This window comes from Dipodomys merriami, unplaced genomic scaffold, assembly GCF_024711535.1.
Source record: "Dipodomys merriami isolate MVZ:Mamm:240054 unplaced genomic scaffold, mDipMer1.0.p SCAF_156, whole genome shotgun sequence".
NCBI lineage: Eukaryota > Metazoa > Chordata > Mammalia > Rodentia > Heteromyidae > Dipodomys > Dipodomys merriami.
The window spans coordinates 2,940,715-3,001,686 of NW_027202893.1; the positions used below are offsets into that span (position 1 = coordinate 2,940,715).

General features: G+C 41.2%; 1 protein-coding gene and 1 non-coding gene across 3 annotated transcripts; one reads left to right on the forward strand and one right to left on the reverse strand.

Moving 5' to 3' along the window:
• Window positions 1–2,282: 2,282 nt before the first annotated feature.
• LOC138827522 (acyl-coenzyme A thioesterase THEM4-like) lies at window positions 2,283–23,561 on the reverse strand. Of its 2 annotated transcripts, none has more exons than XM_070023124.1 (6): window positions 23,408–23,561; window positions 17,586–17,772; window positions 15,565–15,724; window positions 14,248–14,358; window positions 8,836–8,960; window positions 2,283–2,669 (listed from the first exon to the last, which is right to left on the reverse strand). In XM_070023124.1, the coding sequence occupies exons 1-6, from the start codon at window positions 23,459–23,461 to the stop codon at window positions 2,629–2,631; spliced, it is 678 nt and encodes a 225-aa protein (XP_069879225.1). In that variant the 5' UTR covers window positions 23,462–23,561; the 3' UTR covers window positions 2,283–2,628. The 2 variants fall into 2 exon arrangements, with proteins under 2 accessions (XP_069879225.1, XP_069879224.1); XM_070023123.1 differs by having other exon boundaries at window positions 23,402–23,560.
• A 4,160-nt stretch (window positions 23,562–27,721) lies between these two features.
• Window positions 27,722–27,828, forward strand: LOC138827527 (U6 spliceosomal RNA). Its single transcript, XR_011372106.1, has one exon. It is a non-coding gene; the product is annotated as a U6 spliceosomal RNA (small nuclear RNA).
• The last annotated feature ends 33,144 nt before the right edge of the window (window positions 27,829–60,972 follow it).

Genomic DNA, 60,972 nt, shown 5'->3' on the forward strand with positions numbered 1-60,972 from the left:
AAACCTTCAAAACCATGAGCCAAAATAAAATCTATGTTCCTAAATTTTGTTTATTGCATTATTGCAGCAATGGAAAACTAACAGTGCCATCCTACACTTGAGCAGGGTGATGCCTACTAATAGTCTGCTTCAAAGCAGAGAAACCATTTTTCTTCATTGGTTATAAGGTGTGAATGGCGACTGAGTTTTTCCCTTGGTTGATCTTGTGAATGATCTCACTCATATGTTTCCATGTATCCTGGACCTAATTAAACCAGTGTTTAAAACTAAAACTGAGAGGGTGGGTAGAAAAAAGGAAAAAAAAAAAGGGAGGATTCAAAGAGAGATATGAAGATACTAGGAATAAGAAAAACTGGTCTTTTGGCATTCTTTCAGTTGTTTTATTTTTGCCTTGGGCAGAAGTCTGGTGTTTTCTAGCAGTTGTGCAAGGCTGTTAAAATGAACCAAATGATAAGAGAACAAATGACAAAAGAACCTTTCTAGAACCTTCTACCCTCTACTAGATGAATGAAACTAAAAAGCAGTGGTGCCTAGTTCCTTTGGCTTTACTTTTTTTTTTTTTTTTTTTGGGTCCGGTCGTGGGGCCTGAACTCTGGGCCTGAGCGCTGTCCCTCAGCTCTTCAGCTCAAGGCTAGTGCTCTACCCCTTGAGCCACAGCGCCACTTCCGGCTTTTTTCTTTTTGCTTATGTGGTACTGAGGAATCGAACCCAGGGCCTCAGGCATGCAAGGTAAGCGCTCTACCACTGAGCCACCTTCCCAGCCCTACATATTTTTATATTACTAGTTCCCATAAAAAGCAAGTGTGAGATAGTTATCTTAACAGTCCACTGTCTTTGATGCTTCAGGATTAGTGGAAAGGAAGACTGGAATAAATGGTGGTTACCAGACATGGGAACTGCAAACTCCTCAAGTGTTCCAGCTCGACTGGAGTTTTCAGGGAGGATCTGCTAGCTTTATCCTCATGGGGTGCTTCCTTCCATCTGGGGAGGCCTTTCCTGAAGCTTTGGCGCTACAGGTGGTTACCTGAGATACTCCCACAACCTCACTTGGCCATGTTAGTTAGGGTCAGTCAGCTTTGGTAGTGGAGCACTCTAGCTGCTCTTTTGGCCATGGGAGAATGACTTGATAGGGTACTAAATGGCTAACCCTAAGTTACTGGGCTGAATTGTCAGAAACTGTTAATATTTGACCACTGTGACTTTTTATTTACTTTTTTAATTTTTATTTTATTGTAAAGATGCTGTATAGAGGGGTTACAGTTACACTGTGACTTTTTTTTAAAAAGGCCCTTTTATATAGTTTTGGTTTAAACTTCCCAAAAGGGTGAAGAAGATACAGAAGCCCAAATGATGTATTGCCTGCATTAGGAAACAATTTTTTTCCAGAACATTAACCTCTCAATTTATTTTTTTGTCTTATACAAGGTTCTTTTATGAGTTAACTTTTGTCTCCTTAAAAGGAATGTTCTAATTTCTAGTACGTCATAATGGATCTTATTTGGAAACAAAGCAACAAAGTTAAAATGAGGTTGCTCAGAAGAGATCTACTAGGACTGGTGCCTTCATGCAAAGAGGACAGATGTGTATAAAATGATGATATGGAGACATAGAGGATTGGGCTGTATCTATAAACCAGACATTACCTGAAGCTTCCTTTGGATATGCTAGGAGAGAATCAGTTCTTACCCTACTACCTTCAGGAGGTGCCAAGTCTTGTTAATCCCTTAATTTTGGATGTCTGTCCTCCAGAATGGTTAAGATGGTACGTTTTTTGTTGGTTTAAGCCACTCAGTTTTTAGTACCTTGTTACAGCCTTAGGAAACTAATAGTCTCTCTTAAGTAGGGCAAACTACTGTTGGCAAGAAACAAAAGCAAAGCCTTGTTTAAAATGGTACAGTGGGGCTGGGAAGATGGCTCAGTGGTAGAGTGCTTGCCTCGCATGCATGAGGCCCTGGGTTTGATTCCTCAGCACCACATAAGAAGAAAAAGCCAGAAGTGGCCCTGTGGCTCAAGTGGTAGAGTGCTAGCCTTGAGCTGAAGAGCTGAGGGACAGCACCCAGACCCAGAATTCAGGCCCACAACCGATCAAAAAAAAAGAAAAAAAAAAGGTACAGAGGTTTAATGCCTAGATCTATGATCTAGGATCATAGATTTGTGGTTATCTTTTCCATTGAGACTTTTCTCTTTCCTACTCTGGCCCAACAGATTTGTTTGTTCAGCTATAACAAAGGTAGCTTTGTAAGTCACAATTTGTGCACACAAGAACACATATACACTCCTCATACAATTCAACATATTTATTCCTACATTGGTTTCCAAGTCTTCCGTAGGCAGCTGTTAATTTCTACCCCACTTGAAGGAATCTGTTCAAATGATAGAAAAACCATCATTTTATCCTAGAGAGATACAAAGATCTGCTGATACTCTCCTGGAAGTGCTTCTTGTTAAAAAGTTTAAAAGGTGGGAGAGTCTGGATTTATTATCAGAATTATGTTCCAAAGGATCAGTGTTAACGGGCTCCACTGGGGGATGCTGTAGTGCGTGAGCAGAGCAAGGGCGGGGACAGCTGCTGCTTCCAGAGGAGGAAGGGCCTCATGCAGAACCGTGTGCAATTCTCTGACAGCTCTTTTATGTTAAACGTTTTTTAGGATCCAGCTTTATAAATAAGCCTAAATGAACAAAAGAACAGATTATAAATTAGCTGACTTCCATCTAATGAGATTAAATTCACTAGAACGATATATACAAAGGGAGGCATGCAGATTCACATAGGTACTTTCAGTCTGTCTGGCTATTCTCATTTTTCAGTCAAATCAAGAATCAACTTTTGACTGTTACAATATTATCTTCCCCTAGCAAAACAGTCCTTTACTACTTGGCCATTTCATGGTTCATTACCGCTTCCATTAAGAGACAGTCAGGGGAATGGAAAGAAGTAAATTTGCATTTGAGCCAGCCATCTGGTACCTTTAGGATATGGAAAGAGTTATAAGCTATAGCCTAGGATGGAGTTATAATTTGACTATAGATTCAAGCTATTCATGATCTCTCTCTGCTCCTTTTATCCATCACTCCTGCAAGTAGCTGATATGTTGGGAAAATAAATTTCTAACACAAGACATGAAATTCATTAGCCATAAAGGGAAAAATCTAATGAATGCAACTACACTTACATTAAAAGTTTGTGAGTACAAAAGGATACCTTAGAGCAAATTAAAAACAAAAGAACTCATATACTGGAAGGAGAAATGCACAGCTTACAATCCAACAAAAGTTTAATATAATAATATAAGGAGCTCTTATAAATTGGTAATTTTTATTTTATTTTATTTTTGTCATTTATGGGGCTTGAACTCAGGACTTGGGTACTGTCCCTGAGCTCTTTTGCTCAAGGCTAAGGCTAGCACTCTACCACTGAACCATGCCACTTCTGGTTTTCTGGTGATTAACTGGATATAAGGGTCTCACAGACTATCCTGCCTGGTCTGGCTTTGAAACTTGATCCTCAGATCTCAGCCTCTTGAGTCTCTAGGATGACAGATGTGAGCCACTGGCACCTGGCTGGATAAAAATTTTTAAAAAGAAAAAGAAGTGAACAGGGGCTGGGAAGGTGGCTCAGTGGTTGAGTGGTTGCCTTGCATGCATGAGGCCCTGGGTTCGATTCCTCAGTACCACATAAGCAGAAAAAGCTGGAAGTGGCACTGTGGCTCAAGTGGTAGAGTGCTAGCCTTGAGGTGAAGGACAGCGCCTAGGCCCAAAGTTCAAGCCCCACGACTGACAAAAAAAGAAAGAAAGAAAGAAAGACAAGAAAAAAGAAAGAAAGAAAAAGAAGCAAGCAGGGAAGGGATGGGAAGGGGAAACAAAGGAGGAGGCTACAATGCTTGATAAGAAATGTACTCATTATCTTGCCCATGTAATTTTATAACCCCTCTGTACAGTATTTTCACAATGATAAATAAATATATAAAAAGAAGCAAGCAAACAGGAATTACACAGAATGGGAAACAAATATGATTAGTAATATACACCTGTGCTACATATGGGTATGGAATCAGGGAAATGCGAATAAGAATGACAAATAGCATATTTTAAGCATTTGGCTGACAAAACTCAATCTGACTTAACTATTACTAAAGGAATTAGGGATCAAAAGGATCCCTAGTTCTTGGTGGGAGTGCAGCTTGGGAAACAATTTGGCATTACTCTATTAAGCTGAACACTTATATCCCCTATTACCAGAAACCCTATTCCCAAGTGTAAGCCAAACTTTTGCCTGTATATATTACCAGGAGATATGAACAAGAATGTTCATAGCAGCACCAGTCACAACAGTCAGAAACACAGCATTGGAAGAGTTAAATTCATTATGGAATGGTCACATAGTTGCAAAAATGAGCAAACAATACAACATGGTTAACAACATGGATGAACCTCAGTAGAATACAGCTAAGTTAATAAAACAAAACAACTCCAAAACTGGAATAGCGTACACCTCACAATCTCTTCTCTAAAAAGTTAAAAAACGGAAGTGGCGCTGTAGCTCAAGTGGTAGAGCGCTCGCCTTGAGCTGAAGAGCTGAGGGACAGCGCCCAGGCCCAGAGTTCAAGCCCCATGGCCGACCAAAAAAAAAAAAAAAAAAAGTTAAGCCGGGCGCTGGTGGCTCACGCCTGTAATCCTAGCTACTCAGGAGGCTGAGATCTGAGGATCGCGGTTCAAAGCCAGCCCGGGCAGGAGAGACCGTGAGACTCCTATCTCCAATAAACCACCAGAAAACCGGAAGTGGTGCTGTAGCTCAAGTGGTAGAGCGCTGGCCTTGAGCTGAAGAGCTGAGGGACAGCACCCAGGCCCAGAGTTCAGGCCCCACGACCGACAAAAAAAAAAAAAAAAAAAAAAAAGTTAAAAAACAAGTAAGTAATATAACCTTTAGATATATATTATTCTTGATAAAGTATTTAAAAATAGAAAGTCAAAAAAAATGGAAAGCACAAAATCTGTTCGGTGACCTCGAAGCAGAAGAAAAATACAGGGATAGCAATTACATAGGGATAAAATATTGTGCAAGTCTTGTTCCTATTTGATGGTAAGTACCAGAATTTTTTATTATTAAAATTTAAAAATAAGTAGATAAGTAAACAAATAAAATATGGCTATGCATGTACCAGTGAGAACTGTGTATCCTAACTCAAGGATTATGATTAATCAAAACATGTGCATCTAACAGGTCCATTAAAAACTGGGTACAGCAGGGCACTGGTGGCTCATGCCTATAATCCTAGTTACTCAAGAGACTGAGATCTGAGGATTGCACTTCGAAGCTAGCCCAGGCAGAAAAGTCTGTGAGAGACTTAAGTCCAATAAAGTACTCAGAAAAAGCCAGAGTGGCACTGTGGCTCAAGCAGAAGAGTGCTTGTCTTGAGCAAAAAGAAGCTGGGGGACAAAACCCAGGCCCTGAGTTCAAGTCCCAGAACCAGAAAAACAAACAAACAAAAAAGCCTTGGGCATTAGACTGCCTCCTAGGTCACTAATCCTCAGGTGTTTAAATTATGGAGCATTTGCAGAAAATAAAAACAACCACCACAAAAAACTGGGCATTGGTGGCTCACATCTATAATCCTACCTATTCATGAGACTGATATCCATGCCAGTCTGGAATTAAAACCCCAGCACACACACAAAATGAACCAACCAACCTACCAAAGCACAGAGAGGGCCACTAGAATAAAAAAGTAAAAAATGAAAACTACTGGTTATCTATTTCCACATATGAAGCTAGGAAGGTAAGGCCTCGTTACTTCATTGACTTGCAAAGGCCCCGATTTTCTGCATTATTCAAGGAAGCAGTCCTGTATGAGACTGACAAATTGCTACAGAGAACAGAGAAGGAAAGCTTCTGCAACCCTTTTAAGACACTGGTAATGTACTCTGATTTCCCTCCTCATTATGAATGATTTTTCACTTTTATGCTTAATTTGAAATCCTTTTTCTTAAGTTGGGCTTTTTATAAGCTTTGGGCCACATAAAAATCTATCTTTTTGGTGTTGGCAGCCGCCACTGCGCCAGTGCGCCCTCTGTTTTGCTGAGCTCCAGCAGAAGGAGAAGGGGGGGTTGAGGCCGCTCCTCCATGGCTCGCACCAAGCAGACCGCCCACAAGTCCACCCGGGGCCAGGCGCCCAGGAAGCGGCTGGCGACCGAGGGGTGAAGAAGCCGCCCCGCTACAGGCCTGGTGCTGTGGCGCTCCGTGAAATGAGACGCTACCAGAAGTGCACAGAACTTCTGATTCGCAAGCTCCCTTCCCAGCGTCTGGACATTGCTCAGGACTTCAAAACAGATCTGCGCTTCCAGAGCGCAGCTGTCGGTGCTTTGCAGGAGGCGAGTGAGGCCTATCTCGTTGGCCTTTCTGAAGATACCAATCTGTGTGCTATCCATGCCAAACGTGTGACAATTATGCCAAAAGATAGCCAGCTAGCACGCTGCATACGTGGAGAACCTGCTTAAGAATCCACTAAAATGGGGGGCATTTCATTCTCAAAATCCGCCCCCCCCTTTTCTTGCTATCAGTAGTTCTGAATGTTAGATTTTTTTCCCATGGGGTCAAAAGGTACCTAAGTATATGATTGCCAGTGGAAAAATAGGGGACAGAAATCAGGTATTGGCAGTTTTTCCATTTCCATTTGTGTGTGAATTTTTAATATAACTGTGGGGATATAAAGCATTAATGCAAGTCAAAATGTTTCAGCAGTTCAACTTTATAAATCTGTTAAATTTTTCTGGACAATGCCAGCATTTGGATTTTTAAAAAAAATAAGTAAATTTCTTATTGATGGCAACTAAATGGTGTTTGTAGCATTTTTATCATACGGTAGATTCCATCCATTCACTCCACTTTTCTGAGTTGTCCTACATGCAAGTTCATGTTTTTAATGTTGTCTGTCTTCTGTGTTGTTCCTGTAAGTTTGCTATTAAAATACATTAAACTAAAAAAAAAATCTATCTTTTTTTCTTGGTAATCCATTCATATGGTTTTCATTCTTTTCTTATGCCTGTCTGACTTTATTTCCCTTTCTTTATTCCCCTATTCTCTCTCTCTCTCTCTCTCTCTCTCTCTCTCTCTCTCTCTCTCTCCCCCCCTCCTTTTTTTGTTGGTACTGGATTTTGAACTCAGGCAGGGCTTTGAGTGTGCTAGAATAGATATTCTAGTGCTTAAACTATGTCTCCAACCCACACATAAACACTTTCAAAATGTATAAAAAGGCATATAGTAGATCTCCCAGTCTTCTTTCCAGAAGAATCAAGTCATGTGTAGCACTTTTATGAGGTAGTCTATATGCATGCAATCATAGGCATATATTTCCCTTCCCATTTATTATTTATTTTGAAATAATTTCAAAATAAATACAGACAAATCATGAGACTAGTCCAAGGATACATTTTCCTTTAAGTGACTGGAGAGTAATTTGTTAAAATGTGTATAAAAGTGATAACATAGAGCCAGGCACTGGTGGTCACACCTCTGATCTTAGCTGTGATCTCAGGAAACAGATTTGAGGATCATGGTTTGAAGCCAGCCCAGTTAGGAAAGTATATGAGACTTTAACACCAAAAAGCTAAAAGTACAACAGTGGCTCAAAGAGTGGAGCACAGCCTTGTGAAAAAAAGCTAAGACATAGTGCCCAGGCCCTGAGTTCAAGTTCCAGTATCTGTACACACTTAAAAAAGTGGCAATAGCCGGGTGCCAGTGGCTCACACCTGTAATCCTAGCTACTCAGGAGGCTGAGATCTGAGGATTGTGGTTCAAAGCCAGTCTAGGTAGGGAAGGCTGTGAAACTATTTTCTCCAATAAACCACCAGAAAACCAGAAGTGGAGCTGTGGCTCTAGTGGTAGAGTGTTCACCTTGAGCTAAAGAGCTGAGGGACAGTGTCAGGCCCAGAATTCAAGCCCTATGACTGACCAAAAACAACAACAAAAAAAAGTGGCAACATATAAAGATATTTGTTATAAACCTATAAAACAAAGAATGGGAAAACATGAATACCCAATGTCTCTAACTCCTATGTAACACTAGACTTACTGTTTTCTTTCTTCCTATACCTGTCACGGTTAACAGTATGACCATGGTTCCTAATACTGCTGCCACTTTCCTTACCTGGGACCTCTGTGTAGATACCTTCCTCAATCCACTCAGGCTCTGATATTGTGCTGGGCTGTTTTAGCTACCTTTCCCTAGAGATGTTCCCTCATCCTTAAGCCAGACCACCAGCCAATGGCTTTGGAATAAATTATTCAGGAAGAAAGTAAGGTACTAGGAAAGAGGAAGAAAAGGGGAAGAAATGTGAAGATCTCTCTTTTTATACTAGTGATAACGTACTATACTTACTGTCCTTTATTTTGTATTCATTCAATACGTATATATTAATGAGATAGCTCATTGATCAAAGAGCTTCCTTATCCTTATGGCCCCATGCTATTCTTTTTATAGCATAAATACAGTATAGTTTAGGGATGAACTACAGTAATTTAACCATTCTCCTACTGAGGTATATCTATTACTTGCAAGAGCAAAAAATATTACTTGCGAGAGCAAGTAATGTTGGATGTGCGTAATTCTGCTTACATTTTTATCTGTGTTGTGAGTCAAGGGCACATAATTTGTAATTTTGACAGATCACTTGCAATGGCTCTTCAACAATAATGTATAAGAATGCTTTTAACTTGTTCAGTAATGTCAGGGAATTGAGAACATCTGGCCATGTGTGAGTTATAAAATCAAAGCCAACAAAGACAAGACAAAACCTGGAGCTTAAATCCACCCAAAAGAGATAGTGGCAGCTTCTTACCTGTTGCATCAGCGTATAAGATCTTCTCATCACTACTTTGAAAATTACAGGAAAGAAAAAGTTTCCTTCCTTCAATTTTATCAATTTGGCTGTTTATCACACTAACAGAACAAAGAGGGATAGGTCTACAGAAGAAAGAAAAGAAGAAAGTGAGTTTTTACCAAACACTGAAAGATGATCAAGTACATGATACAGACTTTTCTGAAACTTGACACAGGTGAGCATGGACTTCCTTAGTTAAAATATTCCTTACAAACATTTATAAACACTCAATTCTCCAATAGCAACATTTAAAAAATTGATCTTACCAGGCACCGGTGGCTCATGCCTGTAATCCTAGCTACTCAGCAGGCTGAGATCTGAGGATCACAATTCAAAGCCAGCTCAGGTAGGAAAGTCTGTGAAACTTTCATCTCCAATAAACGACCAGAAAACTGGAAGTAGTGCTGTGGCTCAAGTGATAGAGTGCTAGATGTAGCTGAAGAGTTGAGGGACAGCATCCAGGCCCAGAGTTCAAGCCCTATGACCAACGCCCCCCCCCCCCCAAAAAAAAAAAGAAGAAAAAAAAAGAAATCTATCCTGTTTCCTTTCTCTCAACTTCACTATTCTCAGGCAAACATTCTGGACCTTTTTCATTCTCCCTATTTTATTCTTCTAGGACTCTGATTACAGGATATTAGAACTTTTTATTTGTCCTTTATAGTTAAAGCTGTCTAAAAAATATTTTCCACTGGGTCATCAGTGGCTCTGGCCTATAATCCTAGCTAGCTATTCAGGAGTCTGAGATCTGAGAATCATGGTTTGAAGCCAGCCTGGGCAGGAAAGTATAATCCATGATATGCTTATTTCCAAATAGCCACTAAAAAGCTGTACATGGAGCTATAGCTCAAGTGGTAGAGCTCTAGCCTTGAGCAAAAATCTAAAGGTCAGCACTCAGGCACTGAGTTTAAGTGTTAAAGCCCTAGGACCAGTACACATACACAAATTGGTTTCATATTTTATCTCCCTACCCTGCCCTTCCCTTTCTCACCCCTCCCTCCCTCTCAAGCTTTCTTCTTCTTTCTTCTAAGCCTAGATCTGAAAATAACTTATAAGGCTTATCTAACCTATTAAATTGCTAACTCTAAATATCTAAGCTGTCACCTCTAGGAAAAGTATTATCTCTTAATTTTTTCCCCCTGAACTTCAAAAAGGTTATACAATGGGGTTACAATTTAAAGTGTTCATTTATGTATCCAGTGCTTCTTGATCAGTCACATCTTCCATTATTCTCCTCTATCCCATCTGTTCCCACCCCTGGACTCATTTCACATTTCTCTTTTCCTTTTTCACATATGGACATTGGGTGTTCTAGCTATATTTGTCTCTTATTAATGGATGAGGAAAGTGAGGCCCAGAGAGCCTATATAACTTACCAAAGCTACATGTCTACTTGATATGTGAATATGTGGTTTTAACAGTCAGTCTGGATGAAAGTTCTACTTCCCATTTGAGCTTGTTATAGCTGACAAATAGCTGAAGTGGCCATGTTAGTGTGCATGTAGGATATATTTCACTATCACTTTCAAACGGTGGAATTGGTGAAGGATTTAGTGTTACCATTATCACCACTATGAAGGATATGGATCTGTAAAAGCTCGTGAATAAATTTTAATGGAAGGAGGAATCATCTTTTGAAGAGAAATGATTTTAGATTTCACTGGGTTGTGAAAAATTTTAAATCATGTAAAACATCTATGAATTTTTAGTGAAAAAAATACAGGATAGGATTTAACTGTGCATTTTAGAAGAATAAGCTTCTAAAAAATGGAACCAATTGGTGCAAGATTGTTGAAGTGATCTGAGCTTCTGAAAAGTAAAAACATAGTGAAAAGCAACCTAAACTCTAAAAAAGCAAACAAAACAGAAGCCTAAGAATGACCATTTTCCCTTTTCATTTAAAGAACACTAGTGAATGTAGTTTTAAGTTTTGTTTTAAGCTGAGCATGGTGGTACCTGTAAACCCAGAATTAGAGAGGCTAGGTGGCAGGAGGATTGTGAATTCAAGTCCAGCCTGGGCCATATAGTGAGACCCTGACTCAAAAAACAAAAACCAAATAGGAAAAAAAACCCCAACAAATCACGACCCAGAATAAAGTGTTGCTTTAAATGCCTGTAGTAGACTAATACTTAGAGAGTATTTCCTGTGTTTTCTATCTATAAAAATTCACATTTACATCTCTTGCTTTCACACTTTTTGGGCAGTACTGAAACCTTTCTATACAGATTGCCCACAAGGTGGAGTAATTGTAACAGGCAAATGGAAAAGTCATTCTCACAGCTTTTGAGTTTCTAAAGATTCAGAGGAAAGGTTTTAGGCTTCATCTGCACAGCTTTATCAAGGCAGTTTCTGCAGGTCTACATTTCTGTTCATTTTTAGTTGCCTTTAATAGCCCTCTAATATTTTCTCTACTGTCACCACATGGTGAAGGGGCAGAGACGAGAATGAGTAATATAGCTACTAGTTAAGGAATACTGCAGATTAACCACCACTATCCCCAGCTAGGGAGAGGCAAAGCAGAATCCTGCCTTATAGGTCTCAGAGGAAGCTGTTCTTAAAGGACCTTATTTAAAACTTACAGTTTTTAGGGCTGCAAGAAAATCAGTCTGAAATGCTTTAAGCCACCAAGATTGAGGCAATTTGTTAAGGTAGCCCTAGGAATGAATGCACTATTGGGGTATAAAAAATTTAGAGGCGGGGCTGGGAAGGTGGCTCAGTGGTAGAGTGCTTGCCTTGCATGCATGAGGCCTTGGGTTCGATTCCTCAGCACCACATAAACAAAAAGAAAAAAGCCGGAAGTGGTGCTGTGGCTCAAGTGGTAGAGCGCTAGCCTTGAGCTGAAGAGCTGAGGGACAGCGCCCAGGCCCAGAGTTCAGGCCCCACGACCAGACCCCCCCCCCCAAAAAAAAAATTTAAAGGCACTTCATGAAAAAACAGTCTTTTTACCTATTCCTGACATTTTTTTTTTTTTTTTTGGTTTTAAACAGCTACATTTTCATGTCTACAAATTCTATGGGATTCTATAACAAATCTGCCCAATAATCTTTATAGTTTCCTTTTGCTTTTCCTTTTTTGTGACTTTAATTCTTTACACATCTCACATTTTGTTCTTCTATATTGTGTATCATTGTCATGAATATCTTAAATCTCTGAGAGTCTAAATTTGTTATTTACTGTTCCTGCTGACAATTACTTTTGATAATTTGCTTACATATTTGGGGCAGGAAGTGCTACTTATTTTGAAGGAAGAGGAATACCTTTTAGAATTTGTCATGTTGCATTAAGAAGTCCAATTGTGGCCTGGCACTTGTGGCTCACGCCTATAATCCTAGCTACTTAGGAGGCTGAGATCTGAGGTTCAAAGCCAGCCTGGGCAGGAAAGCCTGTGAGACTCATCTCCAATAAACCACCAGAAAATTGGAAGTGGCGCTGTGGCTCAAGTGGTAGAACACTTGCCTTGAGCTGAATTTCTTAGGGATAGTGCCCAGGCCCATAGTTCAAGCACCATGATTGACCAAAAAAAAAAAAAAGTCCAGTCAAGTTTGTGAAGTGATTTGTCATGAATGGGTTATGGGCATGCTGAGACACAACCTCTCAGCAGGTTAATCACCTCTAGTTATGAGCTTTGTCTCTCTTTATATACTAGGGATAAGAAAATAAGTCAAGTGATTGAAGGGCTGGAAATGATTTGAGATGGTTAAGGAATGGTTTTGCTTCTTAAAAGTAAGAAGGTACTTAATGCTCAATTAACACTGGAAATTATCTTCAATTAACAATAAAAATGTTAATCTTAAGTTGTTATATTTAGTATCCAAAGGCCTATTAACTGCTCAATTAAGTGTATTATTCATATTAATGTTTTGAACTAAAATGACTATATACAAAAAGATAAGGCCTGATAAATACTATTATTCAATGTTTTATTCTGTTTATTTTATTTTTCAGTATTAAGGTTATGATCTCACATTTGCTAGACTGGTGCTCTACCACTTGACCTATGCCCACAACCCTGCTTTTTGTTGGTTATTTTGGAGGTGGAGCCTTGAAGACTTTTCTGCCTCAAACCATAACTCGTCCGGTTTCAGCCTTCTGAGTAGCTGTAGTTATAGGCTTGAGTCACTGGTACCCAGCCTGGGGGTGGGGAAAAGGCTCTTTATATAATCCAGGCTGGCCTTGAACTCTAGATCCTCCTGCCTCAGCCTTATGAGTGCTGAGAGTGTAGATTTGTACTACCATGTATGGTTTATAGATACCTTTCGAGCTAATTTGCAATCCCAACATTTTATTTCAGCTGGCAAAAATGTAGAGCTGCTATGGAAAATAGAGGGTTTCTCAATAAATTAAAATAGAACTACCATATCATCAGCAATACCACTTTTGGATATTTATACAAAATAACTGAAATCAGAATCTTTTTGTTTTCTGTCGGTGTGAGGCTTGAACTCTGGGCCTGGATGCTGTCCCTGCACTCTTTAGCTCAAGGCTAGTGCTCTACCATTAGTCACAGCGCCACTTCTGGTTTTCTGGTGGCTAAATGGAGATAAGAGTCTCATGGACTTTCCTGCCTGGCCTGGCTTTGAACTGTGATCCTCAGATCTCAGCCTCCTGGGTAGCTAGGATTATAGGCGTGAGCTACCGGCACCTGGCTTGAAATCAGAATCTTGACAGGATAATAGTATACTAATATTGACTAATGCATTATTTTCAATAGCCAAGATGTAGAAACACTACAAAATTCCCAGTAACAGATAAATGGCTATCTCCCACTTAGAAAGTATGGAAGGGTATTTCTAAACTCCCTGACCTGTGATTGTTCCTTGTTTCTAGGTCTTCAGAGTAGTTCAGTCCCAATTAATTGGCCTCCTTTCAAGGTGACTCCTATCATTGAGGATTAGAAATTTCCTCAGTGTGACCCTGAATGAGAAGAATGAGGGCAAAAGAGTGGCAATATTCTGAAGGGAGCAAGAGCATCAAGAATCAAAAAAGAGGTGACAGGACAGCTAAAAACACATGGAGAAACAAGATAATACAGAGAAAGCTAGGATACCATCCATAGCTCTAACCTGGCTTGTGAGGGGTGGATCGATGGGAAGCTGAAGCCACAACCTCAAGGTGTGTGATAACACACTGGCAGTCCTAGCTGCAGGAGAAACCCAAAGTTCTGTAGTAGAGTCCTAGGTCCAGTGCAGAGATATTGTGTGACAATGAGTCCCCCTGTGTGGCAGGCTAGAATTGGAGAAGGGGTCAACTATTTGGGACTGAGCTACACTGTAGACCTGAAAACAAGGAATAATCACAAGTCAGGGGGTCTGGGGCTCATCCCCTTCTACAGTGTCTGGGTAGGAGAAGAATCTTTAAATATAGAAATTTACCTTTTATAATTGATGTTAAGATTGGCAGTCATGACAATTCCCCCAGCTCTAGCTGCACATTTACCAAGAGCAACATCAATGATGGATGCGGTGGCACCTCCGTGAAGGAATCTAGTTACACAGCAGAGGAAGGAAAATGTTTTCAGAAGTTCAGGAAGCAGAAAGCCTCTTAAGAGGGAGAAGTCACACCAGCATCTTCTTATCATTACTTAGCAGTAGCCTGCTTAATATCCCAAGTTTGGTGTATTGAATGTCAAGTAATGCTCATGCCCCCAACTTTGTTCATGGCATAATGGGGCAGGCTTACGTATTTGTGGTAAATTTGGAACTTAATAGTAATAATGAATTTACAATAAATAAAAAGATACAGTATAATTTAGAACATTCACATATGATTTTTATTAAATAAGCTATACTCATTTATTGTTTTTTGTAAAAGCTTAAGAAATGCAGATAAATTCTATGCCTCCACCAGAAAGAATGACATTGCCCCATTTGTTAGGAAATGGAAAGGCTTGGAAAAAATTATATTAAGTGAAGTAAGCCAGGCCCAAAGAAACATAGGTTCCATGGTTTCCCTTATTTGCAATATCTAGTGTATGTCTGAGTCGAGCAGAAAAGGTCAGATAAGGTGTGTTAGGGAAATGAACCCTAAGATATGTATTCAAATGTTTTTTTTCTTTCATGCGATTGTTTCTAACGCATTTATAAGAATATTTCTTTGTTGCTTTGTATGTCCCTCCCCCACAGTATAACCCCTGCTTTCACTGTATTTGATGTCGGTATAATTTGTGGAGGGGAAGGGGAAAAACAAATCGTTTAAATAGGGATACAGGTGGACCCACTGCAACAATGAGATGTACAAGTCGTTATGTCGAAAACGAACTTTACAACTTTGGTGGGGGGTCGGGGGGTCGGGGAGGACTGGGTGGGGGGAGGGTAGGGGGAGGATGGGAAGGGAAAAAAGATAAAATATTAAAAATAAAAAAGAAATGCAGATAAATAGAAGAAAAGCAATTTAAGGCTTATAACAGGTCAGTGACAAGCTACTGTTCTCATGCTTGTGGTATTCCCTCTAATTATACTCCATTGCTATATATTCTACAATAATATATTACATATGTCCTTTAATAGCATATTGAAATTTAATAAGAATTAACAATATAATAATGTTTAGCACTGTATTATAAACATCTTTCCAAGTCAATAAGTTTATCTACATTACCATTTTAATGCCTTCTTTGTAGTCTCTGCAGTCATAAAGATGTTAGGAGATAAAAGTCTTTCATATACACACTGCTAGGTTATCACTCTTACCCAGGTACTCCTTGCAGGAAAGGACCTCCTTGAAAAAGGCAAACAACCTTTTTTTCAACATCATTACAGAAGACCACATATTCAAAGCCCATGCCGTCCTCAAAGCTCCTGGTGAAGAGTTGGCCCTTTAATATATATTCTTCTTTGCTGTAACTTGGGTCTGTATGGAAATGAAATGAGTGGGTACAGGTGGTGAAAAAAATGTATGAGAGAAATGCCATATAAGCATCTATGTTCTGCTAAAATCACATGTTGATGGATGATTGATTAAAATGTTACTTAAGTATAAAACTAAAAGCAATAAAAGGTTTCTAAGAAGTAGAATATAAGATCTAGGCCCTTGTGGAATTACTAGTCTAGGAACAGAGTAAACATAACATAGAAACTTATCAACACATGACAATCAAGAAATATATACATGCTAATAAACTGAACAAAATGGTAAGGTACAGACAGAATTTCTTCTTGGAGCAAGTGAGGCTTAAATGGATTTAAGTAAGGATTTTTCCTGACAGGTATGAGTTTTACCTGCTATCTCTCACACTTGTTAATCAGACTTTTAAAAGCAACAAAATAGCTGGGTGCCAGTGGCTCATACTTGTAATCCTAGCTACTCAGGACGTTGAGATCTGAGGATCACGGTTCAAAGCCAGCCCAGGCAGGAAAATCTGTGAGGCTCTTATCTCCAATTAACCACGAGAGAACTGGAAGTGGTGCTGTGGCTCAAGTGGTAGAGTGCTCGCCTTAAGCTGAAGAGTTGAGGAATAGCGCCCAGGCCCAGAGTTCAAGCCCCATGACTGACAAAAAAAAAAAAAAAAAAAAAAAAGCAACAGAATATTTCAGATATATTTTAAGTATTAGAGTACTTGCTTATGGTTTCTTCACCTAAAACACTGAGTGCAAGTTGGATGTCACAGGGTGAGTAAAAATGTAGATCATTTCAAAATAAAGGCAGAAAGCCACTGCTGATAAAGGATGTAGTGTTGTCTTTTGACATCTAATTTGAAATGTATTGTTTATATCATGGCTTTTCCCCCCGCCTAGTCCTGGAGTTTGAACTTGGGGCCTAGGCACTGTCCCTGAGCTTCTTTTGTCAAGGCTAGAGTTCTACCTGTTGAGCCACACATGTGAGCCACCAGCACTGGCTCACTTAAAGTTTTTTTAACATTTACAATTTTAATTAAAAATAATTATAATTTGTGCAGTTGGACTCAGATTCACATGTAAGGCAAGTGCTCCATCATTGAGCAGGACCCTCAGCTTTTAAAACTTAATTTTTTTGAGACAGGCTCTTGTACATATCTCAGGCTGGTCTTGAACTCACAATCTTCTTGCCTCAGCATCTGAGTTCAGGGATTATAGGCATATGCCACAATATCCAGTGTTAAAAATTTTTGCTGGGTGCTGGTGGGTCACACCTGTAATCCTAGCTACTTAGGAGGCTGAGATCTGAGGACTGCCATTCAAAGCCAGCTTGGGCAGGAAAGTTCATGAGACTTTTATCCATAATTAACCACCAGAAAACTGGAAGTGGTGCTGTGGCTCAAGTGGTAGATCACTCGCCTTGAGCTGAATTGCTCAGGTAGGCTGGCTTAGTGGTAGAGTGCTTGTGTAGCATGCATGAAGCCCTGGGTTTGTTCCCTCAGTACCACATACACAGAAAAAGACGAAGTGGCGCTGTGGCTCAAGTGGTAGAGGGCTAGTCTTGAGCAAAAGAAGCTTAGGGATAGTGTCCAGACCCTGAGTTTGAGCCCCAGGACTGGCAATAAATGATTGGCCCATAAAACCAGAGACTATAGAAACCTCTATACTGTTCTCTTTCTCTTCAGATGGAGATTGTTTTTTTCCCCAGGCTAGCCTTGAACTTGTGATCCTCCTGTGAAATAGCTTGGATTACAGGTAGAAACTACTATGTCCCCCTGTTCCTTCTCTTTTTAGGTAATAACTAGTTCTTCAATATGTTCTTAGTTTTATACTCAATATTAAAATATTATTATTAATGGGCAAATGACTGTTCCTACCTATAAATTGGGTTTGGAAGTCTTTAAGGTGTTCAGGAGGAATTATTCTATATGAAGACAAACGTTTCCAGGAGCCATCTTCACATTTCTTCATAAACTGGTCAAAAAGGATTCGTAGGTCTTTGCTCCAGCTGGGGTTGGGAACAGCATGGTCCTTATGAGTAACTTTCTCAGAAGAAAATGACCTCTTTAAAAAGAAAAAGAAGAATAACATCATATTTCATGACATTTCCTCCCACTTTCTAAGACTATTTTTGTTGATTTTTTTTTTCTTCACAGAAAACTATTTTAGAATGGAAAGGACCTTTCTATCTCTGCTGCCACTATGGCAACTGTGAAAAAGCTTGTGGTGAAGGTGTGTGTGTGTGGCGGGGTGGGGGTGGGGGCCGCAGGCGGGCGGGGAAGAAGCAGGTTCTGAAGTTCACTATGGACTGCACCCACCCTGTAGAAGATGGAATCCTGGATACTGCCAATTTCTCCAAGAAAGAATTAAAGTGAACAGGAAAGCTGGACATCTTAGTGGAAGAGTTATCACCATTGAGAGAAACAAGAGCAAGATCACTGTAAACTCTGAAATGCCTTTCTCCAAAGGTATTTGAAATATCTCACCCAAAAATATTTTAAGAATATCTGATTGGTTACACAAAGAGTTACGGTTTACATTCCTTCCAGATTAACCAGGACAAAGGAGGAAGATAAGGATTAAAATTCAACTATCTGAACTATATTGAATGTGTTCTTGAATAAAACTTGGGAACACCTCCAAAAATAGAATAAAATAAAATGGAAGATAATTTTAGAGATGACTTGGTCCCACCCTCTGGAAATATATTTATGTATATATATTTATATGTAAATATCTATCTGTCTAGTTGCTGGGATGTAGCTCAGTGGTGAAGTAAAAGCTCTGTTCTCAATCTCCCACACCATAATATGTGTATCTGTTTAAATTATTGTAAACTATAGTCAACCTTCTGTGCTGTAGGATATTAGTCCCTATACCTCTTATCTAACTGTATTTTGGTTGTTTATCCAGTCTTTCTTGATTCCCACTTTTTGTCCATTTCTTTTAGTTTCTAGTAATTACTTTCTCTCTGCTTCTATGATATTAACATTTTTTAGCTTCTACATTAGTAAGAACATGGTATTATTTTGCTGTGTCTCCTCTAAGGTTTTTTTGTTTTTGTTTTTGTTTTTGGTCAGTCATGGGGCTTGAACTCTAGGCCTAAATACTGTCCCTGAGCTCTTCAGCTCAAGGCTAGCATTCTACCACTTGAGCCACAGTGCCACTTCTGGCCTTTATTTCTGTTTATGTGGTGCTGAGGAATGGAACCCAGGGCCTCATGCACGTGAGGCAAGTGCTCTACTGCTGAGCCACCTTCCCAGCCCCTCTAATTTTTTTTTATTGTAATTTTTCTTAATGTACTTGGAATATCAATAAGAAGTATATTTTGTTTTCTGCTTTCATCACTTTATCATTCAGGTTCTTAATCTTAAGTTATCATCACTGTGTGTGTGTGTGTGCGCGGGTGTGCGCATGCATGTACGTGCTCCAGAACTGGGGCTTAAACTCAGGGACTGGGCATTACCCCTGGGCTTTTTGGCTCAAGGCTAGCACTCTCTCACTTGTGCCACAACTCCACTTTTGACTTTTTTGATATTTAATTGGAGATAAGAGTCTCAGACTTCCTGCTCAGGCTGGCTTTGATTTGAGATCCTCAGATCTCAGCCTCCTGAATAGCTAGGATCTGGAATCTGGCATCTGGCTCTTCACCATTTTTTTAACAGCCTTTGAACCCACATACTATAATCTACTTAAGCATTTAAGTCAGACATTGAAATTATTTTCAGCTGAGCACTGTAATCCTAGAAATTTAGGAGGCTGAGATCTGGGCAGGAAAGTCTGTGAGACTCTTATCTCTAATTAATGGCCAGAAAATTGGAAGTGGAACTATCACTTAAAGTAGTAGAGTTCTAACCTTGAGCAGAAATGCTCAGAGACAGTGCCCAGGACCTGAGTTCAAGCCCCATGACCAGAAAAAAAATGGTTCCCAATCTTGTGCTGCTGTGAATGAAAATGTTCATTGGAATATTATGAATATAGTCTTTTTTCTCTTTTGGAGCTAATATGCAACATATATATGTAAATACATATATTTCTTTTGTCAGTCGTGGGGCTTGAACTCTGGGTCTGAGTGCTGTCCCTCAGCTCTTCAGTTCAAGGCTAATGCTCTACCACTTGAGCCACAATGCCACTCAGATTTTCTGAGTGATTTATTGGAGATAAGAGTCTCATGGACTTTCCTGCCTGGGCTGGCTTTGAACTGGGATCCTCAGATCTCAGCCTCCTGGGTACCTAGATTACAGGCATGAGCCACCGGCGCCCGGCTATGCAGCTTTTAGAGTACATGAGTTCTAGAAGTAACTCCAGACATAACTCATTGTAGATTAGTGTGTACTGACCAATACAAGTCAAATGAGTATAACGTGTATAGGTTTAGAATCATGAATTTGGGCTCATTTCATCCAGATTTTCTCCTAAATAGAAAATCTCAGGATCAATTGGTCCCAGCACCCTTTTATGGGCCAGTCAATACAGCTAATTAATGGCATTTAGGGATTACAATGACTCTCTGGGATCTCCTTTTTGGTTTTAATTTTTATAATCAGGATTTAGTAAAATTCATCAAAGTTTTGGAAGCCTATTATATGGACTGATTCTTTTTTTTTTTTTTTTTTTTTCAGTTGTGGGCTTGAACTCTTGGCCTGGGCCCTGACTCTCAGCTCTTCAGCTGAAGGCATGCGCTCTGCCACTTGAGCCACAGCACCACTTCTGGTTTTCTGGTGGCTAATTGGAGATAAGAGTCTCACAGACTTTCCCGCCTGGACTGGCTTTGAACTGCGATCCTGAGATCTCAGCCTCCTGAGTAGCTAGGATTACAGGCGTGAGCCACTGGTGCATGGCTGGCCTGATTGTTTACCAGGGGCAAGTAAGACAAAGAGAAAACATCTGGGCCCTGTCTTCAAGTATCAGCAGTCTTAGATATGAAAAATACTACAAGAGAAGTCAGTATAGAAAGAGTGCTTTCTGAGAACACTTCAAAATGATGGTGTGATTTCTTGAGAGAATGAGAGGGCTGCTCTCAGCAAAGGTACAAAGGATGAAACAACTGTCTGACACACTTGGGAACTCTTAGTGTTTTAGATCTAATAGATGGAAGATGCAAAGGGGAGTGCAAATTGTAGTTGGCAAAATAAAAGAGGGATCATGCCACAGAAGCCCTAGTACAGGACTTAGATTTCATCTTCCAAAGACAAAATGAAAGGTAATTTAAGGTGCAACAAGGACAAAGATACTTGTTTTTTTTTAAATGTATTATAAAATATTTACACATTGTATACTATATGCACATATATAACATTATAAAAGGAGATAAACAGCATTTGCACTTGTGATTTCAAGCATATGTAGAATGAAGTTATTTGAAAAAGGAATTTAAAGAATTACCAAGTTAACTGGTGCTGCAGCTCAGGCAAGTAATCTTTAGCTACTTTGGAAGGCAGAAATGGGGAAGATCAAGGTCTGAGGCCAGTTCAGTCTACCCCCTAACCCCCCTCCCAAAAAAAAAAGAAAAACAAGTAGACTCCATCTTGGTCAATGGTTGGGTACAATGGCATGCACCTGTTATCCTGGTAATGACAGGAAGTACAAATTGAAGCCCAAGCTAGTCCTGTCTGAAAAATAACCAATTCCCCCCCCCCCCCAAAAAGGCGGGGTTGGGGGCTGGTAGAATTTCTCAAATGGCATGAGGTCTTAGTAACACCCAGAACCACCACCACTACCACTACCACAAAATTGTAAAGGCAAGAATGAATGATAAAACACCTTTTTTCATCAAGAAGTTTTAAGCAAGAAAATAATCAGAACATACATTACAGGGCTGGAGATGTATCTCCTCAGTAAAGGGCCTGCCTAGCAATCAAGAGGCCCTAAGTTCAAATCTCAGTACTGCCTCTCCCCTCAAATAATAATAAAAAGAAAAGTTTAAGAGATATTTAGGACATTAGAACCAACGGATAAGGGTAGTTACTTACTAAGTGGGAAGAGAAAGCTGAACAGTCAGGTGATATCAGAGTTGTGGCTTAGAAGACAGATGGTTATAAGAAAAAGGGTTTTGCTGGTGCAAGTGTGAGTAAGAATGGAACTACTAATTTTTATTTGAGGCATATTACATTTGTTACACCAGGTGGAGATTATAATGTGGAAAAAAACAATGGAAGTTTTAGTACAAAGATGAGAACTAAAAGATACTTGCAGTGAGTGCAATTGTAAACTTACAGTTACAGACTATGGATGCTTGAGGGATACATGTTAGGGATAATCATTACCTTTTATTTTTGTAAAGAGGAACGTTCATGCTTGATCTTTGTAATATAAAGGTTATATAAAGGTTATAAAGGTGGAACTTGTAAGAAAAGTTACGACTTTTAAAGAGTAGTTACTAAACAGAAAGAAGCATAATTATATGGCCCAGGAAAACTCCCTGTAAGCTTAAGTTACTGAACAAAAAGAAGTGTAACTTAAATAGCCTGTAAATACTGATACTTAAATATTCTCAGCACAGATCACAGGACATCAACATATAATTAAAGAAATTAATTCATCTTTGTTGTTGTAAGACTAACACATTTTATTTTTCCAATGAGCAAGAGGATGGATCGTTAATAACCAATCTGCACTGATTCTGATTTAGCAGAAAGCTACAAAAGATGAATAGAGATGCCATATTTGCCTAAACTACTGAAGTCCTTAAGTTTTGCTCAACCTGTCCCCTCATCTGTGTTTCCTTGGTAACGTAACAGTACATACAGTACACAGATATTGTAATTTTGCAGTTTGAATTTTAGCCCTATTCCCCCAAACTAGTCTGTAGGCTCCATGAAAGTAGGAATTTTTTTTTCTCCCCTTACTTATCCCACATCACCAGTACTCAATAATGCCTGGAATAATGCTGGAGCTAACTAAACCAGAACTAATGGACTACAATAAGGAAACAAACTAGGGATGTAAGAGCAGGCCAACATTTATTTCACACTTATGTTAAACCAGGCATTACCTTAAGTGCGGGCATTACCTCACGGAATCTTACAGCAATCTTTAACGGCAAGGAAACTGGCTTAGAGAGGGTATAGTTGATTACCTGATATACTCACAACCCTTCTATCTTTGATCAAGTTTGTTGTGTTCTCAGAAATAGGACAAGGCGGGGCCTATCAGGATTATAGCATCGGAAGGCACTCTTCTCCTGGGATCTGCAATGGTTGATCCCCAAGGTTTGCTCTTGCACGTGTTTTCTGGGTGACCTAGCTTAACTTTTTTTGGTTGGTCGTGGGGCTTGAACTCTGGGCCTGGGCGCTCTCCCTCAGCTCTTCAGCTCAAGGCGAGCGCTCTACCGCTTGAGCCACAGCACCACTCCTGGTTTTCTGGTGGTTTATTAGAGAGCAGAGTCTCACGATCTTTCCTGCCCGGGCTGGCTTTGAACCGCGATCCTCAGATCTCAGCCTCCTGCGTATCCCAGGCGTGAGCCACCCGGCTCAGCTTTCCTTCTTAATACTAGCAGCGGTGGTGGGTCTCCTCCAGCACGCCGCGCCCGCGCACCTTCAGGGCCGCAAAGAATTCCTAAGTCCGCCGGCCCAGGCGGTCGGTGCGGGATCCCCTGGCTAGGTAATCGATGAAGAACTAAAGGGAATTATCCAGGTTGCTACCCGCCGCGTGTCTCGCCTCCGCCCTGGCCCACAGCGCGCCGGAGACTCACCCACACCTCTACGCTCCCGCTCCGGAGAGTGCGCAGGTGCGTGGCGCAGCTTCTCAGCATGGCTCGGGGCGCCGACTGGCTGCGGACTTAACCTTCCCCAGAGAAAAAGCGGACACGCTCCCTAGTGAGTCGGCTCCCAGCTAAGCTTTTCGGGCGAGCGGCTGGCGGAGGGGCGGGGCTTGTCCGAGGGCGGGGCCTGGCGGGAGGTGGGCGGGGCCTCCTGGCGGGAAGCGCCGGGGATGGGGGAGAGGCGAGGGGGCGTGGCAGCGAGCCTCCGCCGGCCCACTGACTAGGTGCCTCAGCGTTTTCGTTCCGGAAGACTTCCGGATTTCCGGAAGGGTCGCGGCGCCCTGCGGGTCAAGTTCGGGGAGCGAAGGCAGGACCCGCCCGCAGTTGTGGACTTAGCCCGCTCAGCCTGAGTGCGGGACTGGCGAGTCGCTGTTCGTGGGGCTAGCCGTTGTTCCTCCTGTCTGTGTGTGTGTGGGGGCAGATTCAGCGTTCCGGTTCCTTAAGTTGTTATTTCTTCATCCGGTGCACACTCTTAAGTCCCCGGGAGGACCGGAGCGCGGGTTAGGAGCGGTGTGAAGAACTCGCCTTCCTTGTGAGGCCGTGGGCTCGCGATCCCGGGGACCGAGTTGGTGGTATTGATGTATGTATGCTCTGCAGGGTGCAGGGCGTTTGTACCACTCAGACCCTGAGCCTGCTCGGGTTACAGTGAGGACCCTGTGCACTTGGGCCCCGCCCAAACTCTGGAGCACGTGGCTGGTGTGTTAAAGGGTCATCACTAGCTTTGCTCAGGTTGTTCCGCGGGGCAGGGGCAGTGAGGCCACTCAGTCCACAATGTAGATTGTATTGAGCGGAAAGTACTGACGCGCCAGGACCGCTCCAGGAGCCGGGAATGGGGAGGCTGGGTGTTGGTTTTAGCCAAGAAATTCATACCTTAAGTTTAAATTTCCCGCCAAGGTTTTGCTGGTTGGGGAATAGAACAAGGGGTGGAGATGCCTCAGCTTGGTTCCTGCGCGCATTATATCAGAAAACAGCAGAAGCAGAGTTACAGAAGCTAAAATAGCTAGTTAGTTACCAGGGAAGGCTTATCCACAGAAAGCACAGTTACAGTTGTATCTTAAAGTCATTCATTATCCATTTCATACAATCCAAGTCAAAGACCAAGTCAAAGATTATAGTCCATCCTGACTTCTCCAAATCAAAACCTGAGCTCAAATTGCCTCCCCCCCCACCCCCCCCCCCCACACACTTAAGAACACGATGTACAAACTTCTAGTGCTCCTGGCCTCTGTTACCCCTTGGGAAGACTGAAAAGAATGTTTAACAAACTTAACCATTGCAAAAACCTCTTTCAGGTAATGTGCTCCCAGGCTAGTGGTTCACTGGACTTGGCTTGAATAGCCCCGTGGGAACCTGTTGAAATCTCAAAAATTTGTCTAGCCAGTTCTCAAGCATGGGCATTAAACTTTAAGTGATAACTGGGTGCAGTGGTATACTCCAGAAGTTCTCCACCTGCCTGGGCCACAAAGTAGATCCCTGTTAGGTAGATTTCATCCCTGCGAGCCTGAGCAGCCTGATAGACCCCATTCATGCTCTTCGGTAGTAATAAAAGTGGATGAGTCATTGGAAAAGGAACCCAGGCAGGCCTCAATCTGAGATAGGTCTGCCAAAGATAAGGGCACATGGACCCGGACCACACCCTCGGGCCCAGCCACCTCTTGGAGGGGGAGTAAGTTGTCTGATGGTTTAGTCGGGGCCAGAGTATGGCCAGCCATGGGGGAAGGGAGGTCTAAAATAGAGGCCAGAGCAGAGGCCAGCCCAGAGATCTGTGAGTCAGGGTTAAGTCCAGGGTCTGGGGCTGGAGTTAAGGAGCTGGAGGCAGCCCTTAGGGTGGAGCTATGTGGCTCATAGGGTGGTGGTCATGCTGAGGTCATCAAGGGCATCAGAAGAAGAGGGGGGAGGGAGAAGGGTTTTGGAGGGTTGTTGTCAAGTAAAATTTCAGAGGGGGAGCAGGAGAGGCAGAGGGAGGAACGGGAGTGTAAGTAGAAGAATCCTTGGATGTACAGAATTTCAGCCCAGGGCTGGGAAGGTGGCTCAGTGGTAGAGTGCCTGCCTTGCATGCATGAGGCCCTGAGTTCGATTCCTTACCACCACAAAAGCAGATAAAAGCCAGAAGTGGTGCTGTGGCTCAAGTGGTAGAGCACTAGCCTTGAGCTGAAGAGCTGAGGGCAGCAACCAGGACCAGTGTTCAGGCCCCACGACCGGACACCCCCCCAAAAAACCCCAGAATATCAGCCTGCTTTCCCATTTGCTCACAGAAACTGCAGAGGTCAGTCAATATGTTAAAACTGAAAGTCCCATTTTCAGGCCAGTGCGACTGGTTATTGAGCTGGTACATAGGCCATTCCCAGTTACAGAGGAAGATCAGTCTTCTTGGTCTAAGGTCAGGCCTAAGGCCTAGAGATTTGAGGTTAGCTAATAAGCAACCCAAAGGAGTGTGTAGGTCAGGTTTGGAATTTTGGTTTCCCATGGTGCCCAGGCAGCCTGGGGTAAAACTAAGGGGGAAGAAGGCAGTTCTGTCTCAGCCCAAGAGTTACCAAGGAAGCAGAGGCAACAGAGAAGACCACATCCCTGGTTATTCTCAGTGCCGGCGGGCTGGCGGGCTGGCAAGGGGGTGCGGCCAGAGGGAGACTTGGGCAGGAGCTTGTGACTTTTACAGACAGATATGAGTTTCCTGAGAGCAGGCCAGGACACCATGGGAGAGTAGGTGGGGACTCACCCAATCCGAATGTGGTGGGTGCTCAGAAGGCCAGGCTGAGGTCCTGGTCCGACAAGGAGGGAGAGAGAGAGACAGAGAGACAGACAGAGACAGAGACAGAGAGACAGAGACAGAGAGAGAGCACGTGAGCAGAGGTAGAGGCCTCAGCTGGGTTTACAAGGATGACCAATAACATCCCACGCCACCTCCATCCATGGGATATTTACTGTGTACAGGGGCAGAGGCCATGGGGTCTGTCAAGTGGCTGTTTAGCCCAAAGTAAACTTGGTGGGCTTCGTGCTCCCAATAGGCCTCAGGAAAAGGAGGAGAGGAAAAGAGAGACCAAGAAGAGGCAGTGCCTGTGAGTCTCTCAAGGAGGAAGCGAAGCACTATGGCCTTCCTGGGTTTCTGCACCAGATATAAGGTTTTAGGTGAGAAAAGGACCACATAGAGAGCAATAAAAAGATTGACAGGAAAGTTTATTGGGGTACGCCCCCTGGCCAACTCCCCAGTTGGGATCAGAGAGGTCATGCTGAGTTTGGTTGTAGCAGAGTTTTTTTGTTTTTTTTTTTTTTGGGTCCAGTCGTGGGGCCTGTACTCTGGGCCTGGGCGCTGTCCCTCAGCTCTTCAGCTCAAGGCTAGTGCTCTACCACTTGAGCCACAGCGCCACTTCTGGCTTTTTTGTTTTTGTTATGTGGTGCTGAGGAATTGAACCCAGGGCCTCGGGCATGCAAGGCAAACGCTCTACCACTGAGCCACCTTCCCAGCCCTGTAGCAGAGTTTTTATAGGCAGGGTAAAAAGCAGAACTTTTAGTAAGCAGGGGCTTGTAGCACGAAGCTTGTTTTGCCTGTTTGAACATCTTTCTCAGCAGCAACCTGCTTTTTCCCCAGTGGCCTGATAATCCCCCCCCTTTACTTCCTCCAGCAACCGCCTAAAATTATTCTATTGTCAAATTTCTAATCCTAAGTAACTACTTACAGCCATCCTTGTAGCTCTTGCTGGGAGGAAATTCTTCACCCAGTGTTCTGATTCTGCATTCATTAACTTCCTAAATGGCTCCAATCACCAGCCTCTCAATATACCCTATTTAGTCCTGGAACAGCTCAGGCATCAGGAAGACGCCATACCATGTGTCTCCACGTTCGCGTCTGTGGCTTGTCTTCTGTCTCGTTCTTCTCTGGTCACCATGGTGTCCCACTTCAGCTCTCCATTGGAGCTGAATTGGTTGGTTGCTGTTGTTTTTGTTCTTTCTATCCTCTCTGGCCTATTTCCTAACTGTATTAAGTGTATCAACAGCTTCCAAGATTTGATCCTTCAAAATGTGGCTTCTCCTTTTTCCCACCTTATTGAACTTGGATCCATCCAGCACCCCTCATGTCATAGAAATGCCAGGTGCTAGGATATCAAGGGAAGAAACAACATCATCAGCCATCCCATCCACCCCAAACAAATAACATCTAAGCCATTTCCTCTTGGGGTGGGTTTAGGAACAGCAGCCCTGCCAGACTGGCCCCTGTCTCATCAGATATTGGCAAATTAAAAAAATACCAATATGGTGCTGGCTTCGGCAGCACATATATTAAAATTGGAACGGTACAGAGAAGATTAGCATGGCCTCTGCACAAGGATGATACACAAATGTGTGAAGCGTTCCATATTTTTATGAACAAGACTTTATGTCGAAAAACGAACTTTAATTTGCAATATCTAGTATATGTATGAGTCAAGCAGAAAAGGTCAGATAAGGTGATGTTAGGAAAATGAATCCTAAGATATGTATTTAAATGTTTTTTTTCTTTCATGCATTTGTTTCTAATGCATTTATAAGATTATTTCTTTGTTGCTTTGTATGTCCCTCCCCCATAGTATAACCCCTGCTTTCACTGTATTTGATGTCGGTATAATTTGTGGAGGGGAAGGGGAAAAACAAATTGTTTAAATAAGGATACAGGTGGACCCATTGCAACAATGAGAAGTACAAGTTATCATGTCGAAAAAGAACTTTACAACTTTGGTGGGGGGGAAAGGATTGGGTGGGGGGGTGGGGGGAGGCTGGGAAGGGATGGGAAGGATAAACAATGGAGGAGGCTAAAATGCTTGATAAGAAATGTACTCACTATCTTGCCTATGTAATTGTAACCCCTCTGTACAGTATTTTCACAATAAAAAATAAAAAAATAAAAAAAAAGAAAAATGAACTTTACTACTTTGGCCGGTGGGGGGAAGTGGGGGAAGAGGGGAGCAGTGGGGGAGGGGGGAGGATGAGAAGGGATGGGAAGGGGAAACAAAGGAGGAGGCAACAATGCTTGATAAGTAATGTACTCATTACTTTGCCCATGTAATTGTAACCCCTCTGTACGGTATTTTCACACACACACACACACACACACTACCAGTATGGAGACTCTTTCACACACACACACACACACACACACACACACACTACCAGTATGGAGACTCTTTTTCACACACACACACACACACACACACACACACACTACCAGTATGGAGACTCTTTTTCACACACACACACACACACACACACACACACACACACACACACACACACACACTACCAGTATGGAGACTCTTTCTTGGAGTTCTTGCCAGACCACATGCATTATAACATCTGGTTTCACTTGTCCCAAACTTTTGTCCGAGGCAAGAACTGGAGATGGGACATGTGCTCAGGCCCTGCCTGGTTCTGGTGTGCAAACCTGCGGCAGATAAAAATACCATCTATCAAGTTGTTATGTCGAAAAACAAACTTTACAACTTTGGCCAGGGGTGGGGGTGAGGTGGGGTGGGGAGATGGGAAGGGATGGGAAGGGGAAAAAAGGGGGAGGCAACAATGCTTGATAAGAAATGTACTATCATTATCTTGCCCATATAATTATAACCCCTCTGTACGTATTTGTACAAAAAAAATACCATCTCTGCTGGCTCCTATAATTGGGGAATACCTTCACAGGAAGGACAGCAGATGTAATGTTATGCACTCCCCTCCCCAGATTATAATGCCAGAAAATAACACTTGTGCTCAGGTTGCACAACTTTGTTTGTGCCAGCTATGAACATCTTATATGCTAAGGGCCATGTTTCCTTACTCAATGGCTGGTTTTAACCTGTGAGAGTTACACTCTTAATTATATCCCTGCCAGTCTGCTTCATAACTCCCAATGCTGCCTAAGCCATCTAGCTGTTGTACCGCCCCACAAGGAGCTCTTCCAGTGCTGAATGAGAACTGTACATTACCTTCACTTTTTCCTTGCTTGGGATACGAGGGTTGGTTGGTAGGAGTCTATATATTTGGCATGCATAGTGGCAAAAAGCATTAACTATACCTCCTCTGCCGTTGCACTGCTATTCTTGACAGTCATGCTGATTTGATTTCTCTTACTCCACCACCAAGGGTGTGAGGAGATTAAAAACATGTGCTGCTGTGACCTAACTGATGGCAGCTATGCCATCAAAGAACAACACATACATCTCAGAAAACTTGAGGAAAATATCCAACAGAACGAAGGGGGATGGGACCTATTCCAGTGGCTTACTCCCTGGCTCATGCCTGTCTTGGGTCACTTAACTGCAATTTTTGCCTCATACTAATTGTGTCTTGCCTATTCAGGTGCATAAATGAGCATCCTTATGGGAAAGATGAGACTTTTCACCAATCAGCTGGTCAATCAGATGCTCCTAGGAGGGTACCCAGTCGAGTGTCCCCCGTTGACCACTTTGGCCCTTTTGCAGCAGGAAGCAGCTCCAGAAGAAATGACCTTCGCCCCTGCTCCTGACCTGGTGCCAACCTCATCCAATTATTAAACCAAAGAGTGTGGGATGTTAGCTCAGAAGCCTCCTCCCTCATGGCTTCATATGCTCTTTCCCTAGGCAACACTAGACCCATGTAGTAAAGGCAGCAAATGATCAGCCCCTACCTCCCTTTTCCTGAAAGAGCACCCTGTTGGGGTAAGGTGGCAAGATCCTTCAAAGCCTGGAGGTTATAAAAGACCGCCTGAGACAATAGTTGCCACTTCTCACTTCCTCTCAGCTGGTGAGAAGGGGTCTTGCCAGTCCCCTAACTGGCAATAAACCTTTCCTTTGTTCTTCCTACTTGAATGTCCCCGTGGTTTTCTGGCTAAGTCTAATTTACTCTAACAGCAGTGCATGGGCCAAGAATCCAACCTGGGCCTCCCATGTGGCAGGTGAGAATCCTACCACTGAACCACTCAGTCATGATGTTCCTGTAACTCCTAAAAGTATTTTAGTAATTTTTGGTGTCTTCAGCATTGAATGGAGAAGAGAGAGATTAGGTAATTTTAGAATTAACAACATTATCAGTTTTAGACAAATAGTCCTTAAATGATTAATATTTTTACTTGAAGAGTTGAGTAGAAATCTGATGGAAAGCCTAAGGTAGGAAAAGGAAATAGATGCAATATGAAGGCAGAGATGTTAACGTTTTTCTTGTGTTTTCTTGTGTTTGCAATGCCAGTTGCCGTTAGTACTTTCAGCAAAAGCAGATGTTAAGTCTTGAATAATGTTAAAGTCAACTAAAAACCAAATGAAGCTGGAGACTTATGCAAAAATTTCTTCAGTTACAGTTTGATTTTAGAAGTTTTTATATCTGCCTGTCTCTCCTTAGCCTTTTTGAACTTATGAAATACTGTATAAACATCTTAATACCATTTGTGCTGCTACTCTAATATCTGTGTCCGTTACAGATTTAAAAAATAATTAACTTGCTAGGCACTGCAGGCTCACACCTATAATTCTAGCTAATCAGGAAACTGAGATCTGAGGATCGAGGTTCAAAGCCAGCCTTGGCAGGAAAAGTCCATGAGACTTATCTCCAATAAACCACAGAAAACCGGAAGTGGCACTGTTGGCGCAAGTGGTAGAGCACTAGCCTTGAGCTGAAGAGCTCACGGACAGTGCCCATGCCCACAGTTCAAGCCCCGAGACCAATAAAATAAATAAATATATTTTAAAAAATTAACTTTTTTGGGGGAGACAGGATCTCACTATGTAACCCAGGCTTGACTTGAACTTACCAGGCTGACTTCAATTTGCAATCCTCCTACCTTAGCCTCCTGAGTACTGAGATTACATTTACACATCATCACATGGTGGCTTTGATTGGTCTTAATTGGCATGTTTTCTTTGATTATGCATTGTATTTTCCTGCCTTTTTGTAGTTCTTATAATCTTTGAGGAAGAATTGGATGTTAGATATATATTATGAATCTTCTAAAAAACTTGCTAGTTTTATATACCTATAAATCTTCTTGAGCTTTGCTTTGGGAAGTGTTAAATTACCTGGAAACAGTTCTGATCCATCTGAGTCTTGTTTTTAAAGTTTTGTTTTTGTTTTTTTCCCCTGGTCATAGGGCTTGAACTCTGGGCCTGGGCGCTGCCCCTCATCTCTTCAGCTCAAGGCTAGCATTCTACCACTTGAGCCACAATGCCACTTCCAGATTTTTTTTTTCTGCTTATGTGGTGCTGAGGAATGTAACCCAAGGCTTCATGCATGCAAGGCAAGCACTCTACCACTGAGCCACCTTCCCAGCCCCTGTTTTTAAAGTTTTTAAGAAAGGACCAGAGAGTAATTAGGGCAAGTTTTTTGAACCTTAGCACTATTGACATTTTAGATGAGGTAATTCTCTGTGGTGACAATGTGGTGCATGTACACAACAGAATTCTAATGAACTTAAAAAAAATCTGTCATTTGCAGCAACATGGATAAATAAGGAAGACATTCCACTAATGAAATAAGCCACACACAGAAAGACAAGTATTGCATGATTTCACTTAAATGTCTTCTAGAACAGTAGCATATATAGAAACAGAACATAGAATGGTGGTTAGCAGAGGCTGAGATTGGGAAAAACTGGGATTGGGGAAATGTTGGTTAAAGGATACAGATATAGTTAAATAGGGAGAAGTTCAAGAGAGTTATGCTACATAGTATCTGTTATTAATATCACTGTATAGTATATTTGAAAATTGCTGCTAGAATAGGTTAAATGTGTTCTCATCACAAATAGCTGTAAGTATATGAAGTAATTCCTATGATAAATAGCTTGACATAGCCATTCTGCAATGTAAACAGTCTTCCAGAAACTGGAGTTGTGGTTCAAGTGGGAGCGCAATGCACAGGACTCCCCAGTTCAAGCTGCAGTACCAGTGCAAAAACAAAAACAATCTCCCCCCCAAACCTTATGAGTCTGAGTTCAAACTCCAGTACTGGCACACACACACACAAAAGCAAACATACAAGAAAAACATTCTTCCAACATTCTGTTTTGAACCATTAACATGCAATTTTCTGTGAATGAAAAATAGTTTTTAAAAATTATTTCCTATGGGCTGGGAAGGTGGCTCAGTGGTAGAGTGCTTGCCTTGCATGCTCAAAGCTCTGGGTTCGATTCCTCAGCACCACATAAGCAAAAAGAAAAAAGCCGGAAGTGGCACTGTGGCTCAAGTGGTAGAGCGCTAGCCTTGAGCTGAAGAGCTGAGGGACAGCGCCCAGGCCCAGAGTTCAGGCCCCACGACCGACCCCCCCCCCCAAAAAAAAAAATTATTTCCTATTTGGTTGCAGAGGGAAGCTGTTCTTTAAGGAAAGAGTATACTCCAAGGCAGAGTATTTAAAATTTTATCTTCTTAAAGTCATTTTAATCATACGGTGGGGGTAAAGAGACGTCTGCTTGGTGTGGCAAGGTAGATGGTGTCATTTGCCATAGAGTCCCCTTGCCACCCCTAGAATATTTTGGCTCCTTTAAGTCTAGGCTTTCTTGTGTGCTGTTCCTCTGTGTGCAGTGTTGTTGCCCCCACACTTTTCTTGGCTAACTCCTACCCATCCTTTCCTGTCAGCAGACTTGCCACTTTTTTTTTTTTTTTTTTTTTGCTGGTCGTAGGGTCTGAACTCTGGGCCTGGGCGCTGTCCCTCAGCAATTCTGCTCAAGGCTAGCACTCTACCACTTGAGCCATAGCACCACTTCTGGCTTTTTCTGCTTATGTGGTGTTGAGGAATCGAACCCAGGGCCTCATGCATGCAAGACAAGCACTCTACCACTGAGCCACCTTCCCAGCCCGACTTGCCACTTTTTTAATGAGCCCTTCCCTAAGCAAAGTGCATACAGAATGTTGGGCATGGTGCAAAGTGCTTCACATATGTGAATTACTTTCATTTGAATTAGGGCCTCATTAAGTTGTCCCATAGTTGCTGAAACTATGCATTTAAAGCAGTTATCATACATGGTAATTCAGTCTCCAGTTGTGTGTTGTCCATTTTCCTCAGGAGATTATAAGCTATTTCTTGTCTCCCCAGCTTACTCTTTCACCCCTCCCCCCTCCCACCACCTACCTCCAGTGCCTAGTCAGATCACAGACTCTCAAAGTAGTTGTTGAATGAATCAGTAGGGGAAACATTTAGAAAGAGGTCTGGAATCTTTTCTTTCTTAACCCTCTCAGTTATCTCATCAATTCCCAGGTTTTTAAACACCATCTATATGCTGATGAGTCCCAACTTTTTATCTCTAGTTCAAAGTTTACTTAATTGTCAGGATAATCTTGTGAGATATCTATTATTATTCCTATTTTCCAATTGAATGCCTGGAGAAAATGATATGTTTCCATGTCACCATCAGATATCAGCTATCAGATTTCATAGATGTTTTGATGTATTCTTTTTTTCTTTTTGCCAGTCCTGGGGCTTGAACTCAAGGCCTGAGCACTGACCCTGAGCTGCTTTTTTGCTCAAGGCTAGCACTCTACCACTGGAGCCACAGCGCCACTTCTGGCTTTTTCTGTTTATAAAGTGGTGCTGAGGAATCAAACCCAGAGCTTTGTGCATGCTAGGCAAGCACTCTACCACTAAGCCACCTTCCCAGCCCCCTGTTTTGATGTATTCTTAAGAAAGCCCTGTTGTGTTGTTGTTAAGATAGAGTGCTGCTGGCCTCAACATAGCTTTGGTTATATTCACAGTTAAAAACTACTGTAGGATTTGTTACATAAGTACCTGAATTAGTGAACAAAGCTGTTATGAAGATTATAGCAATTAGTGGGGTGGGATGAATTGGATAAGCAGCACTTTTTACAGAATTATGGCTTAAATTATGACTAATTTTGCCTTGGAATGTTATGATTACAAAAGCATTATTAATAAGTACTTACAACTACTTAATACAGATTTTAAGTCATAACCATGTGATTAAAGAAACAAATCCACTTCAGTTGTGGGATTATTTGTAGGTCACATTTCCTTTTTTTTATAAAACAATTTATTCTGCTTATTTCAAATGCCTTATAAAAATCTCAAAAAGAAAAGCTAATAGGCTAATAATGAAACTTTCAGGGCTGGGGGTATGGCTCAATGGTAGATTGCTTGCCTACCATGTGTGATCCTCAGGATTGCAAAAGGAAAGAAGGAAAGGAAGGAAAGAAGGAAAGGAGAAGAAGAAAGGGGAGAGGGAGTGACTGCCCCTGTGTGAGTTACTAAATTTCTGAGCAGATAAAGGCTGAGTTATATGTTAAGAGGAAAATTTTTAGAGTTGGTCCACAAAAGAGGCAAGAGAGGACATTGTAGGTGTCTTGTGTCTCCATGCCACAAGACAGCATGAAATCACTGGGGAAGTTCAGGCAACTGCCTGCTGATGGTTCCAGTGGAGTTTGGAAATACATTCAGTAGGGCATGCCCATATTAATGCTTGTGATTACTCTGAGGCTGTAGGAACACACTTGTGTGGGCCAAATTGAGTCTTGGGAGTAGTGTTTGTTTAGTTCCTTTTCCTGAAATAGTTGACTTCAGAAATTAGGCTGTCATCAATTTATTTCTCCTTGCCACCTTCTGGGTGGTAGTTATTACCTGCTTGGCAGGCCCTTTGGTTTTGAACCATTCCACTGGCTTTTTGTGTTGGTTAATTTTTGAAATACAGTTTTGCTCTATGCTTGGGTGGGCTTAGACTTTGATCCTCCTATTTGTATTTCTCATCATTGTGTGCACAATGATGACCAGCCACTGGTAGAGATAGAGTCTGATGAACTTTTTATTACTAGGCTGCTGTTAGGTATTCACCTTTATAGCAACAATAGGGGGAAATAACAGAAAAGTTGTGGACATTAAACCTGAAAGACCTGAGCATAAGTTGTTCCCACTCCTTCTCAGGCCACTCATTACTAATAGGACTAGAGAAGTAACCACAGAGGGTACACTATATTATTCTGTGTACATTCTACCTCCCTAAACTACAAGGGGCCTTACCCTTGTCAGACCTACAGAGAAAATCTCTCAGGCTCTGACACCATATACATCATGTCAAAACCCACATATCACAGCCAAAGGAACTGCAGGGGAGACTATCTTATGATATCCAATTGGAGCCATACAAGAAATTGGTATCCCAGGATGAATCAAGTCTATTAAGAAAGCCCTCATATAAAGAATAAAACATATCTCTCCCAACAAATGTGAAAATCTCAATATAATCACAAGATACATATATTCACCTATATGTACACACATATATTTATTTATAAACTTCAGGAGGTATATGTATATGTGTATACCTCCTGAAGTTTTATAACTTTTAGAATCTCATTGCAAAGATATTGAAGTAGGTGAAATACTGGACAATAAACATAACAGAAAAAGACTATTAATTCCTAAACATAAACAGGAAAATGAATTAAGGAGACAATGCAAGATATGAAAAACAACAACAATGAAACAAGCAGATCCTGGAAATATAAAGTTCAATAAATGAGATAAAAACTTAGTTGGAAGCTTCACCAATAGACTATGTCATGGGAAAAAAATGGCATGAAGATAAGGTTGATGAATAATTACATTCAGGCAGTAATAAAAAAGAATGTGCCGGGCGCTGGTGGCTCACGCCTGTAATCCTAGCTACTCAGGAGGCTGAGATCTGAGGATCGCGGTTCAAAGCCAGCCCGGGCAGGAGAGACTGTGAGACTCCTATCTCCAATAAACCACCAGAAAACCGGAAGTGGCACTGTAGCTCAAGTGGTAGAGCGCTCGCCTTGAGCTGAAGAGCTGAGGGACAGCGCCCAGGCCCAGAGTTCAAGTCCCATGACCAACAAAAAAAAAAAAAAAAAAAGAATGAGCAGAACATGAAAGAACTCTGGGATATCACTAAAAGACCAAACATGCATGATTGGAATAGATGAGGGAGAAAAGCTACAGGTTAAAGGCATCAAAAATCTAGTTAGTGAAATAATAGCAGAAAAACCTACCAAATCTTGGGAAAGGTGTAGCCCTTTAGAACACTGACAGACTGGACCAGAAGAAAACCTCTCCATAATATATTATAGTTAAGCTGCCAAAATTCAAAACAAAGAAGGTTTAAAGATTGCAAGAAAGAGGCACCAACTCATATTTAAAGATGAACCTGTCAGAATAGCAGCACAATTTCTCATCAGAAACTCAAAAAACTAGGAGAGCAAGAAGCATCTTTGCCCAAGAGTTTGAATTTCAAGCCCTAAAAGGAAATAACTGCCAATTTAGATTAGTATACTTAGGAAACTTATCCTTAATAATCAAAAGAAAAAGACCTAACATAAGCATAAGCTGAAGCAATTAATGATTACTAAACTAGCATTACAGAAGCTGTATTTTATAGTTTAGATATGAAATGCTCATACAGATTCCTGTATTTAAAGTTGATTCCACATGCAGCAATGTTCAGGGTAGGGTTTGGGGGCGGGGGAAGGGGATTGTTATGAAGTGTCATCCCAAAAAGCTCATGTGTTGGAGGCGTGGTACACAATGCAAGCAGCATTCAGAGGTGGGAAACAATTGAATCATGGGGGCTCTGCCTTCATCAACGAATTGATGAATTGAAAATTTCAATAGATGGTAGAACTGAGGAAGGTAGACTCTAATTGGAAGAAGTAGTTCATGAAGGCATATCTTTGTAGAATCTGTCTTGCCCTGGACCTTTTCCATTCCTTTCTGAATCCTGATTGCCTTGGGGTAGGCAGACTTCACTACAGACTTCTGTCTCTATGGTATTCTGCCTTACTTCAAGCTCAAAGCAATGGACCCAGTGAACTTCGGACCAAAACTTCCAAAATCCTGAGCCAACATGAATCTTTCCTCCTTTCAAGTTGTTCTTAAAGTATTTTCTTAGCAATGAAAAATCTAACACATTGGGCTTTGAGGATGTGATTAGATAATGAGGGCTGACTGAACGACTGAAAATGATCTATTAGGAGGTAGGGCTTACTTGGTGGAAACAGTCATTGGATGCATATCTTTGAACAATACATCTTGTTTCTTACATATCTGGTGGCAGTGTCAGCAGCAGCCATGGCTTGTTTTTCTTCCAATCTCTCTTTCATTTCTTCCCTTCTTCCTTCCTCCACCCTGCCTCCAATGTATATCAGATGAACTGCTTTGATCTCCCAAATAGGGGAACAGAAGGAATGGAGCCAAGTAATTGTGGATTGAAATCCCTGAAATTATGAGGTAAAATGATCCTTTATGTCAGCTGTTCTGGTATAATAATGGAAAGTTTGATAGCAAAATACCTAAAGGAATCCTAATAGCCAGAAGAGAAGAAAGAGAAACACAGTCATGAGAACTTAGGAAAGAATAATTATTACTAAAAGAATAGATAAGCACAACCGGGCACTAGTGGCTCACACCTGTAATCCTAGCTACTAAGGAGGCTGAAATCTGTGCATTGCAGTTCAAAGCCATCATGGGCAGGAAAAGTCCATGAGACTCTTATCTCCAATGAAGCACCAGAAAACCAGAAGTGGTGCTGTGACTCAAGTGGTAGCGCGCTGCCTTGAGCTGAAGAGTTCAACAGAGTTCAAGCCCCATGACTGACAAAAAAAAAAAAAAGAATAGATAAGCAAATGAAAATTAAGAAACTCAATCATTAGTACAGTCAATCATCAAGCCTCTAATATGAATATGGAAAGAAGAAACAAGCATAAATTATTCAAAAAACAGTTTTCATCAAAATGACAGGAAACAGGTATATATCATTGAATAATAACTCTTGAGTGTAAAATGGTCTTGACTCCAACTAAAAGTGCAGACTGGCTGCTTTGTGCAAAAAGAAAAACAAAAACAAAAAAAACACCTGCTTTGCTGGCAAAGATATACACTGTAAGTGAAAGGACAGAAAATAGTATTTCAAGCAAATGGAATCTGAATGTAAACAGGAGTAGTTCTACTTATATCTGGCAAAACAGATTTTAGTCCAAATCAGTTAGAAGAAACATAGAAGGTTTTCCATCTTGGAAAAGGGAATAATTCATCAAGGAGATACAGTGACTATACATATGCTTTGGATGTTATAGTACTCAGTTTTATAAAGCACTTTGGCCACAAAAAAGAGAGATCAATAATACAACAATAGTGGGTAACTTCAATATGCTATTCATCAATACATAGTTCATGCAGACAAAATTCAACAAAGAACACTATTTACACTGTGGCTCAGATAGACTTAACATCTACAGAAAATTTCATCAACAATGACAAAAGGCAGATTTTTTTATCTTAGCTAATTGAACTTTTTTGCTTTAAAAAAATAAATCATATATTAGGCTTTAAAGAAAGTCTTGCCAGGCACTGGTGTCTCAGGCCTGTAATCCTAGCTACTCAGGAGCCTGAGATCTGAGGATTGTGGTTCACGGCCAGTCCAGGCAGGAAAGTCTGTGAGATCTTATCTCCAATAAACCACCAGAAAACTGGAAGTGGTGCTGTGGCTCAAGTGGTAGAGCATTAGCCTTGAGCTGAAGAGCTGAGAGACAGCACCCAGGCCCAGAGTTCAAGCCCTATGACTGACCCCCCCCCAAAAAACCCCCCCAAAAAACCCCCACAAGTCTTACCCAACAATCTTTTGAAAATGAAATAATTTTTTCCATATTATTTGATCATAATGAAGTGAAACTAGAAATAAGCAAGAATAAGTACAGAAACATTATAAATACACAGAGACTGAGCAAATACATTTTTGAAGGAACAGTAGTAGGTCACTGAAGAAATATGAGGGGAAATTAAAAGTTCCCATAATAAAATGTGAATAGAAGTATAACATACTAGAACCTATAGGATGTAATATAAAAGCAATCATAAGAGGAACTTATAGCTATGATTACTGCATTGTAAAAAGTCACACTGCTATTTCAAATATCATAAAAAACAAAACCAAGACAAAAGAACCTAATGATACATTTCAAGAGCTTAGAAAAACAAGAACAAATCAAATACAAAATCAGAGAAGGAAAAAGTCCTAAAGATTGGGACAGAAGTAAATAAAATAGACACAAAAAACTGATCAGAGGATCAGTAAAACAATTTGTTCTTTGAAAGACAAATGAAATTGGTAACCCTTAGCTCAATTAACCTAAAGAAAGATATATTGCCCAAAGCAGAATGACTTCAGAATTGACCATAATATCCAAGGGCAAACTATTCTGACTGATTTTGGATTCCCTGGCTATCAGAGCAATTCTTTCTCAAGAGTAAATCAACCAACATGTGAAGAGACATTATTCTTAATAAGCATTGTTTATTAGGCTCTAGGCATGTGACTCTAGGCTCTGCAGAACTCTTGTTCACTGGGTGTGAGGAAGCTTGGCCACAAAAACTATTATTCTAAGTGAGCACTGGTGCCACAAGCCTATAATCCTACCTACTCAGGAGACAGATCTGAGGATTATGGTTCAAAGCCAGCCTGGGCAGGAATGTCTCTGAGAGTCTTATCTCAACTAGCCAAAAGCCAGAAGTAGAGTGCCAGCCTTGAGTAAAGTGCTAAGGGAGAACACCGGGTCTGAGTTCAAGCCCCAGTACTAGCACACACACCAAGAGAGAGAGACAGAGAAATGATAAACCAGTTTTGTGTTTATGACAACCTGTAATGAAGACTACTCACCATTTCTGCTCCAGTATCTTTAGATGAATATAGAAACAAAGATGTATCTTTATTAACTTAGGTGGCAATAGGAAAGAAATAGTGAGAAGAACACTAATGAATAATACTAAGCATTAGTTATATAGGGAAGGAAGAAAGAGGGGGTAATCTTAATAGGAGAGGTTAACGAGAAAGTAGAATAAGGTAGTTAGGAAAAAATCGAGTTAATGTGTTGGGGGAAGCAAAATGAAGAGAATTGAATACTCACAAACACACACACACACACATGCACACACACAAGAAACAAAACAACAAAATAGATGAAAGAAAACAACCAAACAAAACAAAATAACTACCATTATACAAAAAGAAAAAAGCAAAAAAAAAAAAAAGTGATGGGCAGTCTAGTTACCTAGTAAGAGTGTAGGTAATGAGGAAGAATTAGGGAATGGGGAACGAGTGTAGAAAGGAAATATGAACAAGAGAACAGTCATAATGAGATACAGAAGGAAGTATAAATGAGCAAAGGGTATCAAAAGGGGACTAAATATGATTTAAAATGAAATATTGAAATATTGTGGTGCAGATAAGATGGCTTTGGAGAAGGGGAAAGGAAGAAGAAGCAGAGCTAAAAAGTACATGGGGAGGGGTAAAGGGCTTTACTAAAAAGTAAACACTAGAAATAAATGGCCTATACAGATACACAGGGAAAACTACATACAGTAAAATGAATTAAAAAATTAATGAAACCAAAATAGTAACAGAGAGACTTAAATGAAACAGTGTGAATTTTTCCGTTGTTGGTATGTGTATGCACATGTGTATCTCCAGGGATCAGAGGACTGTAGAAATCACATTCTTCACAATGGGATGGGAGAGCTGAGCTCTGTGCCCCTCAGCAGTCAGTACAGAGAATCCAGGAGGCAAGCTCTGGACTGAATACTTCACAGACATATTCAAAGGTTCTTGCTGCTCTGGCCTCAGGCTATGCAGTTCTCTGCTAGGCCTGGAAAACTACCACATTATTGCCTTCATCATCCTGCCTAGTTTGGTTCCTCTGTTCTGTGGCCCAGCAAAGAATCCCTGGGATCCTTCACTCCTAGAAGTCTAGAATAACTGCCATTTTGGGGGAGGTGGGTGGTGTTGAGTCTCAGTTGCCTCTAAGGGTGGCCTCTGCTGGATGGTATGAGTTACCACCATCCTCCGAGGGTGAAAACATCAACTGCTAGCCCCAGGCCTCTGCTGAGAGCCCTTGCAAGAAATCTCAGGCCTCTGTCACCCAGTACAGCCAGACTTTCCAAGCTCTGCTGTGGAAACTGGCAATGTTGCTTCTCACCATTTGAGATTCTCTGCTGAGTCCTTGTCCACAGTCACATCATACGAATTATGCTTGAATTCTACGGTAGAATGTTCTGAGTTGCTGTGCCATGACAGTCCTGAAGACGGCTTCACTCTCAAGATCCAACCCTGTCACTCTCTGGGATACTTGGAGCCACAGAATGCCTTTCTTCCCTTGGCTAGACTCTCACAGTGAGGTGGTTGTTGCCTGGCAAATTACTATAGTAGGATTAAGGTTTGCAGCTTGTGTGGGCTTTTCTTGGAGCCAGAGTTGGCAATCTGTCAGCAAGGCCATTTGATTTTACTTTACATTGTTGCCTTTCAATTCCCTTCCCCTGGGACTCCTATGGTTTGGTCCTGCAGGAATAATAATTTCTCTGTACAGTTTTCTACCTCCCTATAACCTCCTTTGTCTAGCATCTTCCTCTCTTTCTCTCTTCAGATTCTTGTCTCTTTTATAATACCAGCTTCTTCTCATCCGTGGAGTGGAAATGAATGGTGCTTTTAATCTGCCATCTTTTGTCACTGTCTTCTCATCTTTAAATTTCTTGATTTTTTTCCTTTTATCTGTAAAATGGGGACACAATAATACTGGCATTACAAGGTTACTATGGGATAGGAGTAGATAAATACACAAAACCACCATATGCAGAAAACAGTAACCACTTATGAGGGCTGCTATCATCATCTTCTGGTGGCAAAGTACAGAAGCTTTGGCTCATCATGCCTAATGCAGTTTCAGATTATTTTTTCTACTTTTGAATACATTTGATATATTCTATGCATACAACTGAAATTTTTCCTGGAGTCTAGGCCCAAAGATACTAAATGGATACTAATGGATAGCAGGGTACTAGAAGAACGTTCACTCTAAATTCACTTTGACCACTTCTGACAATGTTGACTTCTATATGTAGTCCATTATACTTTGACAGCTGTTATGATTTGGATAGTAAGCATAACTCCTAAAGGCTCATGTGGGCCAGAGCTGATGAATCATTGGGAAGTAATTGGATTAGCTCTGGACTAATCCTTTGATGGATGATTAATATAAGGGCATTACTAGGAGGTAGGGCCTAGTTGGAGAAAGTAGGTCACTGGAAAAAGATCAGAGGGAAGTAGCTCATAGAGAAAGATATACCTTGTCCCTGGCCCTTTCCTCTCCTTTCTGCTTCCTGTGGTGAGCAACCTTCCTGTGATGCACGCTCCTGTCATTAGAATATATCCTTCCCTCCTCAGGCTCAAAGTAATGAATCCAGCTGACCTTGGGCTGAAACAATGAGTCAAGATAACTTTCCTCCTTTTAAGTATTTTTTTAAATCAAATATTTTTCACAGCAGTGAAAAATTTGACCACCACATATGGCTTCTGAAGTGGATCATGAGAATGCTAACTAATGAGTTCATTACTGAATGAATAACTGACTAGGAGGTGTGGCTTTCTTTGTTGTTCTTCTCTGGTCCTTGACTGTAATGAAAAAAAAAATGGACCAAGAAACTAATGGACTAATACACAGAATGCTTCTTCCATTCCTGTATATTATTTGTGTTTGAGTGGACTGACACTGCTAAAATGATGTATACTTTTTGCATAGTAGTTGTTTAAGAAATATGCAGAGGTAAGCTAAAATAAGCTACAACTTTGGATATGCTTCCTCAATCTGTACAATCATCAGTAAAGTGGAATAAAAATGAATATAAGAAATATTGTAAGAGCTGGGATGTAGTTTAGTGAAAAAGTGCTTGCCTAGCAAGTGCAATGTCCTGGGTTTGATCCCCAGTACAAAAAAAGAAGAGAGAAGGAAATACGGTTAAAAAAAACCTACAGGAATAAATACTGTGAAAAGAGGATATAAATAAAATGTATTTAACAGACTACCACATTGTAACTTCTAAAAAGTGGCAGTTATTAGTGCAAAAATCATAAAGTTGGGGAACTTAGTTACTTGGGTTCATTTATAATTGCGATGGACCAGCTCGGCTGGAGCACTGGGACCTACGGGAGGTGGGCAAGGAGTCGGCAAAGTGACACACAGACACAGACTCAAAAGAGTTGCATCTGAGTGTATCTTTATTGAGGAGGATTAACATTTTTATATAGTGTGTGATTGTGACATAGATTCTTTGTTTATTTAAGCATGTAACCAACTTTTTTAAAAAGCAAAGCATTAATGGGTTACATAAAAATTGATGACTATCCCACCAACTGTTTAAGCTAAGTGGTGCGAAACAAGTCTAGCCTATTGTTTAATACAATGCATCATCTATTCAGCCTCTTTATGTTTAATAATTAACAAATCTAAGACAGGGCTGTACTTATATTGTACTCTTTTTATTTTTTCCATATATTTTCAAGTCCCTTTGAAACCATCCTAAAAACCACTTCCAGGTTGAGTCAGACATTCTCCGTTTCCTATGATTTTAATCCCAATATTTTTTCACGTGAATTTCGAATTATTGTTTTAAACTATCTTGTTGTTTTGATAATAAACACCATAATGGTCTAGATATACCTAATCTTTGCAGCATAAAATCTAATGAGTACCAAGATACTCTTTTTCCTTTTACATTAATCCATCTATTTTCATCTTTATAAACTCCTGTATAAGGCAATGGTTCATCGGTCGGTTCAGGAAATGTGATGTCACTAATTTTATATTTTGTGGGAAACCACCATGTATTCCCTATAATGTAAGCTGGACCAAACTTAGTCATAACTGTTGGGGGAATCTTTCTTTTCCTTTTTTATTATCAGGGGTCCCTTTTTCTAGAACTCTCTGTGCTTTTGGGATAACTCCTGGTTTAGTTTAATTCATTAATTCTGCCTGTTGTAACATATCTGAAAATTTTAAATTTCTATATTTACTATGAGTGAGCTGCAAAACTGCTTGTAAAGTTGCAGGAGCTTCTGGAGCAGTGTCACATCAGATTATATATTGTTTGGGACATTGTCCACACCTAATCTTTGTTCCTAGTCTTTATTATTCAGAGAAGCCGTCTCTATTGGACTGGAAAGAAACAACATGCTCTGTTCGCGGATCAATAGAAAAATAGCCAAAATGAGAATAAAGGCAACGAATGTACAGCCAAGAAGAATATAATAAGAATAAAGGTCGAGGCAATAAAGGTGCAGCCAAGTGTATGGGAAGCCTTGAACCAACACCCCCTTCCTGCAGGCATGCTTCCTTGAAGCTTATACTTTGCCTGACGCGATCTCTCACAGACTCCACAGGAGGTGGTGTGGTATATAATCAAATGAACGTTTATTGCACATTTACAAGTAACCCATTCTGCTGTTTTCTGTGAGCTCAAGGAAATGAATCACAGAGGTACTTTAACGAAGTGTCTGTTTTTCAGACACATGTATAACACTCAAAAAGAATGTCCTTTAACATGTTGTCATATTGGAAGGTGGGGCTGGCATCAGCCTTAGTGTAGTTACAAATGAGAATTCCAGAGTGGGACAAAGGTAAATGTAAAGGAGAACAAATGTGAGGGAGGTAAGAGAGGTGGAACCAGGTTTGGTTGTAAATGAATCAGTCCTTCATGAAGAATGTAGAACCTACATAATAAAAGCTATGGAAGAGCCACTATCTTATGCCTTTAGTACCCTGAAAGATGCAACAGGCTTTTTCCTATTTGTTTCATTGATGGACCAAGTGAGAGAAAATATATTTGTCTACATGGATGGATATTTCAAGTTGTCCATAATAGAAATCTGAGAATATGAGCTAAGGCAGAGATTTTGCATATATATATATATATATATATATATATATATATATATATATATATATATATATATACACTTACACACATATGCCATTCTTTACTTTTTTGTTTTTTTTTCTGGCTAGTTTAGTTTATTCTGAAGTCTTTAAGAATAGGTGTGTTTTTATGGAGAAGAATAATGCAAACAGAAGTTTGTCTTCTTTTAGGTCATTCCATACTCTTCTCTGTCTTTGTGTATGCCAATTTTTCTGGGCTCTACAGCTCAAATAGGGAAGAGGTTGGAACTGTTGTAGAGTCTCTTCCTTGTTCAATACTAGTTCCTAGAACATCAAGATTTGATTATTTACTAAATTCCTTCCTGAATTTCTGAGTTCTCTAATTAATGAGAAAGAACAATGTTTGATCAAGTCTTAAGATCATAACAGTGCCTGACCTCTGCTAAGGGTTATTCCAGGTTTTCAAATATTATGATATTGTTGGCCTATTTTGCCCTTTTTTATTTCCTGGAGAGCTTTAGGGTCTAATTTAACTTCTGGCATTCAAGGGAGAGGCAGACATCATAGGGATCTGTCATTTTTTTTGGGGGGGGGGTCTGGTCGTGGGGCCCGAACTCTGGGCCTGGGCGCTGTCCCTCAGCTCTTCAGCTCAAGGCTAGCGCTCTACCACTTGAGCCACAGCGCCACTTCCGGCTTTTTTCTTTTTTTTGCTTATTTGGTGCTGAGGAATCGAACTCAGGGCCTCAGGCATGCAAGGCAAGCGCTCTACCACTGAGCCACCTTCCCAGCCCGGATCTGTCATTTTTTACTCAGAACAAGCAGCAGTAAAACTAGAAAGAGAGACTAGGAAATGGTGGTTCTGGAAACTTTGGAAACCCTAGGATGACACCCAGTTTACCAAAGTAGCCAAAGTGTAGAAATGACACTCACCTAGGACCAAAGATGGAGGCCTGAGAGCTAGTCCCAGGTAAGCTAGTAACATGCCATGACTTGATTTTAGTAAAGTAACTCAGTTAATCAAGGTTTTACTGTGCTATAAAATACCTGACCTACACTTATATGTTGAGTTTTAAAAATAAGAGATTTGAAAAGCATAATACTAAAATGAGAACTGTTGATTAAAAAAAAACCCAAAATGAATGATGAATGTAGGTTCACTTAAACTTGCAAAGAGATGACAGGCCTCTTAAGAAGTGCTGTCACCATCACTGACATTTTCTACAACTACACCAAGCAAGCTCAGTGGCACACTGAGCAAGGATGAGCTAAAGGAACTTCTTGAGAAAGAGTTTTGTCCATTCTGAAGGTGAGAGTCATGCGACAGCACTAGTGTGCTGGGGCTCTGAACATGCTGTCATAGAATCATGAAAAGCTGAAAAGTGCACGGTGCCAGTAGTCTTGGAGAAAACCCTATGAGCAGTGCTTGTTCCAAGGTTATTATTAGTTTAATTTTTGTTTTGGACACTATAAAGTCTATTAAGACAGTACTCTGTGTGTGCCAGTACCTGGGCTTGAACTCAGGACCTTGTGCTCTTGCTAAGCTGCTGCTGCTTCCTCCTCCTCCTCCTCCTCCTCCTCCTCCTCCTCCTCCTCCTCCTCCTCCTCCTCCTCCTCCTCCTCCTCCTCCTCCTCCTCCTCCTCCTCCTCCTCCTCCTCCTTCTCCTTTTTTTTTTTTCTGGCCTGAACTCTGGGCCTGGGCACTGTCCCTGAGCTTCTTTTGCTCAAGGCTAGAACTCTACCACTTGAGCCACAGCGCCACTTCTAGCTTTTTCTGCTTATGTGGTACTGAGGAATCGAACCCAGGGCTTCATGCATGCTAGTCAAGCACTCTACCACTAAACTACATACCCAGCCCAGCTTTTTCTTCTTAAAGCTGGTACTCTACCACTTGAGTCATGCCTCTACTTCCAGCTTTTTTTGTTGGTTAATTGAAGATAAGTCTCTCAGATTTGTCTGCTGGGCTGGCTTTGAACTGAAATTCAAGATTTGAGAAAAAAATTTTAAGTGCATATTTCTTTCTTACTCTCTTATATACTCCCTACTTACAAATTCAGACATTGAAGTGGATCAACCTCAATGTCCATTTACAGTAGAATGGATAAATTGTGATAAAGTCCTACAGTTCTTTTCTGCAATGATAAAAGAATGGGCTGTGTTCCCCACAGCAGCCTTATGTGAATCTCACAAACTAATGTTGAGTGAAAAAAAATCCAGACATATAGGAGTATATTAGTATTTTATTTATATGACCTCCAAAACCAGGCAAGACTAGTTTAGAATGAGTGCAGTCAAAACTGTGTTTACTTTGGGGGTGGTGATGGTTATTCAGCAGGAATGCAATGGAGTCTACAAAGATGTAGCAGTTTTCAGTTCTTGAAGTAGGCAGTGTTTACTTGGATATTTTAACATGTATAAACCCATTGAGCTGTAGCCTTAAGGTTTATATCTTCATTATGCCTTTTAGTACACTTGAAAATAATAGTCTATGATTTTTATCCATGTTGTAACATGCTTTATTATTTGTAGGAATGTTATTCTGTTCTGTTCTTTACTTTTTAAAATTATAATAACTCTGGAAAGACTCCACTTAAACCTTTTTCTGTTTGCTTTTTACCTTTTTTGTGGGGGGTGGGGAGTGCTAGTCTTGGAGCTTGGGTCTGAGCCCTGTCTCTGAGCTTTCTTTTGCTCAAGGCTAGTGCTCTATCACTTGAGCCACAGCTCAAGCCTGCCTGGGTTGGCTTTGAGCTGTATCCTCAAATCTCAGCCCCTTGCATAGCTAGGATTATAGGGGTGAGCCACCAGCACCTAGCTTCTGCTGCTTATTTTTATGTGGAAGTTGTTTTCATGAACTTTTACAATAGAGTAAGAAAATTCTCTAACTAATAGGACTCCTTCTGCTGTTGTTTTGGTGCCATATTTTGAGAGAAATACAAATTATCTGATACAAATTATCTGTCACAATAGCCATTTAAAAAACTGACAAAAATATATTTTAAATATGAAAGCCTGAGAATGTGGCTTAGTGGTAGAGTACTTGTCTAGCATGCATGAATTCCTCAGTACCACATACACAGAAAAAACCAGAAGTGGTGCTGTAGCTCAAGTAGCAGAATGCTAACCTTGAGCAAAAGAAGCTCAGGTGCAATGCCCAGTCCTGAGTTCAAGCCCCCCTCGGACTGTCAAAAGAAAAAAGAAAAAAAGCGAGCAAGCAAGCTTGCTTCTTGAGATTCTGGCTTTCCCTTAACTTTGGAACCTTCTTTTTGCCTCCTCTTTGTCCTAGTCCTGCTCAATTTGAACCCATTTCCTGGAGGTTCCCCCCTGCATGGGGCCTAGTCTTAGAATTCTGAGAGTTCACACAGGGCAAACGGCTCTACTCCTTTCAGTCCTTACTGGGAGCAGCTGAACTCAGCTAGTATTGGATGGAGAAAAAAAATCATCTTTCAGCTGTGTCTATATCTATTGCTATTTAGGGTTCATAAGTCCATCAGATACTGCCCCAGTTTCTTCCTGCTTCATCCCCTCTCCCCCATAGTGATGCTGATACTATGCAGGTTTTTTTTTTTTAAATATCTTCTTCGGTTTTGAGGTTCATGGGGATATTTTATCATCTAGTATATATATAAATGTCCATAGAGTTTGGTTTTGTAATGTTGTAAGGTATCTTAGTTGTGAGAAACAGAGGTCAAATCAGGAGTCTTTATTGGAAAGCCAGTGACTGCAGGTGGATTCTTGTCCCAAAGACCTACACTTAACACTGTCAGAAGACTGAACCAAGAGAGCAGGAGAGGGAAAAAAAGAGAGGAAAAACAATACTAACAAACCAAATCAACCCAATGGAGTGCAATGCTATGGTGACCTGAGGAGAGCCAGGAGATAGGACACTCAGGAACAAGAGGTAAAGCATAATGGTGCCTGAGCTGGTCTGCGCCTAGTGTCAGGGTCACAGGAAACTCATGCGTCTCTCAAGTTCAAAGCACAGGACTGACAGGTTCAGTGACCTATCATCCAAGTCCCTGCCCCCACCTCTAGGAATTCAGGCATGCCCATCTCCTGGGAGCTGGGACTTAATCTTCCTCCACCATGAAGACAAGATGGTGTCAGTTAAACCCATTTCCCTATCCACTATATGGTCAAGATGGCACCATCTAGACCCAGCTTCCCATTTCAGTAGTCTATTTGTATCTTAGTATATTTGAGAAGGTCTAACAAAATATCTCAGACTAGGCCATTTGTAAATAAGAATAGTTTATTTCTCACAATTCTGGAAGATGGGAAAGTCCGACACCAAGGTGCCAGCAGATCGAAAGTCTGGCACGGGGCTGTTTGTCATAGATGACACTGTTGTAAAGTGAATCATCCCAGAAGCCACATTTTGAAATATAAAATATTGGAGTCTTTATTATACAGTTAGCAGGCTGCAGGCAGCCAGTTGTTACAAAGACCTGCAGCCCCCAAATACACATACCTCAGCTAGGAAACATGCTAGAGAGGAAAGAAAGAACAAAAACAATAACAACAATACCAACAATCCAATTCAGCTCCAATGGAGGGTTGAATTGGGATGCCATGATGACTGGAGAGAGCCAGGAGACGATCATGGAGACACACCTGACATGGCATCCTGGTGGCTGGGCTGGTCCAGACCTAAATAGGGTCAGTGCAGGGGGCAGATCCACAGGAAATTCCCAGTCCCAGGCACTGGACTGACAGATTCATTAACCTATCAGCCAAGTGCCCCTCAGGCTCCAGGGATCCAGGCATGCCCATCACCTGGGAGGCAGATGATAGGCAGGGGGTTTCCTTCCCCCAGCATGAAGACAAGATGCCAGACCCTACCATCCACCATGTGACCAATGTGGTGCTGGCCAGACCTGACCTTCTTACTTCAACAACTTCTAACTTCTGTGTATTCTCACTTGGATGAAAGACCAAACAGGCTCCATAGTCTCTTTTTATAAGATCACGATCTCATTCTTTTATATCTTTGTGGAACTATTTGTAACTATTCCCTAAAGTGTGTAGTTTTTTTTGTTTTTGTTTTTTGTTTTTTGTCGGTGGGGGCCTGAACTCTGGGCTTGGGCACTGTCCCTCAGCTCTTCAGCTCAAGGCTAGTGCTCTATCACGTGAGCCACAGCACCACTTCTGGCTTTTTCTGAGTATGTGGTGCTGAAGAATTGAACCCAGGGCCTCATGCAGGCAAGGCAAGCACTCTACCACTGAGCCACCTTCCCAGCCCCCATAAAGTTTGTAGTTTTAATGTTTACAATTAGATTGAAGTGACTCTAGCTTCCATTTAACTTATTCTTCCATTTTTTGAAATTATATTATACTATCATTAAACACACATAAAAGGAACACCACAGACGTTATTGACAATTATGATTAACATATTCTCTCTCAAACTTTCATTAATCTGAAATGGCCAAAGGGTATATATTAGTATCCTAATGCTGCTGTACCAATATTACCACAAAATATTGTTTTATATCAATACAAAGTATTAAAATAATACAAAGGTATTACTTTACACTTCTTGTTGGGAAAATGGAGAAGAATGAAAAGGGAATAGGCTGGACTCGATCATGAACAGGCGAGGACTGTTTATTGAGGAACAGACATTCCCGTGGTTTTGGAGGTTGTGCCAGAGAGTTGGGACAGGAGCTGGGTTTTTATAGGAGGTCTGAGCAAGGAGGCAGAGGTTCATGAAAAAGCCACTAGGTCAAGGGAGGTGGGGCTTTTCAGTTGGTTCCACAATAGGATGTTTACAGCTGGGCTTAGGTAGATTGCCCTGCCTGCACTTCAAACAAGTTTGCAATACCTGGGATTTTGCCTGGTGTCTGTATGGGCCTGGGACAGTAAGGTGGGGGTCAATCCTTCATATTCCACCTTTAGATACATAAACTGATCTGGCTAAGAGGGGAGTGGCAAGTCCTTCATATAGGGTCTTTGGATACATTAAAAGAATTGGGCAGAAAAGGGAGTAACATGGAGTTATGAGAACAAAGCAGACTCCCATCATTTGGAACCCTGAAGGAATATGAAAGGTGGAGGGAGTCTGGCTACTTCCTCCTAGCATGGGGGTGTCGAGGAGTCACTGGAGCTGGTGTCTTCAGGGTCCAGGTCTGCACCGGGTAGGGCAGTGTGAGCGAGGCCTCTGATTGCCTGCAGTATAGGAGGGCCTTGACTTGCTCTCAGGTCCTGAGTAAGGTCTGTTATCCTGATAGTGAGAAACTTGAAAAAGGTGAAATCAGGCAAAAAGCTGACAAGGTAGCAGGACTGGTTGATATGAGTGACACAGGAAAACACACCCTGGGCACAAAGCCAGAAACATTACATTTGGATCATGAGCCCATAGCCAGTCAGAAGCTAGGGCTGGATTGGAGTGGTTAAGGGCCTGGTTAGAGACCTTGATCATTTCCTATAAATAGCAGGTAACAAAGGCAAGAATGTAAATTCCTGTCCAGTTAGAAGGTAGACAGGTATGGACATTAGATGGACAGGTTTCTCAACTTATTTCTATTGACCTCCTGGCTCTGGTTAATTTTGAAAGGGCAGGCACAAAATGGCTGATATGACATCATCTCCTCTTATTCTTCTCCACCTCGTCATGGGGGTCTAGGTGCTTGTTGCTAGGATAACTTGTGCCAGTTGGCATTTATGGGCTTTGAACTCAAGGCCAGGGCACCTTCCCTGAGCACTTCTGCTCGAGGCTAGCGCCCTACCACTTTGAATCACAGGACCACTTTTAGCATTTGGCTGGTTAATTCTTGAGCCATGCTTCCAGCCTGGGTCTTTGCTGGTTAGTTGGGAGATGGGGTCTCAGAGGGATTTTTCTGTCTGGGTTGGCTTTGAACTGCAATCTTTGCCACAAAAACCCTTTATTATTTCCAATTAAAGCAACAAGGAGATCAATGGGAACAAGCAGAGCTTACCTGTCAAGAATCCACCAACAAATACTTGCTAGAATTCTGGAATGACAAAACTCAATAGATGGGATAAGGTGTATCTATATCTAAATCTATATCTATAGATAGATACATAGATATAGATATAGATGTAGTATACCTTGGCTGCCTGAAAAACCTGATAACCAAAGTTCACAAGAGGCTCTCCTGGACTAGATCTGTTTCAATAGTACAACAACATAGCCAGGTTTTTCAGGTCAGGCTGGGTAAGGTTTACAGAGAGTGTCCCACAAGAGTGTTGGTTTTTGTAAATCTAAAGCAGTCATTCACCAAGAATCAGCTGCGTGTGATGGAGTCAGGCAGGAGGCCAGTCTACCATGGGGGAGGTAGTCAGGATGGTCCATGCAGGATCTGGGCTAGATTGCGTCCCTTGGATGGATTGTCTCATCTACTATTGGGTTGCTTACAAAGTTTAACACAGACTAGTTAAAAACACTTACATGGACATAAAGAATGATATGCTGGTTTTAATGCACTCATACCATCTTCTATACTCAAACTTTCTGGGGACAGAAACAAATATTTGGAACAAACATTTTAAGCCAATTTTTATCTCCTTACTGTTTTTTGTTTTTGTTTTTTAATCACAGCTGGCTAGTAGCTGAGCTGGGTCTCATTCCTTTTACTATTACCTTTGATAAAGATGTTTCCTTTTTAAAAAATTCTTTATTGTAGCCGGGCGCCGGTGGCTCATGCCCGTAATTCTAGATACTCAGGAGGCTAAGATCTGAGGATCATGGTTCAAAGCCAGCCCGGGCAGGAAAGTTCGTGAGACTCTTATCTCCAAAAAAACCGCTAGAAAACCAGGAGTGGTGCTGTGGCTCAAGCGGTAGAGCACTCGCCTTGAGCTGAAGAGCACAAGGACAGCACCCAAGCCCAGAGTTCTAGCCCCACGGCCGACTAAAAAAAAATTCTTTATTGTGATTAAGTGATTACATAAATTTCACAGTATTGTGAGATAATGACAAAAGTCACAAACACATTCTAACCTTCATGAAGCAAATTGTCATTATTGTGGTCTATAAAGTTTGTGAATTCTATGAGCTTTGACAATACAGCTATTTCTTCCATATCCAGTGATATGTACATTTTTTCCTGTTGCTTAGTGTCAGCTGTTCTCTTTCCCTCTCATTCCCTCCCTCCCATTGCTGCCATTGAATTGCTTAGTTCATCTTTTTTTTAATCTTTAAGTAGTTGTACAAAGAAGTTCCCATTCTACAAAACAGTATATGAGTACAAAGTGTCTGACAACATTGTCACCCATCTCTCTTAACCCATCCCTTCTCTAACTTTCGTTTTGATCAATGTCTAGTGCAGCTGATGGGTCCTGCTGTTGTATGTTTTCCCCTGTTTGCCTCTGTTTCTGTGTTCTCCTCCCACTTTCCCTCAGCTGTGCACATATGTGCAGCATGGGGTCATTTAGTAATGATACAACAAGATGAGTGGAGGTCCTTTGTTTCTTGAGTCTTGTTTACTTTATCATATTCCTTATATTTTGTATTTAACATCCATATATCAGGGAGACCATGTGCTGTTTGTCTCTTTGCTCTTGGCTTACCTCACCAAAATGAGTTTTTCTAGTTCCATCAATTTCCCTGAGAATGCCATTATTTTGTCCTTTCTAATGGCTGCATAATATTCCATTGTATATAGGTACCACAATTTTTTGATCCATTCATCTGTAGTGGGGCACATCCATATCTTGGCTATTGTGAACAGTGCTGCAATGAACATGTTGGTGCATGTGTCCTTGTATCCTGGTTCCTGTTGCTCAGGATAGATGCCTTGGAGTGGTATGGCTGGATTGTAGGGGAGGTCTATATTTAGCTTTCTGAGGAACCTCCGGACTGCTTTCCAAAGTGGTTGTATTAATGTACATTTCCACCAGCAGTGCAATAGGGTTCCTCTTTCTCCGCATCATCTCCAGCATTTGTCGTTGGCTGACTTTAGGATGTGGGCCATTCTGACTGGGGTAAGGCATTTCCTTTACAGCCAGGGATGGTGGACATTTCCTCACATGTTTCTTTGCCATTTTTATCTCTTCTGAGAAGTCTCTCTTTAGTTCCCTTGCCCATTTAGTAATTGGTTTGTTAGGTTTGGGAGGGATTAGTTTCTAGAGTTCTCTGTATATACTGGATATTAGGCCCTTGTCTAATATATTGCTGGTAAATATTTTTTTCCCAATTAGTTGGCTATATTTCTAGTTTGGTTGCTATGTTTTTAGCAATGCAGAAACTTTTTATTTTAAGGTAGTCCCATTTGTTGAGTCTCTCTCCAATTCGTTGTGACCCTGGGACTCTGTTCAGGAAGTCCCTGCCTGTGCCTACAAGTTCAAGTGTCTCTCCTACTCTGTTCTGCAGTAGTTTCAGAGTTTCAGGTTTGATGTTAAGGTCTTTAATCCATTTTGAGTTGATGTTAGTGCATGGTGACAGGCTGGGGTTCACTTTTAGTTTTTTGCATGTGGCCACCCAGTTTTCCCAGCACCAGTAGTTGAAGAGGTTTTGCTTCTCCCACTGTACGGCTTTGGCTCCTTTGTCAAATATCAGCTGATTGTAGGCGTGTGGCTTTATTTCTGGATCTTCTATTCTATTCCATTGGTCTTCAGGTCTGTTTTTGTGTCAGTACCAAGCTGTCTTTGTTATTATGGCTTTATTATGGCTTTGAAGTCCAGCATTGAGATACCTCCCATGTTTTGCCTGGAATTGTTCGGCTATTCTCGGTCTTTTGTTGTTCCATATGAATTTTTGGGCTATTTTATCTATTTCAGTAATAACATCATTGGGATTTTAATGGGAATTGCATTGAATTTTTATATCAATTTTGGTAGTATGGCCATTTTCACTATATTAAGTCTGCCTATCCAAGAATATGGAAGGTCTTTCTGTTTCCTGGTGTCCTCTATAATTTCTATAAATTTTTATAGTTTTCATTAAATAGATCCTTTACATCTTTGGTTAGGTTAATTCCTAAACATTTTAGTTTATTTTTTTGAGGTTATTGTGAGTGGGTTGTTTCCTTGATTTCCCTTTCTGATTGTAGGTTGTTGGTGTACAGAAAGGCAACTGATTGATGTTGTAACTGGGTTGATGTTGTATCCTGCTACTTTGCCGTAGTGGTTTATAAGTTCTAAGAGTTTGGGAGTGGAGTTTTTGGGATCATTGAGGTATAATAGCATGTCATCTGCAAAAAGGGATAGTTTAACTTCTTCCTTTCCTATGCTGATCCCTTTAATGTCTTTTTCTTGCTTTATTGCTCTGGCTAAGGATTCCAGAACTATATTGAAAAGGAGTGGTGAGAGTGGGTATCCTTGCCTTGTTCCTGATTTTAAGAGAATTGGTTGTAGTTTTTCCCCATTAAGTATAATATTGGCTATTTGTCTGTCGTATATGGATTTTATTGTTTTAAGGAATGTTCCTTCTATTCCTATTTTCTCCCGAGCTTTTAACATGAATGAATGTTGTATTTTATTAAAAGCCTTTTATGTATCAATGGAGATAATCATGTGGTTCTTGACCCTGGATCTGCTGATGTGATTGATTACATTTATTGATTTGTGTATGTTAAACCATCCCTGCATCTCTGGGATGAAGCCTACTCGGTCGTAATGTATGATTGTTTTTTGATAGGTTTCTGGATTCTGTTGGCTAAAATTTTATTGAGGAGCTTTGCATCTGTGTTCATCAAGGAGATTGGTCTGTAGTTCTTTTTTTTGTTGGGTCTTTGCCTGGTTTGGGGATGAGTGTGATACTGGTTTCACAGAATGAGTTTGGGATAGCTCCCTGTGTTTCTATTTCTTGGAAGAGTTTGAGGAGTATGGGTATTAGTTCCTCTTTAAAGGTCTTATAGAATTTCATAGTGAACCCATATGGTTCTGGGCTTTTCCTTGTTGGAACACTTCTGATTGCTTCTGTCTATCATTGTAAGATATTGGCTTATTTAATTGATTTATTTCTTCTTGGTTCAGTTTGGGCAATTTGTATTTCCTCTAAAAATTCATCCATTTCTGCTAGGTTTTCCTTCCTTAGTGAGTATAGATTCTGGAAATAATTCTTTATAATTGTTTGGATGTCTTGGGTATTTGTTCTAATTTTTCCCGTGGTGTCCCTGATCTTATTGATTTGAGTTTCCTCTCTTCTTTTTTTAGTTAATCTTGCCAGAGGTCCATCAATTTTATTGATTTTTTTCAAATAGGCAGCTTTTTGTTTAATTTTATTTATAGTTTTCTTAGTCTCTATCATGTTAATTTCAGCTCTTCTTTTGGTTATCTCGGTCCATCTAGTAACTTTAGGTTCAATTTTTTCATGATTTTCTAGCAGTTTTAGTTGTAGCATGAGATTATTTACTTGGTCTGTCTCTATTTTCTTGATGTGTGCACTGACAGCAATAAATTTGCCCCTCAGGAATACTTGCCATGTCCCACAGGTTTCTTTGTGATGTATATTCATTTTCATTGAATTGTAGAAATTTTTTAACTTCTTCTGTTGCCCAGGTGTTGCTTAGAAATGTGCTGTTCAATTTCCATTTATTTGAGTAATTTCTATGATATGTTTTGTTATTGAGAACTAGCTTGATTCCACTGTGGTCGTATAGAATTCAGGGAATTATGTCAATCCTCTTGTATTTGCTTAAATTCCTTGTATGACCTATAATATGGTCTATTTTGGAGAAAGTTCTACGGGCTACTGAGAAGAACATGTACTGGGTTGTTGTAGGGTGGAAAACTTGGTAGACGTCAATTAATTCTGCTTGAGATATGACATCATTTAATTAGGTGGCTTCTTTGCCAATCCTCTGGTTGGTTGACCTGTCCTTTGGTGAGAGTGGAGTATTAAAGTCTCCTAGTATTATTGCATTAGGATCTATTTTATTCTGTAAGTCTGAGGGTATTTGCTTAACATATTTGGGTGCACCAATGTTTGGGGAGTATAAGTTGATAATGGTAATATCCTCTTCTTGGATTGTTCCCTGTATTAATATGTAGTGTCCTTCTTTGTCTTTTTGTATTGATTTTAAGGAAAAGTTTATTTTGTCAGGGATCAAGATGGCAACTCCTGCCTTCTTGCTCAGAGTATTTGCATGGTAGATTTTCCTCCATCTCTTCACTCAGAGTTTGTTTTTATGTTTGGCTTGAGATGGGTCTCTTGAAGACAACAAATGGATGGGTCTTGTTTTCTGATCCAATCTGCAGTTCTTTTTCTTTTGATTGGTGAATTGACACTGTTAATATTTATGGTTATTATAGAGAGATGTCATTTTCCTGCTTTCCTAAGTTTTTCTTCTTTCCTTTCTTCCTGTGCTTACTAAGTTGTTCTTCTAGTGATATATGTCTGATGTGGATCCCTATTATTGTTTTCTTCATGTTGTATTCCCCATCTTAATATTCTTTGAAGTTCTGGCTTATTGTTTATGAATTCATTTAGTTTTTCTTTACTATTAAAAATTTTGGTTTCTCCATCGAATGTGAATGCTAGCTTTGCTGGGTATACCGGTTTGGGTTGGCAGTTATTGGTTCTCAGGGCTCAGATAGTACTTTCCCAGGCTTTCCTTGCATTCACTGTCTGTGTGGAGAGATCTGTAGTGATTCTGATTTTTTCCCCATTATAATATAGCTCCCTCTTTGTTTTTGCTACATGCAAAATTGTTTACTATTCAGATCTATCATTTTTACTATAATGTGCCTAGCAGTGTTCCTCCTGGGATCCTGCTTGATAGGCGTTCTGTATGCGTCTGTTATGTAGGTAAGATTTTCTCTATTAAGACTGGGGAAATTTTTGGTGATAATCTTATTGAATAGGTGTTGCATTTCTTTGTTCTGGTATTCCTCACCTACGTGAGGAATTATACAAAGGTTAAGTTCTTGGCACTGTCTGCTTGTTCTTGGACTTCCCTTTGGCATAGTTTAAGTGTTTTTTTCATATCTGTGACTTTTTCCCCAGTAGCTGCATTTTGTCTTCCATATTTGATATTCTAATTTCCATTTCATCCATTCTGTTAGCTATGTCTTCCATTGTGGTTTGCCTGGAAGAAGTTGAACTATTTATGACTTCTATGTTGGTTCTCAGAGTATTAATCTCATCTCCTAGCAAGATGTGTACTGCATCTGTTTTTGAATGCGTCTCTTGTTTAAAATCCTGCATCTCTTTTGATAATTCATTTCTTTGTTCTTTAAGTTTCTGACCTATTTCTTTTTTAATTCTTGAGTCATTGCTTCTAACATCTCTTGGATATAGCGTTTGTCTTCCATTCCTGTTTTGCTTCCACTGGGGCTCTTCCCTGGGTGGCTGCTGGCCTTTGGGGGTGTCTTGCTATCTTGGCTATTGATGAATCTTGTGATTTTTTGCTATGATTTTCGCATAGGGATTCAGGGATTATTGGAGACCAGTTCCAAACTCTGTTTTGGTCAGTAGGTGGCTGTCTTTGCTTGGTTCTGGGTTGGTTCCTGGATTAATTGATGAAGCTCATGCTTGGCCCTGGGTTGGCCAAGAGAGTCTATACCTAGTCTTGGTGCTGGTGGGGGAGAGGCTGACCTCCAGCTGCTCGTCCTACCCACATAGGACTCTCAGCTGTCTGCCAGAGATCACAGGCAGTTCCTGCCTTCAGCCTAGACTGTTTGTGCTCCCTCCTAGGGGTGCTCTTGGCAAGACAGGGTGGGTGGGGTGTATTCTTCCAGTTGCTGGAGTCCACTATGAGTTCCTGACTACAATCAGGTGTTGGTGGCTTGAGCTATCCAATCTCCAGCCCAGGATACACAGGCCAGGCTCTGGTGGGATTTGGGCTTCTGGTTCTTCTGCCCTGGACACACAGGTGTTTTGCTATCACAGGTGTGGTTGGGGGGGGTGCAGTTCCCTGCTTTCCCCCCTCTGCTGAGGCATGTGCTCAACTTCTGACTTCAATTGGGACAGGTGGGTCATGCAGCTCGGGCACCCGGTCCCCAGCCTGGGACACACTGGTTGGGCGCAGGTGGGACCTGTGCTGCTGGGTTTCCCGCCCAGGGCACACTGATTGGATTTCTTTTGCCACTGGCTGCTGTGGCCCACGGGTGCTGTTCCCGGCTTGAGCTTTTGTGCTCCCTCCCAGGGGCGCTCATGGTAAAGCCTGGCGAGCTGGGTGTGCTCCATGAGTTGGTGGGTGCTTGTACAGTTCCCAGTTTTAGTGGGACCTGTAGTCCAGGTGGCAGGGGGAAGGGTCCAGGTCAAGCTCTGGGGTTACCACCAGCACTGGTCTCCCTTGGGGGGGGAGGCTATCCCCTGTAGGGTACTCACTTATCTTGGAACTGGTTGGGAGCTGTCTAGTGGTGCTGCGGCAGATCACTGTTTCCGTGCGCTGCAGGTCACTGATTACCACCACGTTCCGCGTTTGGTTGAGATGATTGTGGGCTGGGCTGGGTGGTGGTGGTGGTGGCTCCGGGTCTGTGTTTCACACGGTCTCTGCCATGTTGAAGCTGTCCGGGTCGGCACTGCGAGTGTTTTTTGCACTGGCCTCCTATGGACTGCGGTGGTTTGGGGGTGGGAGGGTGGGTGGCTTTCCAAATGGCGCTGAGCCACTCTGCGGGAGCGGGGTGGGAGAGGAGTCTTCACGCGGGTTCTGAGCTCTGAGGTTTCTGTCTCTTGTTTGCTTTCTGGGTCAGCACCTGCACCTTGGGCATCTTCTGCGCTGGTATTGAAGCCCTGGGCCGGGCCAGGCTGCAGGTTGGTGTGGAGCTGCGTGGCCAGCAAAGGGTGGGGGAAGGGTCTTTGAGTTTTCCATTCTGAAATTTTTCCTTTTCTTTTCCTTTTTTCTTTTTTGTCACCTCCTGTTTTTTCTCAGAATGTTTGGCTTTTTGCTGTCGTTGGTCTCTTGGGGAAACTAAGTGTTGGTTGGAGAGAGCTGTGGTGTTTCCCTACTGGTCCCATTGCCATCTTGGCCCCCTCCCAAGATGTAGCCTTTTAACAAACAGTACACTTGATAATTAGCTCCTTTGATGCAAGATCTATAATTGCAGTCAAGGAGTATAAATTTAACCAAAAAGTAGAAAAGGTTACCAGTTTACACCAGAATGACAGTTTTTATGTATTACTATGAAATTATGTTGCACATGTTCACACACACACACATTTAAACAAAAGTTTTAAGACATGCTTAGCTTAAAAAAAATCGGCCATGAGTTCTTTTGGAATTCCAGTGGCAAAGTGATATTATTTTGCTCAATTTATGATAAAACCACGCACAAGGTCAATGTTAGAACAGTTAGGCAATGCCAAACAAAATGCAAGGTAATTTTGACAAACGGAATGTAACAGACTTTCCATGCTTAAACATGGAAAACCTTTAAATAAGTTTTGGTGATAGGACACATTTAGTATATGAACTGAATGTTTTAATACCTAGAAGAGTGAAGAGGAGTAAGGTTGGTAGAAGAGTGGGGTTGTAGGAAAACCCATCATGGGGCCGTTGTCTCTTCCTAGATGTCAGCTTCCAGGGTCTGTAGAGAGAATTGGGGGAGGAGGCAGCACTTTTAACTTGAAGACATTTAAGGGGAGGATGTGGCATAACTAAGGAACTGAAAAGTGAATGTTTGAATAATTGGATAGATAGAGCTATTGGAAGAGGCAAGAGGGAGGGATTTCTCTTTTGCAGTCTCCTAGAGGAGATATTAAGAATCTAGATTTTGAAGTGAGTGGATTCAGGAAAGTGAAAAGGATTGGATTATTGTTTGAGTCTCAAAGACAAAAAGGATGGTTTGTTTTTTATTGTGGTTCTTTGGGTGGGAAAGGAAGAGAGCAGTATAAGAGAGAATCTGGCCTCCATGTGTTTGCCAGCCAGCCAGCCACTGTCAGTGACAGATTAACGAAAGAGCCAGAGCAGAGACCCATTTATTTAAGGTCTGGAAGGGAAGAAGGTGGATTAG

Coding starts and splice junctions, on each gene's coding strand:
- LOC138827522 (XM_070023123.1), bottom strand. CDS start 23,461: ATGCTGAGAAGCTGCGCCACGCACCTGCGCACTCTCCGGAGCGGGAGC. Junction 15,725..17,585: donor CTTCCAAACCCAATTTATAG/GTAGGAACAGTC, acceptor ATTTCCATACAG/ACCCAAGTTACAGCAAAGAA. Junction 14,359..15,564: donor TTCCTGCAAGGAGTACCTGG/GTAAGAGTGATA, acceptor CTGTGTAACTAG/ATTCCTTCACGGAGGTGCCA.